The sequence below is a fragment of the Sorex fumeus genome, unplaced genomic scaffold (genome assembly GCF_029834395.1).
Source record: "Sorex fumeus unplaced genomic scaffold, SorFum_2.1 ptg000128l, whole genome shotgun sequence".
Lineage (NCBI taxonomy): Eukaryota > Metazoa > Chordata > Mammalia > Eulipotyphla > Soricidae > Sorex > Sorex fumeus.
In genome coordinates this window covers 34253298-34325386 of record NW_026606185.1, presented here as the reverse complement: position 1 = coordinate 34325386, position 72089 = coordinate 34253298, and the positions used below count along the sequence as shown (strand labels likewise).

The following is a 72089-nucleotide window of genomic DNA, read 5'->3' as shown; positions in this document are numbered from 1 at the left end:
AATCCAAACTCAATGAGATTCTAGGAAGAAAGTTTGTCTCTAAAATGGAAGGATTCCTTAAGAAAAGTAATGTATTAGACCATTGTTTGTGAATTTTATCTTTTCCTGTAATGATAAGTGATGGGGGAGAACAAAAGGTGGAAAGCAAAGGTATGTTTCAGTTGAGAATCTGCCAAGTGTGCAGTGACTCACAGCGTCCTAATCAGGCAGGCATGACATCTCACTGAAAAGAAAAAGGGAAAAAAAGCAACCGCACCCACCCCAGAAACTGTTCTTTGCTCAAGCTCAGCAAGCCTCACTGGCTTCTTTCTAGACATGTCACCAAGCGTATTTTGGGTCGACAAGAAAATTAGGTGAAAACGCTGACCAGGGAAGGTTAAATCATTAAATGACTCTAATACTAATGCTCTCCTTTCATTGATTTACCTAGAGTTGGAAATTTCTTTTTTAATTAAAAAGATATCATTTATTTATGGCTTTCTTTATACTTTTCTAGGATTTACATCATCCAAATACTTTTTGGGGGAACTTATTCCTTTTTTAAATAAGGCACTGTGATTTACAAAGTTATTTATAGTTGAGTTTCTGACATACAATATTGCAGCACAGATCCCACTGCCAGTATCAAATTCCCTACACCAATGTTCACAGCTACCCTCCCATACCACCCCACCCCACCTACCCTCTTGAAAGGCACCTTTTTAGGTTTGGTTGTTAAAGTTTGGGGCTCTTTTTTCAGGGTTATTGACTCTGTGGTTTGGATATTCACCTCTATCACTCCTGAATACCACCTTTATAAATTAGTCCCTTGTCCTGCCCACTGTTGCTTCTCATCTCTTTTCTCTCCCTCCCCTCCACTCTTTCCTTCTCTTCCCTATACCTGGGGCCAAGATTTATCTGGGAATCCCCTTGTTGAAACATTGAATGCCTCATTCAGTTATTATAAATACCACATATAAGTGGTAATATTCTGAGTTTATCTATCTTCTAGTCTACCTCATTTAACATGTCTTCCAGTTCCATCCATGTTGCAGTGAATTGCATGATTTCATCGTTCCTTACAGCTACGTAGTATTCCATTGTGTGCGTGTGTGTGTGTGTGTGTGTGTGTGTGTGTGTGTGTGTGTAAGACACACTTATCTGTTATATCTGTTATTGGACAGATAGACTGATTTCAAATTTTGTTTTTGTACTGAGTACTGAAATGAATAACAGTGTGCATATGTTCTTTTGAATGAATGTTTCTTCCATCCTGGGAATAAATACCCAAAAGTGGAATTGTTGAGTCACAGGGGATCTCAATTCTGTGTTTACTGTACCCTCCATACTGTTTACCAAAGTATAGTCCATATATTTTTGAGGAAAATTATACAAAATATCTCTATTCATGTTTCTTTTTTTATTTAATTCTGTAGGATTTCATAGGTTAGCAAATGTACAGCTTAATAGAAACTTAAGAATGATCTCAGTTGAAATCCTTGTCCCCATTTTATAAATGGAAAAAGAGTCCATAGCAATCATCGAAGGATTGCAGGTTTTCTGGAACAGAAACACAGCCTTTTCCACTAACATCAGATTTTTGAAGGCAGAGGGACTTCACAAGCAGTGCTCAGAAGGTATGGGGGCTCCATTGGCAATCCTGTCAATCAGGCAAACCAGCCAAAGCTAGGAGTCAGAAATTGATGCTGGCTGAGTCTTGCAGAGTCAAGGGTTATTTGCGCCACCCTGGCAGTGCTCAGGGACTCCAGGAATGCAATTGTCAATTATTTGTGCTGGGGATTAAATGGGGTAGCCATATACAAGGCAAGCATCTTAACCTCTGCTTTATCTCTTTGACTATAGTACTCAGACTCTTATTTTATAAATTATATAAGCTAAGTATAATTTGGAAGTTCTTGCTAATGAAACACACAGGAAAATGTGGTATTTGGGTTAAAATTATGGTTTAGAAGATGGAGTGATAGTACAGTAGGTAAGGTTCTTTTTAGCATGCAACCCACTCAGGTTTAATTCTTGGCATCCCATATGGTCGGTCTCCTAAGCACTGTCAGGAGTGATTCCTGGGTGCAGAGCCAGAAGTAACACTGAGTATTGCCAGGTGTGGTTAAAAGCAAACAAAATAACACACAAACAATTCATAGTTTTCCAATATAGCAGTACATCTGCATCACATGGGGGAAATACAAAATTAATTGGCTCTCAGACCCAATATAGTCCTGAAACAGAATATAGTAAGTTTGGACCCAAGATTTAGTATATTAAGAAAAAAATATCCAGGTGTTTCTTGCATGTTATGCCTAGGGAAATATTTGAGAAATCATTTATACTTGACACTCAACTGGGCATTAAATATGCTTTCAAAAAAAGTTCAGCAAAATAAAAGATGAAACATCCATCCTGAGAAACAAATGCATCTATCAACTTAAAGAAAATATCTTACAATTTTAACTTAGGGAAGTTCAAGTAACTTTAATCTCAAACTGTCTTTCTAGACTCTCTGTTGTCACCATTTCATATATGGTACATGTTTGAGCTTTATTTAAAACATGCCTCTTGAATTTTTATATGGAATTTATAGTTGTATCTATCATCAAAATAAACATTGAAAGACTTTAAAAGTAGAACTCAGTCTGTTACTAAATCCTAAATAAATACCCTATTGGAATTAATGAAGGCTATAATTTTTTATTAGCAGTATAAGTATCATAAGTATACTATAAATAATTATTATAAGTATACTATAAGTAATATATTATGAGTATACAAAGCAGTATAAGAATATTAATCTGTCTTTGATTGATATTGAAGAAAAACATTTAATAAAAATAAATAATCTTAGGACAAATTATTGATCAAATTGCATATTGATTATTACATGGAAACACAGGCCAACAATAATGTTTATAGCATACATTTCACATTCACAATACCCTTCTGTTTCACATATCCTTAGGAAAAATCTACATTCTTGGACTTTCCCACATAATACATTTTGCTGGGGAAAAGAGTGCCAAAGGAGGTTTTTATTGTTATTTATGGGGCTCAGAGTGATAGGTCAGCAGATAGAGCTTTTGCCTTGCCTGTGTCTGACCTGGGCTTGATTCCTGGTGCCCTCCATATGGTCCTTTGAGCCCACTAAGAGTGATCCCTGGCTCAGAGCTAGTAGTAAGCCCTAGGTACCACTATGTGTGCCCCCAAAACAAAAAAAAAATGGTGATTTCTGGTTATTTTCTGGAAAAATAAAAAGTTAAAAAGATCAGCAACAACAGAAACTTCTTTGAAAATGTAGCATTAAGCCTAGAGTCAAACAATAAAAATTTTAAGTTATTGCTAAATATGTTTTAGTTGCTGTTTTGCATAAATGTAAATTCTTACATAACTCAAATGTAAATTCTTAAAAACTCGATTTAATATTGTTTTAAGCTATAGAGAACATTAGTCATGGAAGCTCTTTTCGATAAAATATTCCAGAATATCTTATGTTCTGAATAACAATTATAGTTATTTTTATTGCATTTTACATTTTTATTAATTGGGAAGACTTTTTTTGTGATGTTTATTATAATGTTTGGGTGTATTGTGTTTTTAGTCATCATTAGACTACTTGACACAGCCTTTTCTAGTTTCAGTGTCTACTGTCAAGAGTCTGAGTCACACGCAAATGGGTGACACATTTCTAGAGTTTGCTGAATGCCATGTTTGATGCCTCGTGTGAAGACATGAAAAGCATGTTCCATGCCACAGGTGATACTGACTGCAGTGTCATTTGTGACAGTCATGGGAAAAATCCAGAGAACTAACTGCATCTCTAGTCTGAATTTATTGAGCAGCCATTATAAGCTCAGCAACTGAATTAGGAATTGAGGGAAAACAATCAAAATGACAATAAGGCAGATTTCCTTTGAATGGGTATTTTATATATATATATGTATATATATACATATACATATGTAAATACACACACATATATACACATATATATTTCCTTTATTTATAGATAAAACACTACTCAGAAACAAGCAAGGATAGATTAAACTTTTTATACATTTTATTAGAAATTCAGTAAAGGAAAAAAAGAAGCTCTTTTCTTGGAAATATTGGCTCCAATACAAAACTGAGTGACATAGATATTCAGGAAAAAGAGAACAAGGCATTTCAGAACTGGGAACCCCACTGAAGTGAAAACGTCCTACACAACCTCCTGATCAAATGACTGACACTTCTTTATTTGTCTCTTTTGTTGCAAGGAACTCAGAAACTTAACCCGTTTTAGACAGATTAATTGGGAGGTGCCTTGTTACATTTAATTGAGATTACTCTAAACTGAAAATTTGGCCTCATCTGGTTATTTGGCGCCTATTATCTACAGACTGGACACAAAATCAGACATATTTATAAGAAAGAACTGAGCTCCTGCCTTTTTAAGTTACATTCTTTGAAAAGGGAGTATTAGGGATAGCAAGGTTTCTGGAAAATGTATAAAAATTGCTGGGTCACCAACAACTCTAACTGGGGGAGAAGATGCTTAAATTTCTCTGTCTTTTGAAAGAACAGAATCCATCTTAGAATTCTTTTAATGCTATGAAAGGAAACGGGAAACAAGTAGAATAAAATCATAGGGTTTGTGTCCTTGGGTAGAGGTGGGTACCTGACACATATTAGTCAATTAAATTCTCATAACAGCACTCTTTAAGAGGTACTATTAATGTCTGTAATCATTATGACAAACTAAAGGCTGACCAAAGAGTAGCAAAATTGAGCATTTTCCCTTTGCTCATATGGCTTTCTATTATTTTAAAAGAAAGGTCATTGTGTATAAATCTATGAACTTAAGTAAGAGTGAATTTGTTGATTCTCTCCTGTTCCAAACCACTTTTGACACTGACAGGAATCAATGTTTCAATAATGTTCCCACCAGAAGGTATTTGATTGGGACAGTCTGGGAAACAGACCTCTGGTCACCATAACTTAAGGTCACTTCTAAGTCACCAGGTGATCCTAGCTAGTGGCACTATAGTGATCTATAACTCTCAAGGTCTCTGTCACTATACAGAGTACGGGACAATAACTTCTTATATCAGCATCCACTCAAGAAGTTATATAAAAAACTCCGAGGGCGGTCAGGGGGTATCCCCGATGGCTCGTCCTCTGGCAGCCCAGGTTCTGGGGCAGATGGTGGACGAAACGAGGGCCAAGCCAGTTGATTGATCAGATGCTGTTTATTCCATTCTCATCCCCCTTCACTCCTGTCTCCCTCTCTCCTTCTCTCCAGAGCCCAATCTGGAACCCTCTTCTCCCTCTGGCTCTGACTCTGGATCTTCTCTCTATCTTCTCCCCCCAGTCCACTCTTACAGTCTAGTTGAATACCCAAACCATGAGGGACTGGGCTTACACATAGGTCTGGTCACAATCAATAGAGTTAAAGTTCTTTCCCTCAGGGGCTGCTGCTTCTAGGATTGATTCTCTTTCAGCAGGACCACCCACCTAAGGGTGGAATCCCATGGGTGTGTTTTTCCTCTCCTTGTCCAACAAATATATATGCATTAATAATATTAATCATTTTGTATGGACACAGGAAGAGATGCATTAAGCTTATAGAATTGCTCTCCTGGGGTCATCTCAATCTCAGATTATAGTGCTCAGGCCAGATTAGTCTTTCCTATCCCTAGCAGGGTCCTAGTCTCATTGTTACTTTTGGGTCATGACAGCATTTGTCATGATCAAGCTCTTAACTTATAGTTAAGAATTGTGGTGTTTTGGCCAGGCGCATCTTGATGCCAGGGTAGCACATAGCTTACTGCTTGCCCTGGTTCCATGTAGTCCCTTGTTGGAACCCTGCTTCTAGGGGCGCTAGGAAGTGAGGGCAACTGAGGCTTAAGTTGAGAAAGAAGATGCCCAGGAATGCATAATAATATTCGAAGCCAATTAAATCCCATGTTACAAAAGCATAATATTAATTGTCTTCTTGTGTCTATACAAAAGGACATTGCTTTAAAGTAAACTATTCAAAAAACATAAGGAGAGGAGAAAGGCAATATTAACTTACAATATAAGTTCAGTGACCTAGAAAGAGCTGACCTTACAAATTAACAGAAACTGATTAGGGGAATAAGCTGATTAACTGTTTGGGGAAGGGAGCACAGAGAAGTAGCTACAAATAAACAAAAGAATGGAAGTGACTCTGGAGCACTGGGATGGGTATCACCCAATAAACCTAAGCTATTTGAGAAAGGACAAAGTAGTGTTATCCTAAAAAGTTAAGTATTCTTATTCCAACTACTTGGGTTTTTGCAAGAAATCCAATTTTAAGTAGTTACTTGAATTCCTAGAAAATTACGAACAAAGAATTCTTCTTAACTTTCTCAGGACAATAGTTGACCGTACTTCTGTCCCACATGGCACAAAACTTTAACTGTTAAGAAAGCACCAAACTAATCACTCAACTTCTCAAGAGTTGAGCAGGTTGAAGCAGTTCTTCAACTTTTTACTCAAGCTTGTGCAATTGCTACCTTCCATATCTCAGGAAAATGTGAAATTGGTGTTTGTAGAATACCTTAAAGATCCCTGATAAAAGATGTTACTATAATAAAATGACTCTGGGATTGTATCTTTAGTGTTATGAACTGCATTCTTTTCATGTGGATGGCATATGAAGAGATGAACTTCAGCATATGTTTGGGAGTATCTCTAACAAGTTTCATTGTTTGGGATCAACAAATGTTTAGTCAATCCATAATGAGAAATACTCTGTGTGATTGTTACTTAACAAGAAACTAAAACTTGTTCTACTTGCACAGAGACTGAATCATATTTTGAGTTGGGATAAGCACATTTAATACATGCCAAAACTTGTTCATTTGGAAGAGACTTGGAAGAGTCAACCATAACATAGAGAAGATTAAATCTATTAGTATTATCCAAAATAAGTCATTGTATAAAACCAAGTTATTAGGGTCTTATTCAGTTTTATTTTACTTTCTTAAATCTTACACCTCTTAAAATAAGTTCCAATTGTCATTTTAAAAAAGTAAAGGAAACTGAAGTAAAATATATTTATAGAAGTCATTTATAAACATACTAGACATTTCTATTTGCAGCCTATTAAGTTAGTTATTAAAAGAAAATCATACAATAAATATATGAAAATAATTTAACTTTTCAATTTATATTGATCTCTTTTAGTTTTCAGATTGGGCCATCATTCTTTTGACTCAGTCATTCTTTGGATAAGGTTAAGTACCCTGGTACTATGATAGCTGGTAGTTATAGTCACTATCACTGTCCTCACGTTGTTCATCGATATATTGATTTTGCTAGAGCGAGCCCAGTAACATTGTGAGACTTGTTACTGTGTTTGGCATATCGAATACATCACAGGGGGCTTTCCACGCTTTGCCGTGCAGGCGAGATACTCTCCGTAGCTTGCCGGGCTCTTTGAGAGGGGCGGAGAATCAAACTCGAGTTGGCCATGTCAGCTGCATGCAAGGCAAACACTCTACCCATTGTGCTATCACTCCAGCCACTTAATTTAGCAATATATATATATTTACACTTGTATATTTTTATAGTTTTGTATTTGAAACTATATTGTGAACTATAAAACCTACTTTTAAAGTGAAATAATTGTAAGAATGTACAGTAGGATACTTACACAAATATTTTTATCTAGAAGTATTAGCATAATATATTATGAGTAGAAAAAAGCATTTTTCAATTTACTGTCAAACAAACACTGTCCTCCTATTGTTCATCGATTTTGCTCAAGCGGGCACAGTAACATCTCCATTTTGAGACTTCTCGTTACTGTGTTTGGCATATTGAGTACATCATGGGTAGCTTGCCAGGCTCTCCGAGAGGGACGGAGGAATCGAACCCGGCTCAGCCGGGCTGGCTGTACGCAAGGCAAATGCCCTACTGCTGTGCTATCTTCCTAACTATGCATTATTTGAGGTTTGGTTAGTTACACCAATTTGGCTTGGAGGAACCAGTAGTTTTCAGGGCTTATTCCTGCTGTGTGATCAAGGATCACTCCTGGCAGCATTACAGGAACCTATATGGTTCTAGAATTAGGATTAGGGTAGGCTGCATGCAAGGAAAGTGCCTTAATTCCTGTACTATCTATATGGCATAATTTATACCAATATTTTTGAGGTATATGATCTTGGCTATCTCTCTCACACACACATAGAAAATAAGATTTTTGCATTTTCTCTCAGTCATTTGCCATATGAAAGGAAAGATTGGGCCCAAAGATAAATAAAATATTTATATTGGCATTCTGGTCCCTCTTATTAGATAATCTCATAAACAGAATCATTTTTTAACTATCTTAGTACTGTTGGCCAACACACAGTACGCTAGCAGAAAAATTACAAGGAATTAGTTTGGAAACTAAATTTAGTGTACAGAAATACTACCAGTGGTTTTTGCTAAACACACACTTTTCCTGAAGTCTCCTCTTACTTGATCCAAGGACAGATTTATTGGAGATCAGGAATTTCAGGTTGACCCAGCACCTGGTGTTTCCCAATATTCATAATCTATACCTCTCTGAGAACATTTCTTCATTATCTGGCCTAGAACATACTGGAAATTCAGGTATAATAAAAGTAGCAATGGAATGATTATTATAGCTTGGTTCAGAGTGATAGAAAGCTATGGATATTGGACCAACATTATATACTTTCTCTTTTGCAATTTCACTTTCTTAGTAAGTTCTCCTCAAACTCCATTCTACCCTATGTGCCTGTTAAATTAAAGCCTATTTCTCCCCCTCTTCCTAGGATGATAACTCATATGAATTTACAATAAGTTCTTTTCAGAGGGGGATATTTCCCTGATAATATAACAGGGCACTCTTACAGTGCGTTCATCATCAGTTGCTCATCTGTTTGTCAGGAAAGGCTAGCATAGTAGTTAAAGTCCATCTACATGGATTCAAATTCAGCTTCCAGCAATTCTGGGTATGTACCCTGTGGTAGTCACTTCAAGTCTTATGTTTGTCTTCTTTAAAAAGGATAATAACAGCATCTATGGCCTAAGTATGTTGTGAAGAGTAAACAAATTAACAAGTCTAAAGCAGCATGAGCAAAATGTCTAAGCATGAGAGCAGCAGAGGAAAATGTCTAATCTAAATAAAAGTTTGTTTGTTTCAGGTGGGAGGTGGTGGATCACCGGGCCACACCTGGTATTGCTCAGCTTGACTCCTGGTTCTTTGCTCTGGTCTCACTCCTGATGGGGCTTGAGGGATAAAACCCACTCAGCTGCGTTCAAGGCAAGGTCCAACCTGCTATACTATTTATCCACCAGTAAACTAAATGAAATGTTACTGAATATTTTTTTTCTGTTTAAGGTAATAGACAAGCTATTTGGGCCTAAGCCCTGATGTGAGATCTGTGTAAGGTTCTGAGACTTGAATCTAAGCAAAAGAAGAATATTCTTAGCATGAATCTCAAGGAACCCATTAGCTTCTCTCTATAACACAAATGCACACACTGGCAAGAGTAACTGATTTAAAGATGACGTGGGAGAACTCTGAGAGCAAGAAGTGAAATAACTGTGAATGAGGCAGTCTCATGCCATTGCATAAAATGTAATAAAAATAACTTTAAAGAATTCAAAGTTGTTTGACAGACCTTGGTAGCTAATCCTAAAAATGCTGTTGTTTTACTTTTAATCTAAGAAGAAAAGTACATTGTTTTAAGATTCCCAGGCTCCCTCAGTATACTGGGCAAGCTCAGACTTGTCTCTTCTACTAGTCAGGGTCTGTCTATACAGGTGATTGGTACTTGTAGTGATCTTATCTAAGCATCTGGCTCCAGAGCTTCCCCTCAGGAGGCAAATGCATTGATAAGCTCCTTTAGGGAAATACCTTGACAAGCTCTTCTGTTAGCTTAAAGTGGGAGCTTGAATTAAAGAAGAAAACAAAGCAAAAACAAAAAATAGATAAATAATTCTACCTTGAAGTTAGCATGAGCAGAGGCAGAGGGGGGAAGGGTGGGGGACATGGTGGGAGGAAAGGGATACTGGGAACATTGGTGGTGGAGAATGGGCACTGGTGAAGGGATGGGCACTCAATTATTGTATGCTGAAATGTAAGCATAAAAGTAAATCTGTAACTGTACCTCATGATGATTCACTAAAAAATAAATTTCTTTTAAAAGTTAGCATGAATTTAGAGGGGAGTAGATAGAGTAGGAGAGAAAAGAAGTAGAAAAGAGAGGACATTTAGTGAGTAAACATAATATATATATGTATATATATGTATATATATATATATATATATATTGCTTTTTGGGTCACACCTGGTGATGTACAGGGGTTACTCCTGGCTCTGAACTCAGGAGTTACTCCTGGCGGTGCTCAGAGGACCATATGGGATGCTGGGAATTGAACCCGGGTCTGCTGTGTGCAAAGCAAACGCCCTACCCACTGTGTATTCTCTCCAGCCCCATAATATATTTTTGAGAAAGAAATTTCTGCCATGTGGCGGGATAAATTATGGCATTTTAAGAAGTGTTTTCAATAGCATAATATTTTATGTGGTTGTCTTTGCTTCTGAGATAACTACCACCCACTCATCTCTAAACCTTCAGTGACTTGTGAGATGCCTACTCATACATCTCTGCAGGGTGGTGTTATGCTTATGAAGCGTTGGGTTTCTAAAGGGAATTGTAACTGCCTGTATCCTGGCACACAGAGAAAGAGTAGGTAAGGAACTCCACACAGTGAGGTGCAGGAAAGGGGATTGAAGGCTCTGGCAAGAGTAGGATAGCAAAGCAGGAGCTGGGTGATTCTGGTTTGGGGACGGACAATGTCATATTCGAATTCCAATTTAGTGAGTCATGTATAAGCATGAGAGCACTTGTGCACGTGCGCGCGCGCACACACACACACACACACACACACACACACACCATTACACAGAAGGAGGACAAAAAAGAAAAAAAGCAATTCTTTAGAATTTAAGTTAAAAGCTATATAGAAAGGCCAACAAAGAGTCCTAATTAATTGCAGATGCCCCCTTAATTCTGATTCCATACTTGATTCTAAGTTAATATGCAACTGATAGGAAACATCTTCTCAATATTTAATTCAAGTAATAATCTAGAAGAACAAAGCATTTGTTTTTGCCAAGCACTGTGTAATTTCCAACATCCTGGCTGAACAAGGTAATACATATTTTCAGCTTAGAACAGCGACACTATCTTGTAAGCAGAACCCATTCTAGGTATGCAAAAGAAATAAAAGTCATCTTTTACTTGGTGGGTGCGGGTGGGTGGTGCACACTGGCGATGCTCAGGGGTACTTCTGGCTCTGCACTCAGGAATTACTCTTGGTGGTGTTCAGGGGATAATATAGGATGCCGGGAATTGAACCCAGGCCAGGTGCATGCAAGGCAAATACCCTACTTGCTGTACTATCTCTCTGGTCCCCACAAAACTCTTTTTGAAGGAGAGAGAAGGTCTGTGCAAAAGCATCTGCCTTGTATGAGTGAGGCCATGAGCACTTGTGCTGCCCAAAGGCATGGAGTGTGGTGCTGGCAATTCTGGCACCACGGCAGAGCGGCAGAGCATGTGTTCTCCAAAACAACACCACAAGGTGGAAGGGCACTGCAACTAGAGTGTTTGCCACCACTCCCACCCCCATAAATACTTCATGTAAAAGAGGAGCAAGCGTTGCAGTGAGGAATGAGAACCAAGCAAGAATGTTTGTGAGCACAGCTAGAATGGACAAAAACAACACAAAAGAGGAAGCAAAGGAGAGAAAATAAGACAGTCAACTTGGAAACACCTATGGATATTCTTTTAGGGGACTGTGGTGGTGATCTACAATTCTGCTAGCCATTCTGATCTTTTCATGTACTCCCAAGATGGAGCTGCACAGATGCGCAGACTGCGGGGCTTCCCCAGTCTAACAGGGAATGTGTTCTTTTCCTGTTTTCTTTTTCCCAAGACACCAATTCAAGACCTCTAAAATCAATGTTCTGTGTACCCAATTTTATTATATAACTAAATCTATACATAACAGTGTGAATGTGTGTGCGTATATCTGTGTGTGTGTGAGAGAGAGAAACAGACAGAGACAGAGAGACAGAGAGACAGAGAGACAAAGAGACATAGACAGAGACAGACACTGAGAGAGAGAACTGCGGCAAGACAGAATTAGCATGTACTATGTGTCAAACATTAATTGTATACTCAGGATATATTGTGACTTAAATCTCCAAGAACTTACCAGGTAGGTTTGTTTGTCCTATGGACCAAAAAGCTGAAGCATCCTCAGGTTAAATCAGTCATATAAGATCATACTGCTAGCAATTGGCAGAACCAGGATATGATTTTTTTTAAAGACCACCAAATCTAGTGCACAGTGCAACATTTTTCACCCTGACACACACCATAATGTCATTTGACTTTGAAATTGGAAGATGGTATCGGACTTTTGCATGACAGCAGCAAAGTCAAAAGTTCAATGAGAAGACCGGAGAGTAGGAGCTTAAATAATAGGTGTAGGAAGAATGTCTAAGCTGGATGCTTAGAGCTGGTGATAGTAAACAGCTAAGACAACTGTGTGTAGGAGTGTTGGGATCAGAGCTTTTGCTCATAGTACTTTACTGCTTACCACAGGATGTTTTTCATGCTAAAATCCATTTAAAACATTTGGAAATAGAATAGGAAATCTTTTACGGTGAAACATGGCAGTTTCAATTTAATCCAGAAATCAAAATGCTTAATACTGCTATTATGCTACATTATTCTAGCAAGTGTAGTAAGATTTACATTAGGAAAAGGCAGAGAGTCAGCAAGGACTGCAAAGAGTACAGAAAAATTGTTCGTTTTTTCCATATGGCCTTTTAATTGACAGTAGACAGCATGAAATTAGTGCTCGACTAATAAAGAGTTGTTTACTGGTATGTCACAGAAAACTTAGTGAAAGACTTTTCATAACTTATTTTATAGAAATATTTGTAGTATTCTGACTACAGTTCAACTTATAAAATATAGGATTAGTGATTCTTATAAATTCTTTTGCCTTCTTTATAAGTCTTGAGTTTGAGCCTTAAGGTGCTATCTGTTATAATTATAAGGTTTGAACAAATAAAAATTGATGCCCATCAACTATATAGCACAAACTAGTATTTCTGTCTCAGTAGGATTTTGTTACAAGAAAGTGGGCTAGATTTTTTTTTCCTCGAGCGGGCCCAGTAACGTCTCCATTGGAGACTTTGTTGTTACTGTATCTGGCATATCGAATACTCTTGGTAGCTTGCCGGGCTCTCCGAGAGGGGCGGAGGAATCGAACTCGGGTCGGCCATGTTGGCTGCTTGTAAGGCGAACGCCCTACCCGCTGTGCTATCGCTCCGGCCATACCACCCTGAACGCGCCCGATCTCGTCTGATCTCGGAAGCTAAGCAGGGTCGGGCCTGGTTAGTACTTGGATGGGCTATATTTAGTTTCTCAAAAAATGATAATTAATTAATTTTGTCTGTTAGAACTAACTGAAGATATGAAATATGTAGAAATCAATAATATTGACATAATAAATTCTATCATTTCCTTCCTCCTTTTCTTATCCTTATCTCTTTTCTCCCATATCTCTGTCTCTGTCTCATTCTGTCTCTCTTTCTGTCTCTCTCTCTCTCTTTCTCTCTCTCTCACACACACACAGAATACACAGGGTCCAGAAAATAATTTTGTGTGAAATAAAATATAATTTTTTCCCTCTGAGGGACATAGCCTCATTCCAAGACACCTTGTGGATGCTAGACCTACTAAAGTAGATTTCATCTCCACCCACATTTCCCAGGTAGAAACAACTCAAGTAAACAAATGCAGTGTATTTGTAGAAACCAGCCTTACTATACTGAACAACAAAAACTGATTACAAAAAGTAATAAATTGGGAGTCATGGTTTGTGCCTAAATTAAAAGATAAAATATTTAAAAATAGGACCAATTCATTATGTACTCTAAAACATTTAATACTGTGTTATGCAACAGAAGCTGGGAGAGTGGGATTTTAAGGGTATTTCTTAGGTCAGAAAGCTCAATGTGTGAGGTAGGGACCCAAGCTCACCTTCTTTCCTCCTTCCCTCCATCTCTCCCTCTGTCCTTCCTTTCTTCTTTTCTTCTTGTCTGTTTTCCAATGTTGGAGAGGCTTTCCTTGTTCCACCTCATACACCTAAATCCTTTGTCAAACGTTATCTGCCCGTATACCTGAGGATTTGTCTCTGGGCTTGCAACTCTTCATCATTGATATGAGAGTTTGCATTTATTCCAGTGCCACACTGTCTTGATTACTATGAGTCTATAGTATGATTTAAAGTTGGGGAAAACAACTGGAGAGATACTGCTTTTAGGGTCCTTGCTTTGCACCTGACCAACCAGGGTCCTATCCTTGATAGCCCGTGTAGTTCCTGCCATGAGCACGGCTGGGTGTAGCCCAAAAAATCTAAAAAAAAAAGAAGAGGAATGAAAAGTATCTCAACTTCTTTTTTTCCCCACAGGATTGGCTATCCAGGGAGTTTTATTCAGATAAACTTTCAACAGCATTTGGTCCATGGCCCTAAAAATACCAAGAGAAATTTTATAGGCAATATATTGAATCTGTATAGCACTTGGGTAACGATGACTGTTTTAATAATGCTAATTCTTCTGGTCTATGACCAGGGGATATATTTCCATTTACTCGGAACTTTTTCTGTCTCTTTTGATGTGACCTAAGTTTACCTTTGTATAAGTCCTTCACCTCTTTGGTTAATTACCAGGTACTTTATTGGGGTCACAATTGTGAATGAGATTTCATTTTCCATTGTTTCTCTTTTCAACTTCATTTCTTGATTATGAAAGTGCTATGAATTTCTGCATGTGATTTTGTAGGCTGCCACTTTATTGTACAAATGTATTGATTCTAGAGGTTTTTCTGAAGTCTTCATTATTTCTTAATTATAATGCAATGTGTAAGTAGTGATGGTTTGACTTATTTTCCAATCTGGAAAAAATCCTCTCCCTTAATATTTCTTTCTTATGCAAAAGTTAATTCAAAATAGATTAAAGATTTCATTATTAGACCTGAAGAAATAAGTCACCCAAGAAGGCATGGGCAAAATGCTACATGTTATTGACTCTAGAGTTATCTCCAATGACTTGGTGTTACTGACCAAGCTAGAGAAGCAAAAATAAATGGGACTACATCAAACTTCTGCACTGCAAAAGAAATGATGAGTAGAATAAAAAGACATCCCCATAGTCTGTGATGTTGGAATATTTTATGCCTAAAACTTTTACGAACAATATTGTTAAATCATGGTGGCAGTAAAAACTGTAAAAATTGCAAATTGATAATTTATTGGTCACAGCACAAATGCACAGAAATAAATGTTTCTATTTTGTTTTACTAGTCTGTATATATAGCACTACTTCCTAAGTAAAAAAAAGCAAAATCAAAAACAATACTGGAAAATAAGTTAAGAAGAAAGAAATATGTAAGGTGGAAGATTTATTACAAATAGACTAAGGCTTTTCAAATATTGAGATGGAACTAATATTATCAAGTAGCTCTCAATAGAATTATTTTCAACACTACCATCACCAGCACCATACTTTTATTTTTGTGGTTTTCTTTTTTTAAATTTTGGCCATAATCAACAGCAGTGTTCAGGGATTACTCCTACTTCTATGTCCAGGGATCACTTCTGGCTACATTTTGGGAATTATATATGGTACTGGGAATTGAATTGGGTTCAGCTGCATGCAAAACGCAATCAGCATAACTACTGGGCTATCTTTGTGGCCCCACCACCACCATTCTTTTTTTAAATTTTATTTTATGAAGTAGTTAACAATATTTGATTACATTTAATATTCAAACACCAGTCCCACCACCATTACACCTTCCCACCACCATATTTGGGATGTTTCCATCCCAAGCCCCAATCCCTGTCCCAAAGCACAACCGAAATTATATGTTTTGTATTGTTTGTTATGAAAAACTGCTGAAAATGCTACAAAAAACTATCCATAGAGGAAATAGTGTGAAGATTGTTCTATTTTGGCAGGGGCCATTAAGACTTCTTTAGGACATCACAAACATGTTGTTAAAAGTTGAGTGGTGTGAACTTTCATATATATATATATATTTCCTCTATGATTGGTTGCCTACTATTTGAACCCCATCAAATGTGGTGTGGTATTCCTGGAGAATGGGTAGGGAGACTCTTATGATGTGTCTTGCGGCCATGCAGTCTAGGAATAGGTTCATTCATGCGTGAAGCTGGCCTGAGCATGTGGGGAGTGGCCTTGAGCATGGCGGTGGTTGGGTAGTGGAGTTTTTCAGCTGCTGGGGCTGGGTCCCTCGGGGCAGGGGGGGCTCTCACCCACCCCTTTTCTGGAGCACCCCATGACCATCACCATTCTTTATTTCAATTTTTCTCAGTCTTCTAACCAACAAGCCTACCCATTCATTTCTGTATAGTTTATAGTCCAGAACTACTTCCTTCATACAAAGTGCACAGCTGAATATGCTTCTTTCGGTGCTAACCACTGGAAGAATATTCTTTCAGCATTCAGATGACCTATGAATGGGGCTGCAATATGGCAGCAGGCTCCAATGTACTAAACTGATTCACTTATGAGTCAGGAATAGATTTCATTCCTTGTTTTTTTGTTCTTCCCCAACTTCACCAGTTGATCATAATTAACCCCCATAATGGCATATTGGGGGAAGGAACATAGAGCTGGTAAAATCTTAAGTGCTTCAGAATCTGGCCATCTGGTTTTATAATTTATAGTGCTTACACATATTTTCAAAAGGGTGTCACTCTTAGATGGGGAACATAAATTATGGTTGTGGTGCTAGCAGTGGATCACTGTTGTTCTCACCAATGTATTAATTACAGCTCACACTTGCTGGTTTGCCCATGTTTTTCCCCTAGGGGTTAGGAATTGGACAACACCCAGAAGAGTTCAGGGCTTACTCCTGGCTCTGTGCTCAGAGGTCACTGCTTGAGGAGCTCATGTGGCTATGGGATACTACAGATCAAACCTGGGTCAGCTTTCTACAAGGCATACACCTGTCCTGCTGTACTATTCCTCTAGTCTGTTTTTATCACTTTAGTTGAAGCACTTGAATAAATTCATTGTCATACTCCCACCTCCTCCAAAACCTTCTTCCCTTAATCATCAAACTTTCCACTTAATTTATAATAGACCATTTCCATATCCAAATTTCAAGAAATAACATATTAGATCTAAATCTAATTGTAGATTTTGAATTTTTGGCAACAGAAATATTTCTCATATAAAAATTCTCTTAACCAGTTTTAGATTCTACCCTCTATAAATTAAAAATATCATCTCCACTTGTGATCTTCTAGTTCTAATCAGTACAAATGGAACGGCGTCTTTATTTCTTTTGGTAAACTAGCAATTTATATTTAGAGAAGTCTTTTTCGTAAGATTCTATTAAAATATGACACTTAATTTTCTGTATCAGCTAGCTAGGCTATGATATCAGTTGTTTGGTCAAAAAGGCAGTAGTGGGCTTGTTTTAATGATTTTTCTTTCAATTGTGATTAATCACTTTACTGTAAATGAAGCATCCTGACTTCTGTATGTGAGTTGGATTCCTCCTAACTTAAAATAAGTAAAAGCTTAGTTAATAAGATCAAGGAATAAGTGTTACCAAAAATAATAAAATTCTCAAAACTGTAAGATAAAACTCTGTCTAAGATTCTGAATTCACTCCTCCAGAATTATAATTTAAATTGTAGTATTAACTCTTTCCTGTATTTCCAGATTTCTGGCTTGTCCTATGATTTATAATTTTCCTTTTCCAACAAATACATGAGCCACTTCTTCAAACTAAATCAGTCTCTTGCAATAAACACACACACACACACACTCACATATACACACACTCACACTCATACACTTATAGCATGCAAGTACATATGCCCAACTTGTTAGAGATAAATTGTCTTCATTAGCTTTGTTCAAGACCCAAGCTTTATTTTAGACTTGGAAATAAGAAGAGATCTAGAACCTGAAATAAGACACTTAATTTCCAGTAAGGGACATTCATTCAGAGAAAATATCTTCTGAAGTTTATTCCTATTCTTGCAATATATAGCCTGGATTCATCTAGAAGCTGTCTGAGGCAAGGTAATAAGCCTTGACTTCCAGCCATTTATTTGAGAAGCAAAACCAAGGAGCAATAGTGATGGACATGGAAATAAAACATTGTGTGAGAAAGGTCAAGGTAAGGTTCTTTATTTAGTCATGACCACCGGTGTCTGATTCTCATCCTATCTTAAGGTCTGAATAACCTCATGAAAAAAATCTTAAAGAACTCTCTGGTGAGAGGATGAAAGGAAAAATCATTTATTTACCAATTCATGCCTTTCATGGTCCAATATTGTACTATATATTGTGCACTCATGGATACTGCATGGAAATAACATTTCATTATGGATCTTGAAATGCCACCCAAACTACTTGAAAGATATAATAATAAACTAAAGAATCCTATCCTCTGACCATATTCAACCCCAGAATTAAGTCCTCTCTCTCCCTTACTTAATTTTACTTCAAAAGACTTTTTATTTAGGAATTATGTTTTATGAAATTATTAATGATTGATTGTCTGGCGTACAACACTCCAACTCCTCAACTTCTAGATCTTAATTCCTACATTTTGTTCTATTAACAGTGCTCTACTGCTTTTAAGTTGGTTCAGATTCTGTCTTACTAGCTCCATGACCATAGGGAAGTTATTTACATTCCCCAGACTTCAGTTTTCTTGTTTATGAAATGGGAAAATAACACTAAGGCTTTATGAAGTTGTTATGATCATGTTTTGAAGCATTCATATAAAATATTTACTAGTGTCGATACATGGAAACTAGCCTATAAATAATAGGGCTATTATGTTGAGTATAATAGTGATGAACATATTTGTCCAGGATTAGGTAATACAGCTAGTCACCTCATCTATTTTCTTACCTTTGACCCTTGAATTTCTGCTGGTCTTGTCCATTAGACTTCAAACCTCAATTTATAATCTCTTTACCAAAGTTAAACTCAAGTGTAACTAATTAGGGAAGAGTAACCAAAAAGGAAAAAATTTCATGCTCATCCATATTTTCAAGCATAACATAGCATAACTGTTTTTTTCACTTTGCAGTTATTTCAAAGGTTTACCATTTGCCTCTAATTTCTTGCTTTTGTTTTTGTTAAGTGATGTGATTATTTCCTTTGAGTGAAATTGATTTTAAGACTTGGACCACCTCAAAATAACTACTCTTTTCTTGCTTTTATTGCAAGTGTTCATATTCATGGGTAACTCATCATTCATAGAATAAACGAAAACATGGATCACACAGTGCTGGTATAGTTAGAACTACTCTGGTTGTAACTGTGTTGAGCATATATAGCTTTCTTTTCTTGAAATTATTTCCAAATAATATAATAGAAAATTATTTATGTAACATTCATATTTCTTTAGGCATTGTAAGTACTCTGAAGTGATTTAAGGTACATGATAGGATATATATAGATTACATGCAAATATTATGTCATATCATATAAGAAACACTAGCATTTCCAGAATATCACATAAGCCAATCCCCAGCTAATAGGGAGGGTTAACTGTATACAAATAATTGTGAATCTCCTTAAGTCCTGCTTCATTTATGTTTTGGAAGATAATCCATGCCATTGTTCAAATCTATAAATTCAACATTTCTGCTTATTTCACCAAATCAGTGGATCAATTTTACCTAGAAATTCTTGTCAGTTTGTGGGACACTGCCTTCAACACACCCGAAAAAGCCAAGAATGCTTAAATTTCAAATTAGTTCACACATTTCTTGACATAACCTCATCTACAATAGAAATGGTGTTTGTCATATTTTTTAAATAGTGATTATAAGAATAATTTAATGTCTGTAACTTTTCTGTTATTTTTTCCTTTATGTAGGGGATACATTGAGACACTTTGTTAGAGGCAGAGAAAAGGTGAAGGAGTTTATCTCTTCCTACTTTTGGTTCCCTGAGCTTGTAGAAAAAGGTATCTCCCAGGAATTTGATACTTAACATGGGAAACCAAGGCCAAGGCAAAGGTGACATTTGAGTCAGTATCAAGGGCTTTGGTAGCTTATGAGGGTAGTAGTTGAGTGTCCTCTGTAGAAGCTGGACTCTTCTGGCAAGTAATACATGAATCAAAATTATGCCAAGTCATTCTTGATTCTTGATTCTTCCTTAATCTAGTCTGTTGCTACTGTTTTATTTCTTCTTTGACTTAACAACGTCAAGACCTTATAAACTTTTAATGTTAAAATACAAATCTATGCTGTTTTTGCGCATGGTTTTGTTTTCCTCTTGTCATACAGGAATTCTAGTCCACTGTTTCAGTACAAAACTTATAAACTCAAGAGGACTTTGAAGGCCTTAATATACATGTTGAAGTGTAAAGATACATGCAAAGGATTGTATACTTTTAGGGGCTCAAACTCCACTGGCAAAGAGAAACATGTTGCATTGGTTACACTTTTGTTCTGCTATAGGTCTCTCTCCTTGCCCTTCTTTTCCCGTCCTCCATATCTGCTTGGTTTTTGCTCATCCAACACTGGCATAAAGAGAGCAGCTTGCATTACGCTCATGCAGCTTCTTATACTTCACTTTTGTAGTCCATCAGAAAGGTTGGCTGATATTAAGTTGTAAATAAATTATTGTTCAGAAATTTCATTTCATTTTACAACATTGAAAACATATTGGCAGTGATGAAAAGCAGAACACAAATAAAAGCAATCCATGATTTTCATGGAAGATAATTGGAAATTTATATTTATATTTTCTTTAATAGACTTCTAACTAGTAATAGTGGGATCTATAATTTTTAAGATTCTCTCAGAAACCCAGCAGTTCTTTGTAAGGATGGTTTCACTAGGTAACTCAGCATCTTAGGAATACTACTTAACACTGTTTATTAATGTTATTTTGCTCTCTTTTAGCTAAAACTATAGTCTAACACAATATCCTTTGTAAGATATGGGGGTAGAATGATTTTTATCAATACATACCTCTTTACTAATGATAAAACAGGTAAAGTACACCTTAACTTGGTGTGGAAACTAAGAAATGTACTTCCTTTGAGAATTATGACTATTTGTTGAAGACATCATTATGTCATGATATTTGACTTGTGTGCTAACAATTTGACAAATGAGAGACTTTTGTACCGTATTTAATGGGTTTTACTTTAATGTATTTTGGGGCCTTCCAGACAGTGCTCAGGACCATTCCTGTCACTATTCAAACAACCAGGCTGGACAGTTCAATGTTGAGACATAGCAAAGCGATCCTGCTGGGACGGAGAGTCACACTAGGCGGTGCTGGGCGAACATGTGTTGGGTTTGAACTCTTGTCCCAATGCATGTCAGGTTCACTCTTCACGTCTCTTTCTTTTAAATTCAATTAAAATGCACTTATGAGCAGTGAAAATAGTGCGGTTTTCATTATCACATATCCAGCATCCCCTTACAGACTATAATAACTAAGATTTTTTTTTGGTACCATAGTATAACTCAGGACAGAATTTTGAATGTATGAAAAGTGAGTTAGATAGCCTGAATTTCTTCACTAATACTTCCTTTTCCTATTTTTCTTTGTTCTATTGAACTGAACTATTACCTAGATTCTCCAATCTTCAAGTCTTGGTCTTTTATTGCCTTAATGTCTTTGAGCAATACTGGTGAAAAATAACATTTATGTTGTTAAATGCCCTTCAGTTTGTTTTCCATAATTAAGTTTTAAAGATGTATATTTTTCAAAGTATGCCTGATAAGTGATATTCCCCTCTCACTGCATTATATAAAAAGGTCCTGTCCTGTCCTCCCGTTGTTCATTGATTTGCTCGAGCGGGCACCAGTAACATCTCACAACAAATTGTGAAACTTGTTGTTACTGTTTTTGGCATGTGAAATATATCACAGGTAGCTTGCCAGGCTTTTCTGTGCTGGTGAGATACTCTTGGTATCTTGCAGGCTCTCCGAGAGAGGTGGAGGAATCAAACCAGGGTTGGCCACGTGCAAGGCAAACCCTTGCACAGCCCTATCCACTGTGCTATCTCTCCAGCCCATGTAAAAAGCTATGCAGTGTTAATATACAATATTGATGATGTTAACCTTGCTGCATGATTAAGATAGTTCTTTGACAGGATTCTCAATTTTAATGTCATAATTTTCCTATTATAAGGATTTTTGGACATTCTACCTACGCATAAAATTTCATCCATATATTTTAACATCCACGGATATAGTTTGCATGTGGAAGATGCTATTGTGATATTCTAAACTGAATTTCTATTTCCCTCTTTAGCTATACATATGTTAATTGGAGTTCACCTGTTGTTGCATTATAGCAAAATTTCCTTAAAACCATCTTGTTCCTTCTTATTATAATTACATTTTCCTTTTAAGTTTTCTACTTCTTCTCTTTGTATTTACGAATGGTATATGTTTTCAGCTGTCCCTAATCACTTTCAGAGCATCTGAGACCCAACTTTAAATATTTGTTTTCTATACACACATCTACATATACATATAACATATAAAATCAACAAACTAAATAGTGATAACATATTTGGAAAGATTTGTAAAGATCACTCTGAAAATCTAAATATCTCTTTAAATTATGTTTTATTCATGAAATATATTTCTTTACAATCAAATCAGTATGTTCTATTCAAATGAATTTGTATTATTATTATTATTATTGTTGTTGTTTTTGTGGTCACACCCAGCGGTGCTCATGTGTTGCTCTTGGTTCTGCACTGAGAAATTACTCCTGGTGGAGTTCGAGGAGGTCTTATGGGATGCCAAGAATCAAACCTGAGTCAGCACCGTGCAAGGCACATGCCCTAACCTATTGTTCGGGTACGTTCCCAAATTTGGGATACTTAATAAACATTCTTAGAGTCTGACAGAACTAAATTTAGAATGAATATAACAAAGCACATTTTCTTTAATTTTCCTCCAGTCTTTCCTATCCCAGTATCTTGTTCTCATCCTCATTTGCAAGATAACACTACTGATTGGCAGTGGGAAGGGAATTCCAGTGTGCTGATTAGTCTTTTCAAAGAGACTCTGCATAGTTGCTTCCTGTTAGACTGGTGTCTTTCAAGGATCAAATTGCAACAGCCATCAAGCCTAGGTGGGTGGTGGAGGATGAATAAGTACTTTCTGGAATTTCATAGTTTAAATATTATTTGTGGCATTCTAATGTGTAGCATCAGTTACACATCTTTAAACTTTGGGTTCAATTTTCAAAGAATTCATCACTGTGGGATCTATAAATGCACATTTCAGTTGCAACGCTCTCTTTGCAGCATGTTTAGGAAATAAAGTCTCAGTTTCTGTTCAATATTGAATAAGATTTCCACATTTATTGACCAAACAAAAATGAATAAAACAGCATAAACATTAAAAATAACAAAATAACATTTGGGGGTTAATAACATTAAACTATGGAGTTTTCTTTACTTATTCACTTTTCTACCTTTTACTTGTGAATATTTTTTATTTAGTTCTTCAAATTCTCTATAGTTATACATTTTTGACTTAATCTGTTTGCTTTTTATTAATTATTATGCAAGAAAATAAAAAATAAACAATATGGTACCTATTTTTTAATTCACAGTTGAAAATGGAATGACTGTTCAGGTTTATTAACAATATAAATATAATAGATAACCAAATGTATATTTGCTGACCTTTTAAAAATCAGTTCTCCAGAAAAAAATAAAATGAACAAAACAAAACTCTAAATCGAGAACATATAATGATGCCATGATGTAATATATTCCCAATATAACATATTTCAAGTTGTCAACAGATGTTTCTGAATACATATTTTGAAAGAGATAGACATTGTAGGTTTTGCAGAACCAGGACACACAGTTTTAGCACACCCCATTTAATAAGCTAAGGTTATTTTCTAATTAAATATCAATTATAATCCAATGAAGCAGCAGAAGAAACAATTTAATATCAGGACAATTGGGCTTGAAATGTGGTCTAGATGCGGACAAGCCATGTGAGTTCAAGCAAACATTATTCTCTTTCTGAATTTTTTAAACAATATAGTCAGATCATTGTCTTTAATTACATACCTCCTTGTGTTTTTATTTTGAAACAGATTTGAAAAATATGTCCTATTGATAAAATATAGCCTTAGTTAGGGGTGATAAATATGGCACTTCATTCTGACATAATCCTGAGAAAATTATCAGAAAAATCCTATTAAGATACAAAATCTTTGATCAATTATAATTAAAAATGTTAAGGTTATCATATAAAACTGTATAGTTTTATAAACACTATAAAACTGTTAAGGTTATCATAGGCAGAGTCTCCTGCCCCCGCACCTGGCTGTCCTCACCGGGACCCCTTAGAGGGGGACCAGTTGAGTTTCAATCCCCGCCCGGAGCAGAGCCCCGGCAGCCGAAGACCTCCAGAACCAGACACAACTATCCTGAGACCACTCTCCACACACATGAAGGAACCGGCCAAGGAACACAGGCAGGCAGGTTGAGATCTCCAAGTCTGCACAGATCGGGGCTGAGCATCCTCCACCCAGATCCTCCATCTTCCAGTAGGCAGGGGGTCACATCCATCAACTGCCCCCTTGAGCCAGGTAATTCCATCAATGACCAAGACCCACAGACTATAAAACCCAACTCCCAGAAGCGCACGGCTGCATTTGCAGTTGCAGGACATCTTATTATCTCTTTCTTACTTTGGACAACCTGGCAGGCTACCAAATGTAAGAATGTAACCTGCCCACATGGCAGAATCTGGCAAACTCCCCGTGGCATACCCAATATGCCAAATACCAGTAACAAAGATGGGTCTCATTCTCCTAACCCTGAAAGAGTCTTGAATATGGCACTTTTTGAAATCTCAGGGCTAGGACGAAAGAGACGTTACTAGTGCCTGCTTGAGGCAATCGACGAACAACAGGATGATTGTGATTGTGATTGTGAAGTTTATCATAAACAAGGGCATCCTGGGAGACCATTAGTCCATTGAAACCTACATAGCTACTCAATTAATTGTGCTCTTCTTCCTGAGATACTGGAACAGAAAAGAAAATTAGGTAAAATATAGAAAATATTACTGAAGTGTGACCTTAGTTTAATATTATTGTACCAATCTTTTTTCAATAATTACAACCATATTACATTAATGTAGGATCTGTATAATAGAGGAAATATACATATGGGAAGTGTCTGCAGTTGGAAATTTTTCTGTAAATCTGAAACTGTCCTAAAACATAAGGGAAAAAAAGTGTAAATGATGAACATACAAAAATAGACATCATAGACTGCTACCTCTCCTGAATATCTTCCTCTGACTTCTTTGCTTTTTGCATAGATTCAGGTTCCACTTCCATTTTGGGAGTTTCTGATTATTTCCATAATAAGCACTTCTCTTTTTTGTCTGGGAGGTTTGATTTTACCCCTCTCTATAGAGTGGCTCTATTTTGGACTTCCGCTTTTATTATTACCTTTCAAGATGCAATAAAATATCACTTTCTCCATTGTTACAAACTAAGCTAATCACATTGTTTTCTTTAGTCACCAAATAGAATGACTTTCTTGTACTCTTATGGAATTTATACATAACTGTTATTTATTCGTACTGTGTGCAAATGATGTTCTCATATTTTTATTATTACACTATGATAAGGGTGGTGTCTGTATCCTGAAAACAAACACCAATCATATAGAAGATGTATACTAAATAAAATATGATGTTTTTCTTAAAGTTTCTCATTTGTAAAGTTTCTCATTTGAAGATACTTTTAAGTATCTTCATAAAATATTAAAATATGACATACTAGAATATAATATGATGCTTTCGGGTGCATTTTCTCTTTTAATCTTCTGTTCCTAAATAAGAAAACTCTAAGAACAAAGGGACTTACCCAGGATTCTACTATTAATTTTAGACAGAATTTAATTTAGGCCTTTGCCTGTGGTCTTCTGTCTATGGATATACTTAACAGATATGAAGAGATAAAGAAAAGTTTAAAAATCAAAACTGTTACATGAGTTTGTTTTAATCACTATAACTTCTAAAATTTTATGTTTAGTATTTTGTGATCATAACAAATTAAATTTCTAAATTTAATTTCTAAATTCTTCAAATCTCTGTAACTGTTAGTTAAATGAAATGGCAAAGATTGAGTAGACCTAACATTATTGATTCTATCATAATACAAATATACAAAATCCACTGTCCACTGTCCTCCTGTTGTTTATCGATTTGTTCGAGCAGGCCCAAGTAACATCTCCATTTTGAGACTTGTTGTTACTGTGTTTGGCATATTGAATACGTCACGGGTAGCTTGCCAGGCTTTGCTGCGTGGGCGAGATACACTCAGTAGCTTGCTGGGCTCTCCGAGAGGGACAGAGGAATTGAACTAGGGTCGACCATGTTGTCTGCATGCAAGGCAAATGCCCTACAGCTGTGCTATCACTCCAGCCCTTATACAAAATACAAATATGAATTATTTTTATTATATATCTGTATTTCTATTTTTATTAATAACATATAAGAATATTTAACTTCCACATGCAAGATACAATGTTTAAATAATCATGGGATAAAGAACAGGAGCTAGTTACTGATGAATATTTATAGACTAAACTATATTCAGAGTATATTTCCACATTTGACATTATGTTAACTGTGCTTTCCTTTATATAAATGGATTAAGAGTGATTAGCATTAAACAAAAGAAACTACACCCTATAAAGCATACTCCCTTTGTGAAGTAAGCTCAGTTAGTCACTGGCTCAAATTGTCACTGCATTCTGGGTACTTCTGCAATCAGCTGGTAATAGACAGTTTCTCTCCAGTAGAATAATTTAGAGAAAACGAGTTTGGATAGTGCTGAAGTTAGTACATCTGAGATCCCATTAGCAGAATTTGGATCAGACTGAAATAACCCAATATTTTGACAACACTCTGATAATATTAATCTAGAATAAATCCATTATTTATTAATAATAACATCATGTGCCTAGCATACTATTTTAAACGTATCACTATATCACTGTATTATTGTCATCCCATTGTTCATCGATTTGCTCGAATGGGTGCCAGTAACATCTCCATTCATCCCAGCCCTGGGATTTTAGCAACCTCTCCTTACTCATCACTCACTCTTCTTAGTTATGGAAGATCCTGGCAAGCTACCCATGAGGTATTCAATATGCCAAAAACAGTAACAGTAACAGTAAAAATTTTAAATGTAATAAAAATAATCTAGGGAGAACAATTATGCCCTAAGGTGGTCCCTGTTCCTGTCCCTGTCCTCCCATTGTTCATTGATTTGCTCAAGCAGGCCCAGTAACATCTCCACTGTGACAATTGTTACTGTGTTTGGCATATCGAATACATCACGGATAGCTTGCCAGGCTTTGCTGTGCGGGCAAGATACTCTGGGTAGCTTGCCGGGCTCTCCGAGAGGGGTGGAGGAATCAAACTCTGGTCAGCCATGTTAGCTGCCATGGTAAGCAGACAAAATGTAAACATATAAAGAGAGACCAGTACAAGAAATATCTATCACATGCTAAATATTAGTAGGAAATATAGATGTTCTCTTCATTCAGTGCAAGTTACAAAGTGTTTCTCTATCCACACAGGAAGTGTATTGCTTGATCATGTTTGATAAAACATGTTTCCCATCCCATTATTAACTTACTATTTTTCCTCTTGTACTTAAGAAATAATGTTGGTTTATCGCAATCATAACAATCAGCAATCCAACCCCTTATTGTCTCCCTTCCTGCAAAAAAGGCACAATACTTTTGAGATGGCAGTTTGTTCAATCAACTTTGAATAAAAATGCATTCTTTATTTTCCAATTTTGTGTTTTGGGCCACATCTGATATTTTTTAGGGTCTACTCCTGGCTTTGTGTTGAGCTGTCACACTTGGCAGTGCCCAGATGACCAATTTGCAGTGCTGGGAATGGAACCAGGTCAGTTGTATGCAACACCCACTATACTGTCTTTTGGGTCCCAAGAGAAACACAATTCTTAAGGAAACTTGATGAAACACTGTTAAGAAATCTGTCAGTAGAAGTTTACTTAAATTATATCTAAAATATGCAGCAAAACTTTGGAGGATAGTTTTTGTCTTTGTTTCATTTTAGGTCACACATGGCTGTGCTCAGGACTTTCTCCTGGATCTGTGTTCAGGAATCACGCCTGGCGGGGCTTGGGGGGGGGGGGGGGGTGGCATGTAAGAGAGTTGAAAATGGAACCAGGACTGGCCACACATGAGGCGTGTGAGTTCTTTACCTGCTGTATTGCTACATGAAAATAGGTTTTCTTTTTAGATGATTGCTAAAAATGTTACAAATGATTTCTTTGATTATGCATACAATTTGCTGTACAAATAACAACACTCACATTTCATTACCTCCCCTCCTAGTCCCAAATACTCACATTTCAATCTAGCCAGCAAATCAATTTAAGTGAGTTTGCAGATAAATTCTGGGTAAATTTCGTAGTGTTAATTCAGAAACTACTTAGTTTCTTAGGGACTACTCATGTTTTGATGTGCTTATAATACAAAACTGCTTTTATACTATAATTATATTCAATTATTTTTTTAAACTTTATCCCCTAGAAATTTGAAGCATAACCACCTCATTTCAAAACTAGTTTCCATTGAAGAGGAAATGATAATTATTCACTTACTTTGTTAATTTCAAAGTGTTCATTTCTTTATACTTCCAAGTAGCTGTCAATATATTAAAGAGTGCAGTGACATGGCAGTTACAAAAATGCCAAATATTTTGATCAAGAAAGTAATTCAAAGGCAAATTTTTCTTATGAAATAACAGGCAATGTTATCCTCAACATTATTTTCATATGTATTAGTATCTCACCTGCACGGCAAAGCCTGGCAAGCTACCCGTGACATATTCGATATGCCAAACACAGTAAAAACAAGTCTCACAATGGAGACGTTACTGGGCCCACTCGAGAAAATCGATGAACAACAGGAGGACAGTGCTACAGTGCTACAGTTATTTAAAAATGAAAAAAGATTTGGGGGCATACCTTCCCATGTAGACCTTGGTGAGCCCAGGGATCACTCCTAGTGGTACTTGGCCCAGATTTGTAGGCCTGATGGTTTCATGTTTTTCTTTCTGGTCATCTTTGAGCACCACCTTTTATGCCTATTTGGTATGGCCCAGTACTTGACTTTATGGACAACAGGGTAGTGTTTTGCTAAAAAAATTAAAAATAAATGATTTTTCAACTATGAATTTCTAAATACCAACACAGTGTGGTACCTCAAAGCCTCTGGTGATCATCTCTGCTTCCACTCTGAGAAAAGTGAAGGTTACTGAAATCACAATCAATCACAACAATCACAACCATCCTGTTATTCGTTGATTGCCTCGAGCAGGCCCCAGTAACGTCTCTTCGTCCTAGCCCTGAGATTTTTTTTAAAAAGTGCCATATTCAAGGCTCTTTCAGAGCTCTAGAAAGAGCTACTGAAATCAATGCCAAGAAAAGCAGAAATTAGTATTTCAGTGACACCATCAGAACTTTTGGCTCAAGGTTGCCTGAAACTGGGATATCCTTGCACTTTCCACTTGCATGACAAATGATTTCATTATTTTATGAAATTTTTTTCTCTTAGGTCATTTCAGTTCTGTGTGCTGAGTAGAACTGCTCTAAATGACATGAACATGTATACAGACATCTCATTGATATATCCACAGCTTTGGCAATACAGTGGAGTGGTCTTTGAATGTAAAATTAAGTATTTCAAACAAATAGCTTTAAGAAGTTGTTGTTGATAATTGTCAATATCCCTGAGCAACTTCTAATTTTAATATCCTTTCCCCAGATACAAGTCTATGAGCCAGTAGGGGGTTTTCTGTGCTGTCCATCGAACTCTTGCAACCTTCTCTTGCTGTCTTCTTTTTCTTTTATTCATAAGTTTTCACTCTCTCAGCTCTTCACACGTTACCTGACTAAATGCAAGGTTCCATCCCAATGGAAAACCAGCAGACTGTAATGCTGTACAAGAAGGGAGACATCCACAACATTGGCAACTATTGCCCGATCTGCCTGTTGTCTGTCATCTACAAGAGGTTCACTCTAGTCATCCTGAATAGGACTGGTAAAACACTAGATGAAGGAAAACCATGCAAGCAAGCCAGGTTCCGAAAAGCACCATCGACCACATCCACACAATAACCAATATCATTGAGGTTTCTCAGGAGTTCAAGATGCCACTCTGTCTAACATTCATTGATTTAAAGAAGGCCTTTGATTCTGTTGAGACTGAAGTGGTCATCGAAGCCCTGGCCAAACAGGGCTTTCAAACTCAATACATGAGGATCCTACGTGAGCTGTATTGCGGATTCACTACTAGGATCTCACCATTCATTAACATCAAGAGAGGGGTTCGGCAGGGTGATCCCATTTCAACAAAACTCTTCAGTGCCACCCTGGAGAACATCATGTGACAACTGGAATGAAAAGGAATGGGAGTGAAGATAGACGTCGGCAGATACACCACCTCTGCTTCGCTGATGACATCATTCTAATAACACCAAACATTAGCCAAGCAGCACAAATGCTGGCCGACTTTGACTGTGAGTGTGGAAAGGTCGGACTACAGCAGAATCTCATGAAGACAATGTTTGAGAAACGGTCTTGTTCCTGACATTCCATTCGCTCTCAACATCTCCAAATGCAACAGTTATGTGTACCTAGGTCGAGAAGTCAACATGACAAATGACCTGATACCTGAATTGTGCAGGAGGAAGAGAGTGGCTTGGAACGCCTTCAAGAGCATCAAAGAAATAGCTAAAAGGTCAAAGAACCTCCGGCTCTGGGCACATCTCTTCGATTTCACTGTTCTTCCTGCATTAACATACGCTTTAGAGACTTGGGCCCTATGAAAACAGGATTGGAACTCTATTCGGGTCTCCCAAAGAGGAATCGAAAGAGCTATGCTTGGAGTATCATGCTTCACTCAAGTGAGAAGAATAATCTGGAGTTCTGACCTCTGTTGATGGTCAAGAATCAGGGACGCTGTCTCGTCTGCCAAGGTGTTGAAAATCAGATGGGCTGGACATGCAATGAGATGTGGAGATGACCACTGGATTAGAGCCATTACTGACAGAATTCCACTGGATGTCAAAGATTGCATGGCCGCCCACCTACCAGATGGTCAGACTTCTTCATCAAGACCCTGAACGATCGGTTTGAGGTTCTTCGTGTTCCTAGAATGAGCAGACGCCATTGGGCTACACTAGCACATGACAGGAATGAATGGAGATGTTACTAGCGCCCGCTCAAGCAAATCAATGAGTAATGGCGTGTCAAGTCATCAAGTGATCAAGGGATCAGGTTAAATCGTACTTTATCATTTTACACTTATAATTTTATCACTTTGGGTGATGTACTTTTACAAAATACTTATTATGGTTTCAAAAACTCATTCCGCATTTCTACTAATTCAAAATTTCTTAGATTAAATTGCCTCATTGGACAGATAGAATCTTTCTATCATGAAGCCACTTTTTCAAACTCATAACCAGAAATTTCTGCTGAACATAAACATGTCTTATAAAAATGAGCATTGTATATATACAGGATTGACCCTTTGAAATTCATCGAGTCATGCTTTCTTGACATGGTTAAGTTAAAAACTAAAGAGTGTTAGTGTCAAAAGTGGGTCTTTGGTTTTAAATAATTCTATTTACGATATGCATATGTGGTGGAAAGTCTATAATTATTTACTTATTTAGTTGCATGGGCAGAGTCTGGCAAACTCCCCGTGGTGTACCAAATATGCCAAATACCAGTAACAATGATGGGTCTCATTCTCCTAAATAGCCTTGAATATAATCTCAGGGCTAGGATGAAAGAGATGTTACTGGGGCCTGCTCGAGGCAATCGACGAATAACAGGATGATGAAATGAAAAAAATGAAAAAAATTTAATTGCATTGCAGAGCCTGGCAAGCTACCCATGGTGTACTTGATATGCCAAAAACAGTAATAATGAATGACACTCTTCATTCCTCTGACCCTGTAAGAGCCCCAAATATGCCATCGGGCTAAACTAGCACGCCATGGGGACAAATGGAGATGTTACTGATGCCCGCTCAAGCAAATCGATGAACAACAGAATCATAGTGATACAGTGATACTGTGATATTTAAAATAAATGTATTATACAGAATTAAATCTCTTCTATAAGAATTTAATATTTTCCACTTTATATTATATTTAATTTACTGATATTTTATATTTACTATACTGGTTTTTTCACCATATTTAAATTGAAAAGTATAAGATACAATTCTATAAAAGGTATATTTTAAAAAATAAAAGATTATCATTTTCCTTTATTCATATAGGGCACTCAGCTGGCATTTGAGGGCAGAACCTAGTACATGAATCTTGGATGTATTTGGTGAATGGATGGATAACCTTCATATGAAACCTTGAATCTGCAATGATTTTGTGTTTAGCTAACTGGAGCTTAGTTTCTAAGTTTATATTACAAACATTCAGTCACATGCTTTATAACATTAGAACTTGCTATGAATCAAAGGACTTTCTATGTAATAACACATTTGTTCTAATAATCTATAAATAAGTAGCACTGTAGCACTGTCTTCCTGTTGTACATTGATTTGCTTGAGCGGGCACCAGTAACATCTCCATTGTGAGACTTGTTGTTACTACTTTTGGCATATTGAATATGCCATGGGGAGCTTGCCATGCTCTGCCATGCGGGCAGAATACTCTCGTTAGCTTGCTGGGCTCTGTGAAAGGGCAGAGGATTTGAACCCAGGTTGGCCGCATGCAAGGCAAACGCCCTACCCACTTTGATATCGCTCCAGACAATAAATAAGTACTGTTATTTATTTATGTGAGGGATCCACAAGCTTAGGCGACCCCAGGGCTCACTCATGACAGTTCTCAGATGGAGCAGTGGCTAGAAATTTGGACCTGAAAATGCTCAGAGGCTGAAAATGTTCTGCTTCTCCAATTCTGTGGTCCCTGGATTATCCAGGCCATCCCAGCAGGGCACAGGGACTGCCTGGACAATACTCTGTGATGCTTGGGGGTCAAACCAGGACCGGTTACATGCACGGCAAATTTCTTAACCCTGTATCATGTCTGCATCACAATACTATTAGTATCCCCATTTTATAGATAATTTGACTGAGTACTTACAGATTAAGTGATTTACCCAAAGGTATATTGATAAAAATAAGTACTTTAATCTGGATTTGAGCCTAAGTACTCTCATTTCAGAGTATATGTATTTAGCTGTTGTACTACACTATTAGCACTTCACTTATTCTATTCATATGTGATTTAAAACAAAATGAGGGCTGGAGGATTAGTGCACTTGCCTTGCATGAACCTGACCTGGGTTCTATCCCCAGAACTCCATATGGTTCCCCAATCTCCTCCAGAAGTGATCCCTGAATACAGAGCCAGAAGAAAGCAAGCCCTAAGCAAAATTAGCTAGGACTTTCAAAGTTCAATCCCTTGCCCAAGATTTGAAAAAAAAAAAAAGAAGCATACACATTAGAACAAAAATAAGGTGGAAAGCTTATCTAATTACAATTTACTGGGAGAGAGATATTTTATTTGCATTTCACTTGATTTTAAGGTGGGGTCATTTTTAAATTTTTTTCATTTTATAAAATAGTTCACAGTGTTTCGTTTCATTTAATATTCAAATGCCAATCCCTGCAACATTACACTTCCCCTAATCCCTCCAAGATTACACTTTCCCACCACCATATTTTGATATTTTGGATGTTTTCATACAGAATCCCAATCCCTGCCCCAAAGCAGAACCCAAACAATATATTTTGTATTTATCGATACAAATGCTACAAAAAAGTATTCTTAGAGGAAAGAGTACAGAGGTTGTTGTATTTCACCTAGGGACCATAAAGCCCTTCTATAAGACATCACTAACATGTTGTTAAAGGTTGAGCCTTGTATGCTTTTTATACATATATCTATAAAAAATGGATATTTCCCTCTACAAATGGTTGCTTCCTACTTTGAACCCTATCAAATGTGGTGCAGTAATATTGGAGTATGGGTAGGGTGTGTGGTTTGAAGCATTGTGTGGGAGCGATTGTAGCCGTGCAGTCCAGGAATAGATTCACTCATGGGTGATGCTTAGCCTGAGTGTGTGGAGAGCGGCCATTGGCATTGCGGCAGCTGAGTTCTGGAGGTTTTTGGCTACCAGGGCTGGGTCCCTTGGGATGAGGAGGGGTCTTATTCGCCCCTCTCTGGGGTGCCGTGGGGTCGGTTTAAAAAATAATATTATATTGATGTCTTATAAAGTGTTTAGATTTAGATTTTTAAAGAAATCTTTTATATAAATTAGTAAATATGGAAGAAACAATTTAAAGTAAACTTTTGTAAATTTTTAATAGATTCTGTTAAAAAGAGGTAGTAAAAAAATAAGTAACAAGGAAGCCAATAGAACTAAAACAAAGAAAATTAATTTTCCATATTATGGGATTATATGAGGCCATGTAATGATTACTTTATTAACTGAAAGTGCATACACACTGTATCATTGGAGAATTTGAGTCTTAGAACTTTTTAAACTCTCTCTAAATATAGTTAAAGATATACATAATTAATCTGGGATCTATATGTACATAGATCATTATTCCTTGTTTCTATAATCCCAACACTTTTCTATGAAATTATAAAATATAAAGATATCCAATTAAGCTAATTTTGAGAAATCAAATTTCAATGCAGTTACAAAATATATCTATTGAAGTCTACAGTGCTGGCAACAAAATACTACATATATCTTTTAATTTTTTTTCAGGGTATTTGTTTTCCAATTTTTACTGACCTCTACGACCAAAGGAAAAGTTACACTATTTCCACCTCTATGTTATGGAAGGGCCAGAGCAATAGCATAGCAGGTAGGGCATTTGCCTTGCATGATGCTGACCTGGGTTCGAATTCTCTGCCCCTCTCGGAGAGCCCAGCAAACTACTGAGAGTATCCCACCAGCACGGCAAAGCCTGGCAAGCTACCCATGACCTATGCCAAAAACAGGCATATCAAATAACAAGTCTCACAATGGAGATGTTACTGGTGCCCGCTCGAGCAAATCGATGAACAATGGCAGGATAGTGCTAGTGCTACGTTATGGAATTGTTTTCATTGCCAATAAGTAAATCACTTGTATCACTTGTCATCCCGTTGCTCACCCATTTGCTCGAGCTGTAGCCAGTCACGTTTCCATTCTTCCCTGTCGCAAGCTAGTGTAGCCCAATGACATCTACTGGCTCCAGGAACATGAAGAGCCTAAAACTGTTGTCAGGGTTTTGATGAAGAAGTCTGACCATCTCGTAGGTGGATGATCATGTGTCCTTTTGACATCCTGTGGAATCCAGTTAGTAACAGTTCTAGTCCAGCAGTCATCTCTAAATTGCATTACGTGTCCAGCCCATCTGATTGTCCATGCCTTGTCAAAAGAGACAGCGTCCCTGATTCTTGATTGTCAACAGAGGTTGGAACTCCGAATTCCTTCTCTCAATTGAGTGAAATGTGATATTCCGAGCATAGCTCTTTCGATTTCTCTTTGGGAGACCCAAACAGCGTTTTCATCCTGTTTTTGTAGGGCCCAGGTCTCTGAGGCGTATGTTAATGCAGGAAGAATGGTGGAGTTGAAAAGATGTGCCTGGAGCCGGAGATTCTTTGTCCTCTTTACAAATTCTTTGACGCTCTTGAAGGTGTTCCACACTCTCTCTTCCTCCTGTGCAGAGCTGGTGCCAAGTCGTTCCTCAGGTACACACAGCTACTGCATTCAGAGATGTTCATTCCATTGAGAGCAAATGGAACGTCAGAGACTAGTTAGTTTTTCATGAACATCGTTTTGGTGAGATTCAATTGCAGTCAGACCTTTCCACACTCATGGTCGAAGTCGACTAGCATTTGTGCTGCTTGGCTAAAGTTTGGTGTTATTAGAACGATGTCATCAGTGAAGCAGAGGTGGTGTAGTTGCCGACCGTCTATCTTCACTCCCATTTCTTCCCATTCCAGTACTGCATGATGTTCTCGAGGGTAGCACTGAAGATTTTCAGTGAAATGGTATCAACCTGTGGAACCCTTCTCTTTATGTTGATGATTATTTCCTTGTAGAATGGTGAGATCCTGGTGGTGAATCTGTAATACAGCTCGCAGAGGATCCTGATGTATTGAGTTTGAACACCCTGTTTGGCTAGAGCTTCTATGACCATATCAGTCTTAACAGAGTCAAAGGCCTTCTTTAAATCGATGAATGTTAGACAGAGCGGCATTTTGAACTCTCGCGAAACCTCAATGAGCTTGGTCACTATGTAGATATGGTCGATATGCCAATAAACAAATAAGCAAATAAATAAATAAATAAATAAATACCCCCCCCCCCCCCGTTTTTCCCAATGACGTCAAAGTTGGGTTCCACCTTTACTTTTTAGTTAAACATAAAATAAAAGTTGAAGTACCAAAACCAGGAAGAATAATTTCACATATAAAGTTGTAAGTGGTTTAATGCTTATTTACTTCAATATAGAATGAAGTATAAAAAAAAATGTTCTAGGTCTTTTAGAATTATTCATGTCATTAACAATTATAGATTTAAACTATTTCTGAAGAATTGAACTAATTTCATATTGGCTTATTGTTCTCAAAAACCAGGATTCCTAGATACCTGATCATTATTCACAGATTCCTTTAAAATTATTGTGGTACATATTTGTCCCAGAAAGAGTGTGGGAGGGAAAGAATCTGATAGAACTACTGTACTTGTACAACATACTAATTTCCTCCTGTATAATGTGTAAGGTAGTAGGATGAACAAAGTGTCCTTATTTTCATTACTTATTTGGAACTGGGAGCTGGGGCTGCACCTGGCAGTGTGCAGGGGCTAAAGTGGAATGCTTGTAAAGAGGGTTGGTTGGTCTCACAGCTGCAGTTGTTCTCAGTCAAAAATTTTCAAGGGAAAAAAACCTATAATCTCAAGAGTGATACAAAAGAACGCAATTAAAAACCCGTTTTCCAACGATTTCTTTTTTCTCCAGCTTTTATGAGGTTTATATATTCTGAGACATTCCTTGTGAGAGCTAGACCTATGGGAGCAGACAGACAATAGAAGGGAGTAGGCTGCTGCTTTAGACTGGGTGCCAAGTCCCGGGCAGGACTGGAGTCCTCTGTGTGACAGACTACACCTAAATGCTTAGATAAGGAGATAACACTGATGGCTGTGATTACACAGGGACACGTCCCCTGATTTGCCAATGGCAGCTGAGGAGACATCACTTCCTTGCACGGAGTTTGGGCAGTTTATGTTTGTACCCAGAGGCAAGATAGGTTAATAAGGCCAAGAAGGAGGGGAGGACGTGGGAGTGGGTAATAACTGGGAAGGCCTTCAGAGCATCAACCTGGGGGGAAAGGGAGGAGGGCCGAGCATTGAGGGTGTTCCCTCTTGCTTCTGCCTATGTGCCAAGTGGCAGGAGAAATTTTGAAAGCTGCAGTGAGGAGGAGCTAGTGATTGGGTTTTGGGGTGTTTTGTACCCCACCCTCCCCACTTGTAGGAAAACCTCTCTCCATTCAGAGGTAATTGAATTGGGAGCAGGAAGACAGTGAGGAAAAGGAGGAAAGCTATTCTCTGCTCCTTCTGTCCTTTATCACTTGCCTCCCAATTCTACTTCAAACATAGCTCGTCTGTGCCAAGGTGGCAGTAGAATACCCTGCATGAGTGTCATCCATTGGGACCTGCTTAGCTGTCCTGAGCATCCCCAGCTGTCCTGTTATCCAGGCTCCATCCCTGACCATTGGGACCGCTTCTGATGGCTGTGGCCTGCGCTTCCCCAGGGAGCATCTTCTGTAAGCAGTTCCTTTTCTCTCTCCTGGTGAGTAACAGCCAAAGGATTAGGGAACTGGAGCATGTTACTGCGGGCTTCACCCTCCAGTTTGGGCTTGAAACAGAGCAGAGGTGGGAGTGGAAGGCAGGACACAGTACTACTAAAACAAAAACAGATCTGAGAATTGTTCAAGGAATGTTCAAGTGCTTTGTGAGTCGGGATGACAGCTGTTTCTTTTATTCTTTAAGAGCCCACTGCCAATCCCTAAATGTTTTTCAAGGAAATCCCCTGTTCAATCTTGCTGTGGTTTTTTTTTTTTTTTTCCTAAAGAGCTGTGGAATGAGTTTATTCCCCAGGCATTTGGCCCAGAAGGTTTTTGAGATTTGTTTTTGCTACTAGTCATTAAACAAACTGTAGTAATTTACCATGCTAAATTCTACTGAGCTGAAAGAGGAAAAGGTGAAGAAGCAACTTATATTAGGACTTTAAATTTTTTCAGTAAGGTTTAAAAGTTTATTGAAAAGTAGAAGAGAGAGAAACTTCCCCCAGCCAAGGAGGAACTTAGTATAGAGTTAAGATCTGAATTCCAGGACTTTAAATTTTTTATCCAAAAGAACTTAGAGAATGGTAAAGCTCTAAGTTCAAGTAAGGGATTTAATGAGAAAAATAAAGAAAACTGTGACAGTCATTGCAAACCACCCATCAGTCTGGCTTCCACTTAGGTTTTCAGTAGCGTTGTCACTGTGATTTCAGGTGCTGTTTTTCTGTTTGTTTGCAGTTTTTCCGTTTGTTTGCAGTTGTCTCCACCTGGCCATTTCTAAACTGTTAGTTTCCTTTTTCTCCTCTTTCATTCTAGGAAAGATTTTAGATTACCCTTTTTTAAAAAAAATTTAAAGATCTTGCTGTATGGAAATAAACGCCTTTCTAATGTAAATAATACACAGTAAAGGATTGATGTTCGTGTTTTCATCTTGTTTGTAACTGCCTGGAGCATAGGAATGTTCCTGGAGCCTAAGAATGTTCCATAAAACTTAGGATAGCTTTTAAGGGATTCAGATTTCTTTTGCTTTTGGTCTGAGCTCTGTCCAGTGGTCTTTGTTTTATCCCCGGCACATCCATCTATGATTCTAAACTGACTAAATGGGTAGCAGATGTCAGCCTTCTTCAAATCACTAATCATTTATCCTCAGACAGGTGTAGATAGGACTTCTGGAGACCTCTGCTGTCTCTGCCTATAGAGGCAGAACCAACAAAGTGGAGGTCTCAGAGTAGAAAGAGATTGGGGTGGGGTGAGAATGTGGGCATATCTGATGATAACATGCTTGTAAGAAACAATGCCTGGCATGTGTGAGCTGCCGAACTTGGTTGTCAATACTGCAAAAGATAAAGTTAAAAAGATTTATAATTACAGAAATATTCTTTCTACATCATGAGTTTAGATATTAGTAACAAAATTCTATATGTTCAAAACATTTTTAGAGATAATTTATTTCATTTACTGGAATTAAAATAAAAGTGTGAAATAAAAAGTATCTCATGTTTTAAAAGGTGGTTACCTAAATTAAAGCTGAATACAAATGTGATTTTTACTTTCTAACTCCTGGATGATCTGCCTCACAGAGTCTTTGTAAAGTTAGGATTATGTAATTAGATTGATGTAATTAGCCAGAAGCAAGTAAAAAGAGTGCACCCTTGGTATGGATAACAGTGCCCTCTTCCCCCAAATAATGGTTCCCTTAACTGGAAATGTCTGTAGAGAAAAATTCTTCATAAAATTTATCTGTTTCTAGCAAATTTTTGCTCTTCTCTGTTCTATATAGAATTATTAAAAGAGCATTCATTTTGATAAACAGAAGAGGATACAAGTAAAGAAAATTCCAGGAAAATGAAGCAAAATAGGCTTTTGAATTTATGGACTAATAAATTATAATGTTTTCAGAATTTCTGTCTTTTTCTTTAAACTCTAAGCCTTTTAAAATTATAATTGTATGTTGAATATCATAAACTATTAACTCCATTGAGACTGTTCTCTACATTATTAATATGCATCTTTTATACCATTTTGTGATTTGAGATCATTTTGACTTTGCAGTTTGTGCCAACCCATACAAGGAGAAATTTTAAAACAATGAAAATTTTGCTGCTTATTTTTTATAAAGTTAAGCTTTCCTCAATTGTCATTATAGCTTAACTATATCCTCAGAGATTTTTAGTTTAAAAATGATGATTTGTGCGTAAATGATTATCATATTCCATAGCTAAGAATGTTTTTATACTTAAAAATAAGAATGACATTTCTGAGTGCCATTCAAAATAGTAATCTCTATGTACAATCTGTGGCTAGATTTTATTCAAGAAATGACATTTTCTTGAAATGATACAGTATTACTTAGAATCACTAAATGATTGTGCTGTCCCGAAAACTGTATTTTTATATTTATTGCTATTTCTTTTTAAGACCAGTAGAAAGATATGCAAGATCAAAAGGTATAACTTTTTATGAAAATGATATTTTTATCAATAAGTCAAAACTGTAATGTAAAATTTGTGTCCAAATATAATTTCTGAATTTTTTTCTTTTTTAAGGTTTTAATATTACTGGGCGATGCTTGTCAGAAAATTTCTCTTCAGGTTCCTTCTCATCTTCCATCTGGCACACTTGTGGGCAAAGGTAAGAATCAGTATTAAGAATTTCATAGTTTTAAAAGCCACAATTAGCTTCAGGCTGTTCTAGTAAAATTTGGGATAAAAGCCATATACTATCTACTTGACATTAAAATAAAATTCAAATAAAATACTTTTTTCATAGTAATTAAATACACTTAAAGTACCAAACTGGTTGCATAATTTGCTTTCCAGAAAAGTTACAAAAAACAGAGGATTAATTAACTTAGTTGAAACAAAGCAAGGCCCCAAAACATTAAACATCCTTGAAATTCATATTGATTAGTCTGATTCCCAAATTCTGAAGTCATATTTCTCTAATTGATAGATATAAATGTATCAAAATTTAACTGCTTCCAAATGAAATGTGCTTCAGGTTAACGTTGAAGAATATCAATAATTGATGTGATTTATTCCACAGACAAGCTTGCAAAAGACAAATCAAATTATCATTATTATCATTATTATCATAGTTATCCCTGAAGCATAAGTAAATATCTGAGCTCAAAGATAAGTCATCAAGGTTTTTCACTGCCCTTAAATTTACATTTAGAAAAATAGACCTTCTAATATAGAAGTGATATCATTTCCTAGATATTTTTTTCCAGAGCTTTAAAGCTTTAAAATAATTTTTGTATCTTCTAAAGGCTATTAACATTGTCATGTAATGGAGATGGGATTGGTGTTGGAATATTGAGTGTAATAAATCATTGTTAACAACTTTCTAAAAATAAAATTAAATTAAAAAAACAAAACATCTGTACTCTAAAGTCAGACAGTAAATATGAGAAGTGAAGATTAAATATGAGTCTGTAAATAAAATGTTTCTATAATAACCACAATGTATATGTAAATCTTTAGGTTATTAAACTTACAAAATCTATTATAAAGTAATTTGGGGGCATGTTATTGAGAAATAATTACTAATGTGTAGCGCAGACTTCCTGTTTCTTTGTCAAAATGTTTTAACCAGCAATGATTCTTGCATAATGATTTAAAACTCACTAACCCTATATAGTTTATATGATGCAAATAAGTATATATATATGTGTATGTGTGTGTATTTAAGCAGAAATCTGACAAGATTAAAGTGAAAACAATAAGTTTAGTAGCAATAGGAAAAACATTTATATCTATTACACATTAATTTATGATGCAAATAATAGAGACTATGACTCCATTAATTTAATTATTTAATTTTCATGCCCCCCTAAATGGTGGACTAAGTAGTAGTCAACGCAACTAGAACGTAACCTCCCCATTCTGCTTCTCATGCACTAATTTGCAGTTGTCGTTCCTGTAAAACTTGTTCCGCTCCTGTTTCATCTTTCGAATGACTCTGAAATTTTTCCCTCACAGTGAATCTGAAGGAGTGCCTCAGCTCTGTCAGCCTCATCGAGTCGAGTGATCCTGACTTCAGTATTCAGGAAGATGGCTCAATTTTTACCACACAGGACCTCAGTTTATCTTCTGAAAGGAAGAGTTTCTCAATTTTCCTTTCAGACAGTCAGACAAAGGAATCGAAAATAATGGAAATTACACTGGTAAAAAGAAAAAAGAAGGTATATTAGGCAAAGATTTAAGCACACAAATCTGCTACTGAGTTCTTCATGTCTTATATATTCATATTTAAAAAATCTCACTTGGGATTCCATGGATAATTAATGCATGTAAAGTCTGTAGTGCTTTGAGGAAGTGGTAGAGTGATTTACAAAATGGTAAGAAAATGAATAAGTTGATAGCCAGGGAGCTAAGTCAGAGTATCAAAGGTTTCAGATAGTGTTTTGAGGAGTGGCAATAAGAACAACCTGAAGAACAAGGCAAGGGTGGGGCTACAACTCAGTGAAAACTGATTGCGCCTGTGTGTCTCCACCCTGAGCAGCTGTCTCCTGAGAACCAATGGCTTAGAGTCTCTCTTTAAAGAGAATAGGTCGTTTAACGCTTACACTTGTATTAATTAAAAGTTCTCTGCTGGTTCTGGCAGCAGAGGATAGAGGATGGAGGGTTTTTTTTTAAAAAAAACTTTAATTAAATCACTGTGAATTTGAAAATAACAAAGTTATTTAATGATTGCTTTTCGAGCAGGCAATGTTCCAGCACCAATCCCTTCACCAGTGTCCACTACCCTCCAGCAATGTCCCCAGTTTCCAATTCATCCCCCCAGCCTGCATCTAGCCTGCATCTATAGCAAGCACTTTATACCTATTTTCATCTTTCCATCTCTAGAATAATCACTTTCCTCCACCAAATGTCATATTGTTCCTTCCCATGGCTTTCTCCCCTTCCCGCTCCTCCAAAAGGCAAGCTTCCTATTGCAAACTATTCTCTTGCTCATTGTTTCTATTGCCTTTGGGCAATTGTTATTCCCCCTACTTTGTTTCTTTATGTCCTGATTATGAGATAAGTTATTCTGTATCTATTCCTCTCCCTCTGACTAATTTTGCTCAGCATGATACTCACCAGATCCATTCATTTAGCAGCAAATTGCATAACTTCTTTTTATCTTGTTGCCAAATAATATTACATTGTATATTATGTATCATGGTTGTTTGTGTGTGTGTGTGTGTGTTTTCTTCAGTCATCTGATCTTGAGCACTTAGTTTCTTTCAAAAATTTGGCTATTATGACCAGTTGTGCAATGACATAAGGGTGGAGATGGCTCTTCTGCATTGTGCTTTGGAGACTTTGGAGTATATTCCAAGGAACGGAATTACTAGGCTGTATGGAAGCAGAATTCTTAATTTTTTGAGGAATGTTCATATTGTTTTCTAAAAAGGCTGAACCAGTCAACATTGCTATCAGCAGTGAAGGATGGTTCTTTATTTTTCCTCATCCACACCAACATTGCTGTTGTTCTTTTTGATGTGTGCCAGTATCCCTAGAGTGAAATGATATCTCATTGTTGTTTTTATTTGCATTTCCCTGATGGTTAGTGATGCTGAGCACTTTTTTATGAGCCTTTTGGCCATTTATATTTCTTCCTTGAGGAAGTTTCTGTTCATTTCTTCTCCCCTTTGAGATGGGGTTGCAGTTTTTTTCTCTTGTAAAGTTCTACCAGTACTTTATATATATCTTGGCTATTAGCACTTTTAGCAATGAATGATTGAAAAATAGTTTTCCTATTCTGTGGGGTGTCTTTGTATGCTGGCCATCATTTTCTTTGAGATGCAGAAACTTCTTAAATTAATGTACTTTCATTTGTAAATATTTGTTTTCACTTGCTTGGTCAAGGGTTTTGCATCCTTAAAGTTGCCTCTAGCTTCAAAGTTATGGAGAAGTTTACCTATGTTTTCCTCTATATATTTTTATGAATTTAGGTCTGATATCAAGGTCTTTAATCCCTTTTGATTTGAACTTTGTACATGGAGTTAGAAAGGGTTCTGAGTTCATTATTTTGCATGTGACTACTTATTTTCCCAGCATCACTTGTTGAAGAGGGTTTCCATGCTTTATTTCATATTTTCCCCTTTATTCAAAGATTAAATAACAATATATCTGAGGACTTGTCTCTGGATTTTAAATCCTATTCCATTCATCTGAGAATTTGTTCTTATTCTAGTACCATGTTATTTTAATTACCACTGCTTTTTAATACAGTTTGAAGTTTTGGAAGATATGCCACCCATTTTCTTTTCCCCGAGGAATGTTTTGACTCTTGGAAAGTGGAGTATTGTTCAATACGAATTTCAGGAGTGTTTTATCCATTTCTTAATCTGTATAATGCTTTGGCCACTATTGCCGCTATGATGATGTTAATCCTCTTAATCCAAGAGCAGGGGTTATGTTTCCATTTCCTCATGAGAAGATGGAGAATTCTCACTCTGAGTGGGGGTGAACAAGGAATGGGAAGAGAGAAGCTTTCTGGAATTCATGTCTCACCTTTCATAAATTCTGTATAGTGATTTTAGTTCTACAAAATTATTTATTAGAACATTGTATAATATAAAACAGACTTTTCTAAATTCCCTTGGAAACAATAAGTCATTAGTCAAATTAAGAAAATGGTCATACTCTCAAGTTGTCTGAAATACTGTTTTGTGCTGAAATTTTAAAGATTCTCTATATCACATAAAAAAAGACTTGAAAAAAATTTCAATCAGTGTTTTTATATGAGGACATACAAATATTTTGCACTATAGCTAGTGTTTTAGCAAGTTTTAGTTGTACCGCTTCTAGTGGGATAAAATCATGACTGGAATATTTAATTATTTTTCTTTTTTTTTTTTGGTGCTTTTTTAAAAAAAATTCTTTATTTTCTTAAGTGGCCCCATTCATCAAAGACTTATAAAAGCCTGGTTTATTTGCTGGTTAAATTAGGAAATCAATTTGGGGGTTATCCATATTATGATGTATGTAAAATAGAATCACTATGTATCTAGCATATGTATATTCATTATTCATTTTATTTGTATTGGTGCACATGTAAAAATCAGTTTTTAGAACAATAAGCCATGCTACATGTCTTCCTTCCATTAATTACAGGTTATGGAGAAGAGACACAGCAGATCTGCAGAAAGAATGCTCAGGCGCAGCAAGAGAAGATGGGCTCCTATTCCCTGCTCACTGATGGAGAACTCATTAGGGCCCTTTCCACAACATGTTCAGCAGGTGTGGTTTACCTTGTTTGACTTTTTATGGGGCATTCGTTCATTTTTACGTCTTCACATACTCAAATTTTCACATACAATTGCTCAGTGTGTTGAATTGGGGACTTTAATTTAGGGCTAAAAAGAATCATCAATTGAACCAGAACCAAGGTTAGGTTCAAGTAAATCAGAATGATTTGTCACTTTCTTCCAGAAGTCATGCTTAACCTTTAGAAGGAAGTTTTATATTTTAAGTTTCTGATGTCCTTGTTCTACAGTCTAATTTCCTAAATATGCTACCACAGTTTATCACTCATGCACAGAAGAAACATCTACAGATATTGTGTAATTAAACTCTCACTTTAACACTTACCACACACACATGCACACACACACACACACACACACACGCACGCACAAAGGGCTTGTATTTTATTTTGCTATAGAGGTAATATTACTCAACACTGCTGAGTAATTCTAGGTTAGCTTTGAAATTATATGATTAATGAAAAATTAATTGTGGGAAGAATGTTACATTATATGTACTTTTCATCTCATAAATTCCTACTGCATTCATTCAAAATCACATTAACTGTTTCTATACATTTTATACGAAATATAATAGTGAATAAGAATCATAAAAATATATTCAGCTTCACAAATTTTCTTTCCATAATATCAAGTTAGCTCAAAGGACCTTGGGAACAAAGAGCTGGCAGAAGTTTTGGCTTTGCACATTGCAGAATATAAATAAGAATTAGTAAACCACGAGATACTATAGAAAGCTAGAGGAAAGATACAATAGTGGGGTAAGCAAGCTAGAAAATCATATTAAATTAGTCATTATAGGTTGAGTATACTTTTTATACTGCATTTTCATTTATTGTTATAGGTTCAATCTGATACTGCACAGAACTATACCATATTTTACTCCATAAGTGGACCAGGAGTAGACAAAGAGCCTTTCAATTTGTTTTATATAGATAAAGATAGTGGAGATATCTTTTGTACACGAAGCATCGACCGTGAGCAATATGAAGAGTTTCCGGTAAGATTATTAGATTGTTTCTTTCTTATTAGGTTATTTATAATAATAGAGCAATAGAAATAACCACTGGTTAAACATTTCAATGCTATTGGGCTGGAGTGATAGCACAGTGGTAGGGTGCTTGCCTGGTGCGCAGCCGGCCCGGCTGAGCCGGGATCGATTTCTCTGCCCCTCTTGGAGAGCCCGGCAAGCTACTGAGAGTATCTTGCCTGCTCGGCAAGCTCCCCTTGATGTATTCAATGTGCCAAACACAGTAACAACAAGTGTCAAAATGGAGACGTTACTGGGCCCACTCCAGCAAATGGATGAACAACAGGAGGACAGTGTTTGTTTGTTTGTTTGTTTACATATTATTTAGAATGTATTATACAAATTTCTGTTATTGGCAAAGATGAAGACAGATGTGCCATTTTCAAAATTCTGCTAGAACTTTAAAAATTAAATATAAGATTTTTATTTTAAAATAAAATTGTGCTCTTCTCACATATATATAAAAATGAATAGAATAAGTGAGGAGCATCTATAACAAAATAATATAAGTATCCCAATCTTTCTTTATAAGGGAAGAAAATGTAGGGAAAATAGGAAATGAGAGATTTGTGTGGGGTTTTTGTTTGTTTGTTTGTTTGTTTGTTTACTTTGAGGCCATACCTACAGGTACTCACAGGTTACTTCTGGCTCTGCGTTTAGGAATCACTCCTGATGGGGTTTGGGGTACCATATTGGGTTCTGTGGATTCAACCTGAGTCAGTCAGCTTCACAGCAAGCACCCTATCCACTGTACTATTTCTTGGGTCTTTACTGACAGAATTTTATTTTATTTTATTTTTGTTTTTTGGGTGGGCTGGAGCGATAACACAGCGGTAGGGCATTTGCCTTGCATGCAGCCAACATGGCCGACCCGAGTTCGATTCCTCCGCCCCTCTCGGAGAGCCCGGCAAGCTACCGAGAGTATCTCGCCCACACGGCAGAGCCTGGCAAGCTCCCTGTGACATATTCGATATGCCAAACACAGTAACAACAAAGTCTCCAATGGAGACGTTACTGGGCCCGCTCGAGCAAATCGACGAACAACGGGAGGGCCTTTGCCTTTGTTTTTTGGGTCACACCCGGCAATGCACAGGGGTCATTCCTGGTTCTGCACTCAGGAATTACTCCTGGTGATGCTCAGGGGACCATATGGGATGCTGGGAATTGAACCTGGGTCAGCCGGGTGGAAGGCGAACACCCTACCCGCTGTGCTATCCCTCCAACCCCTACTGACAGAATTTTAAAAGACAGATTTTGATCTGTAGAATTTTGGGATATAGATATGTTTTGTTGAGCTTAAAGTTCTTTATAACAATGTAGTTTATTTATTCTAAACCCTGACTGTGCATTATAAATCACAAGAAAATCTATTAGTAACAATTATTTTTGTGGAGAAACAAACAGCTCCTTCTCTGCATCTTATCATTTATACATTATTTATTTTTTAATTGATAATATCCTGTTTATGGATTTCCTGTTTATGGATTTTTAGCTAGTTTTCACTGGCTGTCAACAAGCTGTTTGTCTTGGCTTCTTGTAGGGATCATTGCCAGAGAGAAGGGGGAGCATAGTTTAAAATTTTAAAAAAATTTGATTTACTTATTGCCGTTTCTAAAATGACAGTGAAATAGTTTGAAATTTATGCTCATTTGAGAATAAACTTATAAAATAACTCTATCTTCTAGATATATGCCTATGCAACAACTGAAGATGGTTATGCACCAGAGTACCCACTACTGTTATTATTCAAGGTTGAAGATGACAATGATAATGCCCCATATTTTGAAACAAAATTGACTGTTTTCAGTATACCTGAAAATTGCAGATCTGGTAAGTTCACATTTAGGAAGACACTAGAGTTTTTGACCAGTTGAATTCCTAATTCATGTTTCAAGCACAATGCAAAACATTTAAAAATGCTTTATTTTCAAAAATACTTTTCATAAAACATGGTTTTAAAAGACCATAACCCTTTATGCTAGCTTTTTTGTATGTGTTCCATTGCCAAACTCACATAGAAAGTTGTTAACTGATATATACCTACTACTTTGTTAATCACAATTTGAATGTATGACTGCCAAATGCCACTTACATATTTTATTTCAACTATGTACATGTGACATGTATTTATGACTAGGTAATTTGTTTCTTTGTAGTACAATATTTTTAAAGACCCATAGACACATCATAGCATAAAAGTACTGATCTTACTTAAAATAAAATGTACATTAATTTACTTGACACATTTTCTAATTGAAAAATAATGGCTTCACTAGCTTGATGCTGTGGGCAGCCAAAACATTTAGGCATAAATTTTTTTAGTTTATTTTAAAAGTCAAGGAACTTTGCTAGGTTTTATGTCTACTCCTTTTAGCTGCCATTATCTCCCACGGGCAGTTTGCTAAAGAAATATTTATATAGCTGTGGAGCATAGCAAAAATTAATATTAAGTTTATCTAAACAGGAACTCCAGTGGGAAAAGTGACTGCCGTTGACCTTGATGAACCCAACACTCTACATACTCGTCTGAAGTACAAAATCTTGCAGCAAATCCCAGATAATCCAACGCATTTCTCCGTACATCCAGATACAGGTGTCATCAAGACACTTACGCCTTTACTGGATAGAGAAGTAATGAATTATTCAATTGCCTTCTAGTCACTGAATTCTATTTGAACAGATAACTCAAAAAGAAACTGTATTCATGCAGGCACCAGCTTCCTCTCCGGGCTCGCTTCCATGTAGGGTGTGGGTTGGGTTTCTCAAGATACTTTTGTTGTCCCTGTAGAGATTTGGGGAAAGTAAAAGTGTTAGAAAGGGACTCATTTGAGATCATTGAAATGATTTGATGGTAAATTCTAAAACACAGTTAAATTTTGAAATGTATTATTCACATAACACTTTCCAATTTACTAACTGACCAATCTCTCTCTGTTTTGTATATTTGGTGTCTATCTATATGTATATATTTATAAAATAATCAGATAATAATCAATGACTACAGGTTAAAAATGAGTGGAAATCAACTGCTTATTTATCTGCCTTGTTCCATTTGGTTTAGAAATGTGATACGTATCAGTTAGTAATGGAAGTGCGAGATATGGGAGGCCAACCTTTTGGTTTATTTAATACGGGAACAATTACAATTTCACTAGAAGATGAAAACGACAATTCGCCATATTTTACAGAAACCTCTGTGAGTATTTTTCTGTGTGATTTATATTAATTTGCTCTCTATTTTATTTTTAATTCAGTTTTAGTGTTTAGACATGCCAACAGTGCTAGGCAGCCATTTTGGCTCTACAAAGGGGGTCATTCCAATCAGGAATTGAAGGACCATGTGGTACCACATATAACACATAAGCTTAGTCCACTGAATTTCCATTCTATTTCTAGAGTCATCTACTTTGTTAGAAAAACAAGCATGGACATTGATTAACTCTGTGATACTGACTTTTTTGATTTTAATAGTTGCCTCTTAGTAATATGTTTCTCAGAAAGATAAAATTTTTATAATGATAATGGAATGATCAGTGAATCCTGGATGCAAAGGATATAAATACTCTCTATACTATCTAAGCACTTCATCCTTGAAGATATTTGTGTATGCTTTTCTAAATAACAGGCATCAACATCAGGTTCCTTGAACTTAAATCCTTGTTATGTGGTGACAGAGAAGAGAACTTCTAGTTGGTGTCCTTTAAGATTTACATTCTATTTTGTTTTTGGTGGGGGTGGGATGAGTGGGCAGGAGTTTCTGGGCCACAGTTGGCAGATTTAGGCTTACTCCTGACTCAGAATTCAGGGATCATTCCTGATATTCTGGGGGTCATATGCTGTGCCGGGATCAAACCAGGGCCAGCTGTGTATAAGCAAGTGCCTTAAATTCAATACAATCTCTCCAACCCTTTATGTTTCATATTATGTTAAAGAAAGAAATAGTTTTATATACATAGATAAATACCTCCACCAGGAAATCTATATGTAATGGAACAAATAGCTGTACAGTAGCTACTATCAATGAACAGGCTTTTCTGTATTATATGAGCAAATTTTCCTTTGAAAGTATGTACATCCATAGCTTTGTTAAAAGGTGTGGGCAAGGTTTGGCAGAACTATGATTCAATTCTCATTAAAATGAAAGCCTTATTTCTTCAAGTGTCTTCTAGTGAATAAAAAGGAATACATTGTTAAATATTGGCAAATAACCTCATCCAGTAATAAATAAAATCACTATTGGTAATAATTATCTATCAACCAATATTAAAAAGAAGACAGCATATTAATATAATGCTTATATTAAATGCTTATTATTTGGAACATGGGGGTGATAAAATTATAAATATGGAGGTTTGGATTAGTGACAAAAGGAGCTTGAATTATTGGAAAAATTGACATGAAGTTGAGAATTCAGAAAGTGAGTCTTTGGAGCTGGAGAGATAATACAGGGGTTAAGGCACTGGCTTTTGCATGTGACTAAACCTGGTTTGATTTCTGAAACCCCATGTGATTACCCCAAACTCTACCAGGAGTTATCCTTAAGCAAAGAATCAGTAGTAAGCCTTGCTGGGTGTGACCCCCCAAACAAGAAAAAAGATAAAAGAAAATAAAAAGAAAGTCTTTGAAGAACAGGTACAATTTTAAAAATTAATTTACTGAGGGATGAAGCATACTATGCATAAAATTTTAAGTTCTTTAATATATTTTTGAACTGAATATTTCCATAGCATTTTATTTTCTTTAAAAAATTTAGAGCAAAAATCACTTGGTTAAAGATTTAATTTATAACAAACTGCAATCTTTTCAGTATATTACAGAAGTTGAAGAAAATAGAATTGATGTTGAGATTTTACGAATGAAGGTTCATGATATGGATTTGCCAAACACTCCTCACTCAAGGGCTGTATACAAGATCCTGAAAGGAAATGAAAATGGAAACTTCAAAATTAGCACAGACCCAAATACAAATGAAGCTGTCTTGTGTGTTGTCAAGGTAAACAAAAATAATAATGAATCAATTCTTTTTAAAATTTAAACTTCCTCTTACTCATAAATATAACTTTCTGTATCAATTGATTCAAATATTGCAATGCAATTCTAAAATGATTTACATTATTTTAAATAAACTTCATTTTACCTACATTTTCTTTCGTAAAGATATGCCAGGAGAAATTTTTTTCATTCTATATATAAAAAAGTAAAGCAGACAAATTGAGTTAAATCCTGTCTTAGTGTTAGAAAGGTTCTTAGAAATACCCATTTGTCCTTTATTATTATATCCAATTTAATAAAGACTGAAAAACAGAGAAATAGAAATATTACTGTTTGAAAATCAAATCTCTGATATTTTGATTTTTTAGCTCTTCAGTTTAATGATATTGAGTCAAATTAATAATATTTTTATTATTTATTGGTCATACCTGTTGTGCTATGAATAGTGGTATTCTACTTGCAAATATTTAAGTACTCATTTTGTATTTCTATTAATATTTAAATATGTATTGAAAAGGAAAGGCAGAAATTTCCCAAAGAAATGTGTAGAGAACAAATTGGTTAAATTAGAAAAATGATTGTTTTGCTTCTAACAGCTTTTGCCATTGTAAGAAATCTGTTAGCCTTCACTTATATTGATACAAATTCTGGTTACATTTTATACACTAAAATTATCTTTTGTTTTTTTGCTTTATCTATAATTATAAGCCCTCTAGATATCATGTTTTATAGCTACTGATTAAAGTTTGTTTGATTTAACAGGCATTAAACTTTGAAGCCAGTAAAGAAGTTGTTTTGCAAATTGGTGTAGTTAATGAAGCTCAATTCTCTAAACCAGCAAACTCTCAAGGTCCTACAATGTGCACTACTACTGTCACTGTTAAAGTTAAAGATGCTGATGAGGGTCCTGAGTGCCAACCTCCAGTCAGAGTTCTTCAGAGTAGAGATGGTCTCCAAGTTGGTCAAGCTCTTCAGGGATACCAAGCTGTAGATCCAGAAACTCGCAGTGGCCAAGGCTTAACGTAATACCTTTTAGAAATAAGTTCATTATTTTTAAATGTGATGTAAATTGATTGCAAATTTAGTAGACATATGTGCATTTTTATTTTTTTATTTTATATTTTCCAGAAATTTTATTTTATTTTAATAAAGTAGTTCACAATAATTTACCACATTCAGTATTCCAACACCAATCCCACCACCATAACATCTTCCCACTGCCGTTAGTTACTCCACCACCACCCAAGACTGTCATGTGGAGTGTAGTACAAAAACTCAAGAGACTGCTTTTGCAGCCATGCAATCCAGGGATTTTGAGATTTTTGGATAGGGTCACACAACTTGTGACTTTCTTGAGAGTTTCATTTGTGAGTCTCTGGATCATGGCCGTTAATGAGTTTAAGTGGCACCAGAGGTAGTTCTTCTGTGTGGCCTCCAGGCCCCGGGGAAACAGGATATGGGTAGAGGTCGCCCATTCCCAACTCTGTAGAAGTCTGGGGGGCACAAAATGTACGAGTACTATTATTTATTCAGCCACTGATTGAGCTGTCTGAAGAAGGCATGAACTTCACTTTACATTTTTTAAATTTTTTAAATTGAATATCAGTGAGATAGACCATTACAATGCTGTTCATAATTGGGTGTCAGTCACAAAATGATCCAAGACCCATCCCTCCACCAGTCTACATTTCCCACCACCAATGTCCCCCATTTACCTTCAACCATTCCCCCAACCACCACCTCCACAGCTGTGTCCATGGCAGGCACCTTCCTTCTCTCTCTCTCTCTCTCTCTCTCTCTCTCTCTCTCTCTCTCTCTCTCTCTCTCTCTCTCACACACACACACACACACACACACACGCACACACACACACACACACACACTTTCCCTCTAACTTTCTCTCTCTCTCTCTCTCTCTCTCTCTCTCTCTCTCTCCTTTTGTTCATTATAGTTTGCAATATAGTGCTTGTTTGCTCGGGGGATTCAGTATTTTTATTGGGAACGTAAGGCTGGAATAGCTTTTTAAACTAGGTGGCAGCTTTGAGGTATGACATGACTGCTGTGGCAGCGAGGTGCAGGGAGGTAGCCTATTCTGACCCAAGAAAGCCTGGAGATTTTAGTCACTAAAACCTCATACCCTAATTTTCAGCAGACTCTATCTCAGTGATGTCTATCCTGGGATGCTGGAGTCTGGCGGGGGCATGCAGTGATTTTGGATTGTGGAAGCAAACAGCTGCCGGGGGCTCTGCTTGGGGAAACACCAGGCTTACTGGCACCCCCTCCAATTTACTAGTCTTACTAGATTTACAAGTCTGTTCAGTCTTGTGCAGGTCTGAGATTAACTGCTACTTTTGATCTTTTTCAAGATCTATTTATGGATCCTTGAAGAAAGTTAGTGAAAGAGTTTACCTGGTGGCACTGGAGTTGGTTTGTGGGGGTGACTGCTGGTGTTCTAGGTGTAGAGGGAAGTGGGTGAGGATAGCCCATCTCCACCCTGAGAAAGCCTGGAGATTTAAGTATCTATGCATTTTTTAAATGCGAGAGTTTTAGGTCAACATATGATTTTTGGTTTGAGAATTTTAATTTCATTTCTAAAAATTAGGTATAAGAAGATAGTTGATGAAGATAATTGGTTTGAAATTGATGAAAACACCGGTAATCTGAAAACTGTAAAAGTGCTTGACAGAGAATCAAAATTTGTAAAAAATGATAGATACAATGTTACTATTGTCGCAATGGATGCAAGTAAGTGTGATTTTCTAAAAATTAAATCTAAGTGGGATTTAATATTAAGGAAATATTATAGAGAATATGATTTTTCCAGATCAAAATTGAAATGCAAACAGTGTGTGTACCATAATCACTTCTTTATAAGTAAGCCCACAAATTAAGTCTTAGTACATCAATAATACAAAGTTAGGATTATTGAAAGAACAAAAACCAAATTCAGGAAACTTATTGTATTATTTGATCTCTTTTTGTGACTATATGACATACTTGAAAATCTCCAACATTCTGCTCTACTTGACCCCTGGAGTATAGAATTAGATTACGATGATTTGAACTTGCTGTAAGGGTTCAAACCACAAAAAATAGTCAAGCTCATGGTTAATAATAAGAAATTATCATATTTCCAAAATAAATAATTAGTAAATCTCTTGGTAGGATTTTCAGTCCTTCAAATTAAATTTTTAAGTCTATTTGGTAAAGATATCTTTCAAATGTTTTACTTACATGAAAACCTATTGAATATAAACTACTGCCAGTAAACAATTTTTAAATATGTATCTCTATAAATTTACTAATACTCTATGGTAGTATAAACATAAAATACAAAAAAGTACGTGAAAAGAAATGATATAAATAGAAGTTATAGTGTTTTATTTCATTACCCCATAACATACACATGCCATAACATACATACATACATAACATAACATAATTGATAAAGATGAATCTGACTTCTTATAGCAGTCTTAACTCTAATTCAAGATTTTACAAATTTTGTGGTCATTATATTTTGTATGTTTAGATATTCTAGATAATATTTAAATGGATGACAACATTGGTCATTTTTTTGTAGAATTGTTGTATTCTTTAGTAAGAATGGGTATTATTGTCCAAAGTTGAAAGTAAGCTATGAAAGAGTTCATATTTATTTGTTTTGTACCTTCAGATTTTTAATTACAAGAAAAAAGCAAGTCCTTCACATATTATACCACTGTTTCCTCTCCTTGTGGCCTTTCAATGAAAGTCACTTCAACTGTAGGACAATTCTCTGAAAAACACAAAGTTTAAACTAATGGAAATGCAAGCTGTATAATATCTATGCAATGGGGAAATCAATTTATACACACCTGCTTCTGCCATTTTCAGTGTTTTTTCTTACTTCATCTCTCAGCCTTGTTCTAATCCTTTGCCTTGCAATGGAAATAATGTGTCACAAAATATAATCAACTGCAACACTTTAAGTAATTATTTCTAGGAGACAAAATAATAGTTACTCTCAAAGTATGAAAGGAAATTCAAGTGTGAATATCACTATTAAATAAACTGGGTATGACCTTTTTTTTTCTATTGATAGCTCCTTGACATGTTTAGTGTAGTTCTTTCAACATAGGTGTGATGGGAAGAGTGAGGAGAAACTTAACTGAGAAATTTATTTAAAATCTGCTGAAGACTGGGTTCGACACAAGACTATATTTTTATAGTGTGTCAATCAAATGATTATTATCTCATCAGAGATTTTATAGTATGAAATCTTTCCCTATTACAATATTTAGGGCTATCCTAAAAAGTAGAAGTCAATTTAAGAGCTACTCAGACTGGAAAATAAGGAAAATGAATTCACAAAAAATTGAAACACTAGGTAACAGTAAAACAGATTTCTCTAAAATAATTATAAATAAAAGAGAATTATGCAGAACTTAAATATATCATATTTTTTTCTTTGGTGATGGAAGGCAAGAAGGTAGTGCAAGGTTGAAGTCCTGGTACCACAAGGCCCCAAGAGCATTGCCTGGGGTAGACCTGGAGGTCTCCAAATGCCTCCAGGGTGAGCCTGGAGCACTGAGAAGCAACACATCCTCAGGTCCATGGTTTAACCATTGGCACAGCTAGATAAGAACTGCAAGGAATGGCTCCACACCCACTAAACACCAAGCTACTTGGGAAGTTCCCTCTTAGAAAAGAAAAAAGAAAAAAAAAAGGTCTATAGCTATAGTGATCATATACAAAAACAAAACACCAAGTTTAAGTGATAAAAATCAACTCCAGACTAACAGATAATCTAATGTTATCAAAAAGTAAGAAGAAGAGTAAATATGAATGAAAGCACTTAGGGTCATGTGAAGGACTTTGTTTCTTTAAATTTGAATACTCTCAAGGGCCAAGTTCTTATAATTTACACATATTATAGTATTCTTTTAATATATACAATATATTTCATATAGTTATATATATTAGAAAATTTTATAAGCAACAAGTTGTCATAACTTGTATTTCTACATAAACATTTAGTTTTGATGCGCATAAAGATTTCAGAATGATGGTCTAGGTATTGTTTTTGTAGAATTCCGTTCCTGTATTTTGTAACCTTTTCTACCAATCAGGGTGGTGTTCCTGGCATCAGTTCAGAGAGAAACGTTTATACTCCCTCCACCTAGAATAGCACTGTCATTCAAGTTTGAAAATTACGTCCTTTAACTTTTCTAAATAAGTGGAGTAACTTCTGCAGTTGGACCTATTAGTCTTTATTCAGTGTTCATAATACATTTGAAGTCTTCTTTCCTGGAAATAGTATGTTTATTATCACATGTGATGTGACTTCTCTATAAGGGGTACATTCATTGTTCTCCTGTATTTTGGTCCCCTGAGTAGACTGATTTCAAGCTCAGTCTAGTCAATTTCTTAAAATGATACTGCTAAAAGTTTAATTATAGCCTGGTAGAGATTTTAGTATGTGTTGAATTAAAGCAAGTGCTGATATTTGTCATCCCTCTGCTGTTTGAGAGTTTCATAAATATTCAGTTTTGAAGTTTACATCTGAGATGTTTGCAATTCCAGTTGGGTAACTGTAACTTGAAACAATTAGTTTTAATGTAATTGAGTTCAAAAGTATACACTATGCTGTTATATTTGCTTGTAAAAAAAAACAGCCTTAGCATAAGAGTTGTCATGTAGAAAAGGTAGACATTATGGGTATATTGTTTAAAGGCAGCGTGAACAAATGGTTGGAAATCACTTGGAGGTATACTGTAGCTTGATAAGATGGACCTTGAAAACTTTATTACTCTGAACTAAAGAGTTCTGTGCATGTTATGGGTTAATTTCTGAAATGTTCCAGAGGCAAGGAGGAAGCATAGCTTTTCACAGTTTCTATTATTGACACATTATGCATTCAGATTCTAGTTAGCCTAAGATATGCTTTGCAACTCTGAGACTGTGATATATCTCACTGATACTTGGCATTTGATTAGTTGCTTAATTTAAACTTAGGTTCAGAGGTATACAAACATACTCACTTAATGACTGTTTTCACTTAGCTCTTAATTATGCATTCTTGGCTCTATTTCCCAGAAAATGAAAACATACCATACAGATTTTAGAGGGCTTCTAGGACTTTATTTTTAGCTCTCATTTTGCCATATTTTTTTCAGCAACTTTAAGCATTCTAATTTAACATGCTTAAAAAGAAGACTGATGTAAAATAATAACTCGATAATTGTTGGAATAATATAGCATTAAATGAATCTTGATTTGCTTGATTGATCTTTCATTTCTTTAAAAAAAATCTTAGGTATGACTTCTCTCTTTTGCTCCATGAAGAGAAACTACTCTGTGCTAAAATTCATTTTTAAATTGGATCAGGAAATAGTTCAGTCATCAGGGGCACAAAGTTTGCAATTTTGAATCTGTGAGCACCACTTTGTGTGATCTTGAGCATCTATGTGTGATTTTTGTATGATCTTGGAATTGCTGGGTCACCCTGGAGGACCAGGAACTATGTGGTCAGATTAATATCGTTGTCCGCAGCAGTTAACACCAGTCAGTTGACTGATTGTTGTTGAGAGGGGCCATTGGTCTTCTAAACACAATAAAAAATAATTAAAAGTTATAGCCCATATATTGAGTTATATATAAGGCCTGCAACAAAATCTTAATTGGAAATTTTTTCTTCCTCACCACACAGTTTGCTGACTTAGAAGTTATTTATACTCAGATTTATGTTCACTTATACAGCAATTACAATAGTGTAGACTCTTGCTACATTTCTTTTATTTCCAGATATATTAAAATATGTTGATATAGAATAGCTTTTAGGTAATTGTATACATAAGATGTTTATATACATAATTTATTCAAAATACTAAAATGCTATGGAAAAAATTAACTGAAATAATATAAATTGTGGTACTAAAACTAAAAATTAATTTATATGCATTTGAGTTATACTATTTTTTAAATAAATTCAATATATTGCCGCCAAATTTAGATTGGTCTTTAGAGCAAAAGAGAATTTTGCTCTTTTTACCTATATGTTTTAATTTTAAAATTGTACCACTTATACGGGATTAGTTTATCAAAAATAGTAAAATTTGAAAATTTAATTTACTTGTTACCCTTTTAAAAAAGTTATATATGCTATTTTAATTGAAAATATTTATCAAGGCATTTGTGAGGCATCAGGACAATAATAGTGGTACAGAGTTGAGCAAAAATTCCTAATCTCAAGGAAAAACTATTGAATTTTGGGTATGGCCAAAATGAATTTTTCTGGTTAATTCAGTGTAGTATTTTACACATATATAATTTGATTGATTTACATACTATGCTTAGTGTTAGGGTATAAGTGAGACAAGAGCTATCTGACAGCCCAACTGGTTCTCAGGCTGAATGTGGCTTAGCTCTTAGGATGAACATGTTCACAGTTCAATGTGTAAGTCAATAATAAATCACGTATTCTGAGAAATCAAAGAATATTACGATGACAAACGCCCATGGAAATAATATAATGTTTCACATGGAGGTAAAATTTTGTGTCAAGTATAATTAGATTTTGTCTGGCAAAGAGAAGAAAAAAAGTATTTCTGGAATAATATATGGAGCTAGTGGGAAGCAAGTGTGTTTTATGAGAGACACATAAAGTTAGAGTAATGAAATATGAAGGAAATGGTCAAAGAGGAAAACAAGGAAATGATAGACTAAATCCTTATTTAGTTAAACTAAATCTGTGAATGATTGAAGTCCTCGTATTTTAGCAATTAATATGCACTCATTATTCATAGAGAAATATGCAAGAGGTACTGGAGAGGTAGTACACGCCTGGTATTGGCCCTACATATATAGTAGCTTATCATAAGTAATAAAATGTATATATGTACATGGGAATATATAATATTTCTATGTAAGATACAAAAATGAATTTCATTTCAACAGGTTATTCCATAGTGCTTCTACTCAAAGTTTCTTTCCTTTTGACTTAAAATAGACAAATACATCAAGATGTCCTGTACATTCACTAACATGGAAAGAAGGACATGTCACTATTTTAAACTTGTAATAATGGAACTTGATTCAAATATGTGTATATTAATCCATGTTCTGACAGCTAATAGAAAATAGGTATCAATTACCTATCACAACGATTGTTTAAATTATGTTAATAAATGAAGAAATAACATATTTTTTTCCTAGATGGAAAATCTTGCACTGGAACATTAGTAATTTTTTTGGAAGACTTTAATGATCACCCTCCACAGATTGTAAAAGAAGTGACGATTTGTCAGAATGATAAGGACTTTGCTGTTCTTCAACCTGTGGATCTAGATGGGCCTGACAATGGTCCACCTTTCCAATTCATTCTGGACAATTCTGCAAGCAGGCTTTGGACGATAGAACCAAGGGATGGAGGTAATATGCTCAATTTTATAAACCTTAGGGATTCTCTGTGGTTGATAGTCTTCTTCACATTAACTCATTATAGTAAATATTCACCTGAATGATTTTATTAATGCTAAAATGTATGTTATGTTTAAAGTAATACATAGCATATTTATGTTTAGACTATTATTTTTAAATATTTAAAGTATAAAAATCTATTTAAAGGTAAATTTAAAAAACATATTAAGCATGGATTGGTATAATTTTTTTGGTTCTTTAAAAGACAAAATGACTTATTAAATTAAAGGAAAACATTAATGTTTTGCTGATAAAGATGATTCCACATTCTGCTTCCTTGAAAACCAAGTTAAAATAATACTGCTACTGAAAGGCTATATCATTAATAATTCTGTCTACTTTTCCATAGGCAAAACTGCCATTATTCGTCAACGACAAACTCTCGAAAGTAATTTTTATACTGTACCTATGCAAATAAAAGATAGACATGGTATTTCTGCAAGACACATGTTAACAGTTAGAGTATGTGATTGCACAACTCCAAGTGACTGTAAAATGAGAGCTCAAGACAGAGATGCCAAGCCAAATGTTATCCTTGGAAGATGGGCTATTCTTGCCATGGTTTTGGGTTCTGCTTTGTTGTTATGTGAGTATAACTATGTAACATGTTCACTGACCTTGATTCTAGCATTAATAAAATGCTAGTTTTTATAATGATGCTAGTTTTTTTATAATGATGGTTTATTTATTGACTATGGCAAATGTTTCCTTTTCAAAATCTTGCACATACACATGATTTGGGACTTTGAGTCATAAAAGAGGAACCAGTAAAAGCAGATGTAATTTAAATACTTTATGAATTATTAAAAATGTATTATAAACAAGTACTTCAAGATGTACGATTAGTTTTTCAAATAATTATACAGTGTGAGACTACATAAATAATTTCCTTCTACATAAGTTTACTTTTCTTATTGTAAAGTTGAAAACTAAGTAGCAGTATTATTTTAACTTGGTTTTCAAGGAAGCTCAAAGTTCTAAGTATAATTAGTTCCAAAAAGTACTCAGATATTTATGTTCAATATTTTTAACTTAGTGCTTTACCTTACATCTTAATAAGTGGGAAATCCAGTGATTGAGAAATGGTCATCCAGAAGGTCACTGAATAAAAGCAATGCATGGAAAAAATGCTAAGATTTTACATTCCAAATACTAGTTTTTGGAAATAGTGGAAATAATTGTCCACATATTCCTCCCTCCCTCTCTCTATCCTTCTTTTCTCCTCTTCCTCCTTTTCTTCTCTTCCTCCTTTTCTTCTTTCTTTCATCCCTCCTTCCCTTCCCCTTTTCCTCCCTTCTTTCATCTTTCCTTTCCTTCCACCTTTCTTTCTTCGTTCCTTTTTCCCTTCCTTTCCTTCACTCTTCCCTTCCTCCCACCGTTCTTCCCCTCTTCTCTCCTCCTTTCACCCCTTTTTCCCTCCTCTCCCCTCCTTTCCTCTCCTTTTTCTTTTTTCCTTTCCTCCTTTCTTTTTAGCAATTTACTTAACAATATATTTTCATGTTTTAATATTTTCTACAGTATTAACTGTAAATATTATCCAGGGCATGTATTTTTAAATTTTAAATTTTTTAATTTTTAAATTTTCATTTATAATCAATATTTTTATCTTGCAGTTCTGTGCCTTTTGAATATGTTCTGTATGTTTTTATAAAAAAATTCCAACAGTACTAGCTTAAATTTAAATGAAAAGAACTGAAAATTTTAGTGTGAAAAAAATCAAGTAAGCATTTTGTATTACTTTTAGACCTGCAGAGAGAACTATTAGTATACTATAATCACTCTACTTTTCTTAGTTTTATTAATTTGTTAATTAGAAATTTCAGAAGTATTTAACCAATTATTTCAACTATCAGCCTATGGATGCTGCAGATTCACAAATGTAAAAGGTAAAGGTAAAGGTAAAGGCCCTCCCGTTGATCGTCGATTTGCTCGAGCGGGCCCAGTAACGTCTCCATTGGAGACTTTGTTGTTACTGTGTCTGGCATATCGAATACTCTCGGTAGCTTGCTGGGCTCTCCGAGAGGGGCGGAGGAATCGAACTCGGGTCGGCCATGTTAGCCGCTTGTAAGGCGAACGCCCTACCGCTGTGCTATCGCTCTAGCCCCACAAATATAAAAAGATTTGAAAAACTGATACAATAAATTTCTAACAGAATTTTATGCTCCAAAGAGATCAAATTTTATTGACAATTCAGGTTCTGTGAAATATTAACAATCACAATTTAAAGATCTATACATATTATCATAAAAAACTATTTTACTTATGTAATTTTGTTTTTTAGGTATTTTGTTTACATGTTTCTGTGTTACTGTTAAAAGAACAGCAAAGAAATGTATTCCTGAAGATGTAGCCCAGCAAAATTTAATTGTATCAAATACTGAAGGACCTGGAGAAGAAGTGACGGTAAATCAGATTTGACTTTCCTTTGAATGTTTGGTGACCTAGAGATGATAGTTTTTCGTATTTAATAATAGCAACAACATCTAGCTTTATTTTATTTTGTTTGTTTAATTTATTGACTCATCATGAGAAATAAAGTTACAAAATTTTTCATAATTGAGTTTCAGTCACAGAAAAGATGAAATCATCAACATTATCCAATATAATTTATTTGGATAAAGCCAAGTTAGTATAATCTTGCTCAGTTTTGTTTTGCTTTTTGAGTTTTTGGATCACACGTGGGACTGTCATGACAAAATACTACAAACAGAGTCATCTACACAACAGAAATTTATTGTTTTAGTTTTTAAAGCAAAGAATCTCTGATCAAAGTATTGTCAGAGTCATGTTTCCCTTGAAGGAGCAGGGAATGGTTTGTTGCAGACCCCTTCTATCTTCTATAGATCCCTGCTCATGGGAAGATAAAATCAGATTTTCACATTGCATTTCCCTGTGTGCATTTCCTAAACCTTCCCTTATGAAAATAGCACATTAAAGTAGCTCCCCAACCCTACTTGAACATTATATCACCTTAATTAGTTATATCTTCAATAACCCTTTGTTTAAATAGGAGAATATTCTGATGCATTCATGAGGGATCAGATTTCAATATAATTTTTTTTGTATGTATAATGGTGAGGATTGCACATCTATGACACTCATGATAGGGGTACAGTTATTCTGAGTGATCCATGAAGAATGGGGAAGCATAGCAGATAACAGTTTGACTATTGTGCAAAAGCAAATTGTTAGTTTCCATTTCATTTGTTCATGTTATAAATATGAATTTATTTACAGGAAGCAAATATTAGACTCCCCACACAGGCATCCAACATTTGTGACACAAGCATGTCTGTTGGCACTCTTGGCGGCCAGGGAATCAAGACGCAGCAGAGTTTTGAGATGCTGAAAGGCGGCTACACTTTGGAATCCAACAAAGGAGGTGGACACCAGACCCTGGAGTCTGTCAAGGGAGTAGGACAGGGAGGAATGGATGTTGGCAGATACACATATACCGACTGGCACAGCTTCACGCAGCCTCGGCTTGGCGAAGTAAGTGCCAATGTCTTCAAGTTCCTATTGGACGCGAGTTAAACCCTATTTATACTCAGGATTTCTTCCTCAAACAACTGGAAGCCATCACTTTTGCAAATTTCTAGTCATAAACGCTATGAGTATAAATTTTGGATCCAAAGAGAAAATTATTTTTAAGCTTAATTTTTTAAATAAAGCTAACAAAACTTTACGAGTGGCATCCAACAAAACTATATGTGTGGCTAAAATGAATAAAAATAAGGATAGTGCTCATTCTAAATATTATCAGGAAAATTTCCAGGGATGAAATATTTGTTTTAGAGCAGCACACAAATGATAAATTATAGTATTTTCAGTGTTAAATTTTCCATATGGTTGTAGAGGCATGACTATCAAAATCAAGCAGATAGACTGCTAAAGTTTTGTTCTGGTTAGTTTCTTGTTCTATTTTATGATTTGCTTAATCAACAGGGCCAGTTTAATGTTATTATAGGTACATGAGAGTGAAAACACAGGAATCATACCTAAGTTGGTAGGAATCATACGAATCAGACTCCTACGCCCCAAATATGTGAAGAAACTATAGAGATACATTTCAAGTCTAGGAATATTACATTCAAATGGGAAGTTGTAAGTTGTTGTGTGATGTGTATGTAGCTTTAATTTTCATAATTTTTTCACTAGGACCATTTTATATATTTGCTATATTTAAGAATGAATATGATACAGACCAATTATGTGCATTTTTTATATGTAGGAATCCATTAGAGGACACACTCTGATTAAAAATTAAACAGTAAAAGGTAAATCAAAGACATTATTTTTAAGATAATATGCTTAGGTGTTTTTTAAAAAAATAATAAAATGTGCTTTTTATCAATACAGAAGGTGTATCTGTGTGGTCAAGATGAGGAGCATAAACATTCTGAAGACTACGTTCGCTCTTATAACTATGAAGGAAAAGGGTCGATGGCCGGCTCAGTAGGCTGCTGCAGTGATCGGCAAGAAGAGGAAGGGCTTGAGTTTCTAGACCATCTGGAACCCAAATTTAGGACACTAGCGAAGACCTGTATAAGGAACTAAATGTGTCTTTTAGTAAAGTAACAGCTATAAATACACATGTAGGAGTTCCTTGAAGCAGCACCACCCCAGAGGTGAACCTCATATCATGCATGAATGAGGGTACTATTAATAAGAAGCTCCCCTAAATTCTCCTTGTCTGATATAGTTTACTAGTTCCCTAAAAATAGCATTTTTATTCATTTTCCTTTGTAGGCATGTGTATATTGCTCTTTTCTGAACTGTGCTCTATGCTTTCTTGTATTTTCTATTTGAAAATTTATGTCACTTTGTATATTATGGAAGCATATGTAGGAGAAACGGGTATTATGGAGGCTATGGGGAAATGGATTTTTATTTTACATAAAAATGAAATATTTTCTACAAATCTTGAATTCTACTTTTAGAAATTTCACTTTCAAAAAAAATAGAAAAACTCTACTTTTAGAAATATGGCCTTTGATGCCAGAGAATTGTTGCCTTTTCCCACGTGGTTTTGATTTAGCATATTTCTTACTATACTTCTTACTCTGTAGACTCACAGCACTGCTTTCTTTGAGGACATATAGGGTTGTTCTTGGCCATGCCCATGTAAATGCTCTGTTGGGTTTCCACAACTTGGAGGAGGTTGGGAAAACTTGGACTAGAATAAGCTCATAGCCACGTAAGCTTCAGGGGATGTATAAGGGTCACAATGCGGGGGGGGGGGGGGGGGAGGGGAGGGACTTCTGTGGAAAAAAATCACAACCTTGATACCCATATATAGCTTGAGATTCACCAGTATGGGTTTGACAACATTGAAGTATTCTATCTTTCTAAAATACAAATACCTTGGCAAGGCTATATGTTCTCTATTTAACTCAAACCCACTATCTTTAAGCACTCACAGAAATATACTAGCAGGCATTAGTCTTAAACACTGATACATAGGACTTCTGTCTATATGGGGACTATGTAATCAATATTCAATATGAGATGATAGTTAATTATAAAAAGTAATGAAAAATTAGAACTAAAGGTGATCTGTCATGTGTTTAAAAAATAAAACCCATTAAGGAAAAGTTTGCGAAACAGTTGTTGGTTGATGGGTAAATGACCATATGGTTAATAAATTATTTTGAGGGACTGAGGATGAGTCAGTGGTTGACCACTTGCCTTACATATGTAAGGCACTAGATCCAATTCCCAGCAGCGCCAAAAAATATATGTTTCATATTCAAAATTATTTGTATTCTATTCAACTGTATAGGATTTTATACTTATCTTAGAAAAAAGTCATATTTTAAACAATATTTTCCTATTTTTTGTTCCCAATTCTATAAACATATAGGCTTAGCTATATATAAAGTATGTTGATATTAATTCATTTAGATAGAACATAAAACAGTTAACTAAGGACAGTGCAAGCAAGATGCTTGCTTTGCATGCTATGTGTTTGGGTTCAGTCCACAGCACCACATATAGTTCCCCCAGCCACATCAGAGTAATCCTTAAGCACAGAACCAGAAAGAAGGCAAGAACACAGCCCAGTGTGACCCAACCCCTTCAAATGATTAACTAGTTGAACATTGAAAGAATTTAGTGGCTGATATTTTTTTAATTTTGTGATTAATCCTCTACTAGCTATAGTTTCAAACTAATGCTGATACTTGACATACAATTTGATACTAGAGCAGACAAAAATTTAATAAGTAAGATTTTTTAAGGTGTATATTTTGTGTGATTTTTATAGCTATTGTGAGTAAAATAATTTGAGGATTAATGTAATGTCTGTTGCCCAGTGTATATATTACTCTGACAGTACCAGTTTTGAAATTTAAAAATAAAAAATTATCTTTTGGAAATATAATATAATTTTAAGTTATATTATTGAATAGAGGTACAGTATATTTTTAGCAATTAAGAATCACTACCAAACATAAATTCATATGTATTTGTATATGTCATCATATTTCTTATATTTACTTAAGTATAAAAATATGTATAAAGTATAATTTAAGATCTAAAGAATATTTCTATCAGTAAGAGAAGGCAATCTGAAATTACTTACAGAATTATTAAGTGTGTGAAATAATTTTTATTAATCAGTTTTGGCTGTTTAAATGTTTTCATATTAAAGAAGTTTGTATTTTAATTTAGGAAACAATCATTTTCTTTGAAAATCCACAATATTTTCTTTGAAAATCCACAAAATATTCATTGTATGATAATGAAATTTATGAAACTCAACTGGATTATTTATAAATTAGTTGTTAACAAAGTATTGTCTTTATAGGTTATTTTATATGTTAATTTTTAGTTTTAGTGATTAAAAATTTAATCACTGTGAATTGTTTTATCTTGAATTATTTCTGCAATTAGTGAGATCAACAATTTAATTTTATTTGGATTCAAATCTCTAACTGTTTCTTATGAAAAATTTCCATGTGAACACTGAGCTAGATGAAAAATAATGTAATTGTTATAAAGGTGCTTCATTAGTACTTCCTTAACTTTACTGAGTTTTTAAAACCTTCTGAGTTTATTAAAAATAATTTATAAAACCCAACACTCATGGTTATGTTTACTTTGGGAAAATGATGTTTGTTATGCTATCTGAAGAATGTTCACAATAGGTATTTTATAATTAAGAATTTTTATAATTTTAGAAAATATAAACCAATTCCATTTTGTGTTGTTTTAGTCATAAAACTCTTATAATAGCTGAAAATCCCAGGTTAGTCAATCATACAAAACAAAGTATGTATATTGCTGCAGTATTTTGCTCTCATTTTTTCTGCTTTTTCAATAAATCTGAAGGAACATCATGTACAGTCAGAAACGTTGTTTTCCTTTCTATAAAGGTAAAAAAAACAGAAAACAGAACTACAGGCAAAGACAGGATTATGACAAATACTTTTTTATATATTTTGTAGGATCCAGTAAAATCAAGCAAGAACAACTTTTTAAAAATCTTTGAGAAGGTTATAATGTACATAAAACCAAACTCACACAACCTCAAATTCCTAACACTAAAGAGCAAGAACTTTCAATTATATAAATAATTTAAGTGTATGAGATTATAAGACAAATAAAAGTTATAAATCATTATAAGACAAAAAAATCATTGTAAGACAAAATAAAGAGGATTCCAAATATATGTCTTATAAAGTTTAATCAAATTGCTTAAAATTTTTTATTTCTTTGAGTTTTGCTGAGTTTGCCTTCCTCTTCACCTACTCTTTATTACTACAGTGATTGTGGGTTACTTCCAGCTTGGTTGTGGGTCTGGATCACGATTCACTGTGGTGCTTTCCTGGGTTGCCATGCCCACCATTGGTCTCTGTGTTGCTCCAATAGTAGTTCACTGGGGCGGCACAACTGGGTATGATGCTTGCACACTGTAGTTTCAGTGTTCACATGAAACTACTACAGCTGTGCACCAGAGAGCCACACTGTTGTGGGGTGACAGGGTGGAGGGAGAGAGCAGAGCTGCTAACACCTTGACTGGTGATGATCAGACTGACTAGGATAGGCTCATTGCTACTCATTCTAAATATTTAAATACAAAATGCCTCCAAGTTTAAATGTTGTTTTTCCCATTTGCTAATAAGGAGGTGGGACAGAAAACAGTGAACTAACTTAAACAGATCAGATGCTAGTTTTCACAGAGTTGAAATTTAACCCTGAGGCTACAGACATCATTCCAGAATGGCTTTCTCATATCCATTACACAATGGGAAAGTTGATCCTAATTTTTTTTAACTCTAAAAGGGTTAAAACATGCCTTGAATGAGATTGTGTAAAATCACAATTACAATTTTGTAAAATCAAAATTTCACAGGAGCCAGAGAGATAGTACAGAACGTAAGGAACGTGTGCCTTGCATACAGCCAACCTGGGTTTGATCCCTGGTACCTCATATGCTTCTTGGAGACTGCCATAAATAATCCTTGCATACAGAACTAGGATTGTGCATTGAGCACCATAGGATGTGTCCCAAAACAAATTATTTTTAAACTTACATATTTACATCCTTCCACAATGTAAATTTTGATCTTTAGCTGGTAAATTTCTGGGGGAAGAAGGAAGACACAATGCAGTTTTGGGTGGATCAGAACAGATATTTACACCAAAACTCATGTGTTAAATAGATTCATTATTTTAATTTGAACCCCATGTTAATAACAATAATTAAGTTTGTATCTCCATGGTGGATGTCTCTTTTGAATTCCACATTAAGATTGCTTACCAATTATTCTCAGCAATCATCAATCACTGCTTAGAGGAATCTCTAAATCAGTGTTTTCAAAGCAAATTATTTAACTCCTTCAAAAACTAGCATTTCTTAGTCACTAACATATCATCCTCTCATTGGCAAGTATATATCAGATATATACTTGATACAAAATATAGCAACTGTCATCATATAAATAATATAAAATTAATGCACACCAAAGAGAGTGTTTATAAATAGTTGCAGAGCTACTTATCAAGTAGAAGCACATATGAACATAGCAGAAATAAGTATCCAAGTCTGCATTTATATAGAAGGCTTAAAACACATTCCTTGTCTAGGGAAAGTGAGAAAGTTTCCCTGCGCAACATGAAAGAAGAGACTCCAATTGTATTGGAAATTAGGACTTTCATATCAAATAATGTAAAACAAACAAGCAAGAATAACAACTAAAAGCAACATTAAAAAAAGTACACTAGAACTCAGGAAATGCAATCTGAAAAACACAGTCATGAGAATGGATTGGAGATGCTGTAAATCTGATAGACCATAACTCAGGGACCTACTTCAGCAGGGGTAGGGGTGGGCATGGGGTGGAGGGTGGGGAAGGGGGGGTTGGGGACTTAGTTTGATGAACTGCAAGAGTGACACAAAGAGAGGGTGTCTAGTGTGGTTTCTGGTTTTCTCTTTATAAGTAGAAACATCACAAAATCATAAACTACCAAGAAGAGAAAAGCAAAGCCATCTTGTTTTAGAAAGATAATAACTTCAAATGAGATATTGTGAAGTTGAGGCATTTGTGATTGTTCCGGGTGTTACTTTCAAAGTTAAAAAACAAAAGATATTTCAAATGCACTCCACCCCAACTTCAGCTCTATTATTTAATATTATTTAATATCCATGCAGTATTCTCCAAATACTGGAAGTTTATTTAGGGCACCAGGGGCAGTTGGTGGGTGTAATGCCTGGAAGATGGGGGATCTGGGTGGAGGAGGCCCCAGTCCCAATCCGAGCAGGCTTGGAGATTTTATGCCCCGGGTCCCGCACACCTGGGTTCCTCAGCTGGTTCCTTCATGCGTGAGGCTCATCTGAACGTGTGAAGAATGGTCTTAAGCATGGCTGTGGCTGGAACCTGAGGTCTTCAGCTGCCAGAGCTCTGCTCAGGATGGAAAGGGAAACTCAACCCACCCTCCTCCAAGGGGCCCTGGTGAGGATAGCTAGGCGCGGAGGCAGGAGACTCCCATCAACGGCCAAGACCCAGAGACTATAAAACCCTGCTCCCGGAAAGAACAGTGCAGAGTCTCCTGCCTCTGCGCCTGGCTGTCCTCACCAGGGCCCCTTGGAGGAGGGTGGGTTGAGTTTCCCTCCCCATCTTGAGCAGAAAACCCCGGCAGTTGAAGACCTCTGGTTCCAGCCACAGCCATGCTTAAGACCACTCTCCACACGTTGGATGAGCCTCACACATGAAGGAACCAGTCGAGGAACCCAGGTGTGTGGGACCCGGGGCGTAGATCTCCAAGCCTGCTCGGATTGGGACTGGGGCCTCCTCCACCCAGATCCCAAACCTTCCAGTATGTAGGCGTTACACCCACCAACTGCCCCGACACCGTGTAATCCGATCAACGGCCAAGACCCATAGACTATGAAACCCTGCTCCCGCAAGTGTGCAGCCACATTCACGGCCGCAAGACATCTTTTTATCTAGGTCTTACTCTAGAGAACCTGGCAGGCTACCATAAGTATCTTGCCACCTGGCAGAGTCCGGCAAACTCCCTGTGGCGTATTCAATATGCCAAAAACTAGTAACAATGATGGGTCTCATTCTCTTGACCCTGAAAGAGCCTCGAATGTGGCACTTTTTAAAATCTCAGGGCTAGGACGAAGGAAACGTTACTGGGGCCTGCTCTAGGCAATCGATGACCAACAGGATGACAGTGATACAGTGATTATTTAGGGCAGAGTTTATTATTAATTCACTTTCTATTTAAATGCCTAGTGACATAAACATGATTTTTCTGAGTCAATCAATATTCAAAGCATCTTTGCACTTATATGTGCAATCTGGTGAGAGGGTGGTAAAATCATAGAAACAGGTATTAGAACTGGAGTAAAGGTGATGGGGAATGCAGCATACAACATTCAGTAATAGAATAACTAAGTTCTGAGAATCTAATTTATAGCATGGTTATTATAGTTAATAACACTGTTCTGTGTACCTGAAATTTGTTGAGTAAACCTCAACAGTTTTATTACATATAAAGAAAAGTCACCCTATAGCATTAATTAACTTGATTGTGGTAATTATTTCACAAAGTACACATGTATCAAATGATAATATTTTGCATACAAATATATTTTGTATATATTTATATAAGTAATTTTATAGTCAATTATTTCTCAAGAAAATTTGAATTTTAAGAAGACTGGGGCTGGGAGGATAGTAAAAGGCATAGGATGCACGTTTTACTTTTCTTTTTTTTAAAATAATGTAGGAGTACTGCTATTTATTCAGCCATTCATTAAGCCAATTGAATTGGGCATCGAAGTCACATAACATTTTAAAATTTTTTTAATTGGATATATGTGAGATAGACCATTACAAGGCTGCTCATAATTGGGTTTCAGTCATACAATGATCCAGCACCCAATCCTCCACCAGTATACATTTCCTATCACCAATGTTAACTGTTTCCCCATCACCATCCCCCAACCCTACACCCCCTACCCCCAGCCTCCCTCTATGGGAGGTACTTTCCTTCTTGCTCTCTTTCTCCTTTTTCTTTTATGCATTATGGCTCGCAATACAGATGCTAAGAGGTCATGGTGTTTGTTCAAGACATTCGGTATTTTTTACTGGGCCGGTAAGCCTGGAGCAGCTTTTCAATTGGGTGGCAGCTTTGGGGTATAGATGTGACTTCCGAGGCTTCCAGAAGTACAAGGAGGTAGGGGGTGGTAGCCCAACATGACCCCAAGAAAGACTGGAGATTTCAGTCACAAAACCTGTATACCAAAATTTTCAGCAGATTATATCTGGGTAAGGTCTGTCCTGAGATGATAGAGCCAGGACGAAGTTACGGCGGCAATTTTGGATTGTGGAAGCAAGTGGCTGCTGGGGGCTCTGTTTGGGCAGGCCCCAGGCCAACCCGCCCCCTTCCAATTTACCCCAGTCTGCTCAGCCATGCATGGGTCCAAGCTAAACTACAGCATTTGATCTCTTTTGAGATTTATTTATGGGTTTCTGAAGGAAGGTCAATAGTAGTGCTTACAGGGTGGTACTGGAGTTGGTTCGTTGGGGTGACTGCTAGTGCTTCCATGAGTATTGGGAAGTGAAGAGAGGTAGCCAAGCCCAACTCTGAGAAAGTCTGGCAATTTCAGTCACAAAACCCACTTACCAGAATTTTCAACAGATTATATCTTGGTGAGGTCCGACCTGAGATGGTGCAGTCAGACCAGGGGTATGGAAGTGATTTTGGATTGTGGCAGCAAGTGGCTGCCAGGGCTCTGCTTAGGTGGGAACAGGCCAACCTGCCCCCCTCCGATTTACCCAAGTCTGTTCAACCATGTGCAGGTCCAAGATTAACTGTGGCTTTTGATCTCTT

General features: G+C 36.0%; 1 protein-coding gene across 1 annotated transcript; it reads left to right on the top strand.

Moving 5' to 3' along the window:
* Window positions 1-37946: 37946 nt before the first annotated feature.
* Window positions 37947-64008, top strand: DSC1 (desmocollin 1). Its single transcript, XM_056138231.1, has 16 exons — window positions 37947-38009; window positions 40548-40632; window positions 41985-42187; window positions 45108-45233; window positions 46104-46259; window positions 47975-48119; window positions 48754-48920; window positions 49351-49485; window positions 51097-51282; window positions 52044-52303; window positions 53884-54026; window positions 59478-59693; window positions 60091-60327; window positions 62023-62144; window positions 62979-63233; window positions 63973-64008. Exons 1-16 carry the CDS (start codon window positions 37947-37949, stop codon window positions 64006-64008), a joined length of 2535 nt encoding a protein of 844 aa, XP_055994206.1.
* The last annotated feature ends 8081 nt before the right edge of the window (window positions 64009-72089 follow it).

What these genes read in the sequence shown, in the direction of transcription:
- DSC1 (XM_056138231.1), top strand. Translation starts at nt 37,947, where the DNA reads ATGGCTGTGGCCTGCGCTTCCCCAGGGAGCATCTTCTGTAAGCAGTTC. An exon ending in AGTTCCTTTTCTCTCTCCTG is followed by an intron (nt 38,010 to 40,547) that starts GTGAGTAACAGC and finishes TTCTTTTTTAAG; the next exon opens with GTTTTAATATTACTGGGCGA. An exon ending in GACCTGGAGAAGAAGTGACG is followed by an intron (nt 62,145 to 62,978) that starts GTAAATCAGATT and finishes ATTTATTTACAG; the next exon opens with GAAGCAAATATTAGACTCCC.